The sequence below is a fragment of the Ischnura elegans genome, chromosome 9, assembly GCF_921293095.1.
Source record: "Ischnura elegans chromosome 9, ioIscEleg1.1, whole genome shotgun sequence".
NCBI lineage: Eukaryota > Metazoa > Arthropoda > Insecta > Odonata > Coenagrionidae > Ischnura > Ischnura elegans.
The window spans coordinates 68,239,319-68,311,407 of NC_060254.1; positions in this window are offsets into that span (position 1 = coordinate 68,239,319).

Consider the following 72,089-nt stretch of genomic DNA (forward strand, 5'->3'; position numbering starts at 1 on the left):
GGCAATGTTCATAATGCATTATCCTATATCAGCAATATCATTTGTTTATTAATTTTTTCCAATTAAAAAATGTATGGAAATGATCAACATACATCCCCATGTACTTGTAGTAAAAAATACACCATCACATTATATTAATATTTATGGATAACAAACAAATAATTGAGGATAGAAAAGTTCGGATTATACGAAAATACGTAATCAATTGCCCAGAGCAATCTTTTGGAAGACAGTGAACATACATTTAAAACCAATCAAAAGGCTTGTTTGGCAAGTGAGAGGAGGAATGATAGTAATTTTTTTACTGATAAGTATTAATAGTCAGAGAACAATGGAAGCAAGGAGATGCGGAGCGGAGTTTTTGCTACTAAAGTGTAAGATGAGCTTTTACAGCCCGGCGGATACGATAAAGAAACGTGCGGCTTGTCGGACTGAACCGCTTGCGCCGTCAAGAGTGAAATAGAGCCATCCATTACCTCCTCGAACATTCCCCGCAAGAAACCCCTCTCATCGGCACCGCGGACGTCGCGCTGAAAGGTCACGATCCGGAGCCATTCCGTAGGCTAATAGGCTGATAGGTGGGAGGAAGACATAGGGAATGGAAAGGAAGCTAAGGGTTTGGAGAAGTCACGCACCTCGGCGAGAAATCTGCCCTCCCCCTTCCCACAATAATCCTGGGGAGAGAGAAGAAGAAGATGAGACCAATATCTGTGGTGGGGACGTGCCACGCCCCCCGCGAGAGGAGAGCACGTGGCGCCGCCAGCGGCCGGATTGGGGATTAGGGAGGATTGCCACGGCCGTGCGGCTAGCCACCCTCAGGCACGCGCACCCTTAAATCAAGCAGCGTGTCAAGGGGCTTGAGGGGGCCATCCTCGCCTAACTGTGAAGGAAGAAGTCACCACCTTGCTACGAATGGCGAAAGAATCGGCCATAGCGAGCCATGTCTTCTTTTAATGTATTTTCTTAAGGGGACGCATCGCTAGTGCTAGACCAGTCTACTTTTGGAGGCGATTTACCTTTTTAGCACTCACGCTATGATCTTAAATGGGCTCTGTTTTTGAAATATGAAAATTTTGACTCAGCTAGAATACATGCAGGTATTTATGCCTACTTTTGGTGAGGGCGCTTAATCCGTTTAACACGCATGCAACGACCTTAAATTAACGCTTATTTTAGGAATGAAAAGTTTGACCTAGCTAGACTACATACGGCTAAATATTTGTTGGAGTCTATAGTGCGCACCTTACAATTTCAAAATTGCAGCATATGTCTTACAAAATTTTTTTGTCACAAGAACTCAAAATACTCCTAGTCAGTCCGTGGTTATTCGTTATCTTAATATTCCTCCGAATCGAATTTAATGGTATTTCCGATAACATTACAAACTCCACTATGGCTGTGGTACGTGGTGTATTTTTTATGATGTGCAGGTCCTTAAAATTTTGTACTGTATTTAGAATATGAAATTTTGTACTGCTCCATTTTCACCAATTTTGAATGAAATGTGCTTCACAAAAAAAATAAAATACTCCCAGTCTAGCGGTAGGGATACGTCATCGTTATGTAACTCCTAATCAAAATAAATGACATATGCTTTAACATTACGAGCTGGACTTTACCTATTCTGCATAATGTGTGAACTGCCATTAAAATTAGTTAAGATCGTATTACTTAAAATACGCGGAAATATGTTGTCCGTAAAATATCTTTCGAAATTAAACGTTCGGGATGTACGTATGATTTTAGCAGCACAAACCTCCGTCGTATTTCACTAGGATTCGCTGCGTTATTTCATGATGCAATTATCGAAAGTAAAAGGTTGATTTAGTCTTAATGTAATTCTTATTGGACACCTACCACTGCAATTAAAGTAAGTTCAGCTACTCAAATAACCGTGCTATGTATACTTAATTCGTGAGGAAATGCAATATAAACTTTGATACCAAGCATGAGCATGACGTTGTAAACATTATGAAGTATACTATGAATTGGTATGTGTATGAGATGCTCATCTGGAAGTCAATGCCGTTCATCTGCCAAACGAAGTGTGTACTTGATAATCACACTATATGTTGAAACAATAGTCGGTGTTTAGTAAAATTATGTGTGGAATTTTACCGGCTTTCACATCTCAATATGGATATCCAGGGTTTTCACAGAGTAAAGCCTGATTATTAAATGTGTCTACTGTTAAACTTGCTGTACTAAGAGGTACTCTGAGTATGAAGCTTATTATTATCGCCAATAAGCCGACTGTTTTATCCAAAGCGATACTGGTAGAAGTTTATGCCAGCAAGAACCCTCGACGATGTGCAGGTACTAGTATCGTGTGAAACGGATTTTACGAAGAATGTACTTTAAAAAAATTGAGTCCCTCGGTGTCAAAGATACGCCTCTAAAAGAGACATTAAAGTGATTTCCAACAAGCATTTACATGAGGTAGTTTGCCCCTTCCTAGTACCTGTTATAAATACGGATTTTTTTCTTCTCGGGATAACCAGCAAACAATCTTGATGAATCCCCTCCTTGTAACTATGGGAACGTATCCACTCGTGCTGAAACGAATCATCATCTCCTTGCTCCGTCCCATCTTCCTCGACAGATATTTTACACATGATGAGAGATGTTTTGCAGAAGAGAAACGTAGGAAGGAAGCGATCACCACGCAAAGAGCGAACTTTAATAGTCGTCGGCCGAAACACCTTGAAAATGTATGAACCAACTGTAAAATAAGTACAGTAGATTCCGGTTAATTGGGACTTATCGGGACTAGTGCACTTTACCCCAATTAAGCGGCTGCCCCAATTAGGCGAACTATCCTATATATGGGCATAAACAAACGTTGAAATGATAGAAAGAAGACTAAAGAGTGTTTATAATGCAACATAAATTTATTAAACTATTAATTTGATTCGGGCGACGCTGAATGAATGTCTTTTACTAAGTCCTATTCAAGAAAAGTCCTATCCTCTTGTGGATAGTATAATAACAATAGCTTTCAAAATAGGGCAAGAATAGGAACATTTGTGAAAAGGAAGAGTAAATCAAAGGAGGAAAATATTTTAAAAAAATAGTATTCTGAAAACAAAAAATTTTAATTTCGTCGCGAGTATAGAGTCTATGTCGCCGAATCATGGCCCAATAAAGCGGCATGCTGTCCCAATTAAGCGGAGAATACTCTGGGATATTCCTCTATTGGGTTCTGTTCCTGAAGGTCTGCCCCAATTAAGCGGCTGCCCCAAGTAACCGGTGGACCCATCAAACGGAATCTACTGAATAATGTCTGACAAGAACAACATAAAAAATGCTGATTTTATTTTACATGTTACTGGAAAGAAAGCATGTGAGCGATTGTCCGCAACGATATCCTCTCTCCTCTTCCTAGTGAATAGATATCTTTATAGATATACGGAGAACATCACAAATGAGGCCCACCGTATTTCCACGTCCGGCAGAAGCGATTATTTAAGAGAGATATTTTGCCGAACGAATAGATATGCGAATTCGTCTTTCCCCCAAAACATAAAGGACTTTAATAAATGGTAGACGTAATTTTGTTTGAGTATTTGCTTTTAACATATCCTAATACCCCCTCCCACACGTATTTTTTAGGCGCCTAATGGGGAGGTACGCAGATTTAGATTTTGGTTAATTAACTATCGCGTCAGACGGCACTCAGAAATTAGTTTGGTTTGCATTTAGCACCATTTTAGAGTCACTTGTAGCTTATTTAGCGCCAGTAGATCAAATTAATCATGCCTAGTCCTAATATGCCTTAGAAATCAGGTACCAACTGCCCCCTGTGATCCCAGTCATCCTTTGGAACTCCCATTCTTCTAACTATCACGAATATCACAATAGAGGGTCATCAAGTGGGCCTCTGAATGTTTTGTCGACCACCACGCATTTAAATGGGTTCACAGAAGTCGTTACTCGTCTCGTTGACGGACAAATTAATCAGAGTTTTAGTGGGAAATTAGGTATAATTCGGGGTTTCAACTGAAATTTACATTCATGATGATGTTATTTTTCAAATTCCTAACCCATCCATGCTTTTCCTTGCAATGACAAGCATTATAAGTACTGAAAAATAATGAAAAAAATATATCGCTTTGAATTCATCACTGCGCTGCGAATATTTTGAACGCCGATTAAAATGCGACCGAAGTGGCACAGAAATAAACCTTCTATGGGATGGAATTGAGCCTCTTTAAGTAGTCCCCTTGCTTCTAACCATGAATAGGCACCTTCTCGTATTCAAAAGGGAGGATATATGTCTTTCTCTCTATAACTGACGGTACTAGGGAGAGATTAATACATATGACAGATATATTAGTCTTTTCCGTGAAATTCACCGTTTAAATTAACAATATCACGTGATCAACGTATCTATACATATTTTGTAAGAACATTATGGAAGATTAAAGCGTTATAAAGCCAAATTTAAGCTGCAAAAGGGAAATTGTGATATTTGGCAGGGGTTCTTTCCGTCAATGTACTGCGTCCCTAAAGACAACCAATATCCCGCTATATCGGCGGTATCGCTCTTCTGGTGACGGGTAACTTGATGCCTAACCTGTAATAAATAAGAAAAACCTGTGCTAACATCATAGGTATATTCCAACAGGGTATGTGAAGTAGACTGTTTTCAAGATTTATCTGTATCTTATATTTGATCATTTTACCTTTTATTATGCTTTCAGATGCAATGTTTTAACATTGCAGATTCGGGAAAATGTTGAGCAAGGTCTTCTGTGCTTCCCTTGTATACTTAAACATGATAGCAAGGTTTTGCGCGAATAATACGGCACCGAAATAAAACCAGTGGTGAAGGAGTTCCATTTTTATTCACTTGCAATGAATTATCATATTTTCATTCCGTATCATGCCTAATCCTCACCTGTCTTGGAGATCGGCAGAGCCCAAAGCCATATCGGCTCAATCGGCCCAAACCGCCACTCCTTCAGCTCCCCCACCTTCCCATTTGTGGAGACAAGTCGGCTCGATATGAAGAGGCGGGATTCAACGTCCTTTTCCTATCTTCCAAGAGAGAAATAATTTAATAAATAGAAGATAGACGTTAGTAAGGACCATTCATGATCGTATTAAAATCGTTGAAAAGATTGGCCTTCATTAACGATATCAGCAATTACGCCCGATCTGCAGTAACAAGGTGAGGCGTCCTAGCACATAATTAAAAGATACTATCATGTCAGATCAAATATCAAATATGAAATACAGATAGATTTGGAAAAAAGTCTACTTCACATACCCTGTTAACACATACCTAAGATGTTAGCACAAGTTTTTTTTCCGAGTTATAGAAATAGACCGATATAGCGGGAGATATCAGTTCTCTTAAGGGGCACAATACCATGATGGAAAGCGCTGCTATAGAGAATTACTATCTCCACACCGTCTGATCATTCATCATTCTAATTCATGCTTCGCTTGTCTTTCGTCATCCGTAGATTCTCAACGGGTACGAACGCAAAGATATCGATAATTTTTATTTTACTACGGACGCTTAGCTTTTCACCTCTCTTCGATATCAGCAGAAACCTCTCCTTTCGATCGCCCACCCTACGAACAATGGCGACGTGTCGTCTCGTACTGAAGAGGGAGGAATTATCGCACCATCTTCTAAGAGAGAGTGGAGGCAGAGCGTGGAAAGAGGGGATATAGAGACGTACAAAGCGGGGAAGACTTCTCATTCACCGCACGGACACCCTCTTCATTCGTTTCCCTCTCCATCCTTCGTCTCTTTGCCGCGTTCAGAAGTCGCGGGCGCTCTTTCGCTCAGATCTTCGCTTAACACGGGATCTCTGGATTTACAATATAAAATGTAATGTGTAACCACAAATGTATATACTTCAAGCTTATTCATTTGCTAGAAATACTGTATAATAGCTATGTGGTTTCTTATCGCCCAATTCTAAACATGACATTATTTTGGTTCATTGATCTTTAACGACAAAAGCTATCCTGAAGATGAGTCAAGAAATTTTATTATAATAAGACCACATACACTAACGATATGCTGGAATGCATTTTGTACTGCCCTACAAACAATGAAACACATTCCACAAATCACGCAGCCCTCCTTACAGGGACGGTGTTAGTTGATTGGGGGCCCTCGGCAGGTGAACATGATGGCGCTCTCCTTACCAGGGGATTTGCGGGTTATCCCCCGCAAAAGTTTAGGGAATTCAGGGCCCGAAAATGGATTTTGACGCATTTCGGGCTCTTAAAAACTAGAAAACAGTTAATCAAAACATGGGAATTTCGTAAGAAAAAAATGAAATACAATGAAATGGTTCATTCACCTATTTAGAGACTTTTTTCCTTGAAAATGCACTGAAATCTAAGAAAAACTAAAATAAACTTTTCGAATAACCCTTTCAAAAAAAGCATTATGTTCTCTTTTATCTTTTGACAACTTTATTTTATTTTTATATACTATTTTATATATTTGTAGTCTCTCACGCAGTTATTTTCAGTGATCCACAAGCGAAGAATATACAGATGGATGGTAAGAGAAACGCAAGAATGTAGAGCTTAACACGCGCGACATAAAAATAAGTTCTGCTGCAAGCGCAGTATGGTTTTCAGGAAGAATCAGGAATTGAATTTTTGTATCGTTTCGTTCTATTTAGAAACTTTTAACTCGATCAAGTTCAACCAATCACTCATATAGGCGCGTCATATGACTGGAAGTGTTTTTGAGAACAGAAGAAATAATTTAGTGCATGTCTTTGAAGTTTTGGATTTTTGAAGTTTCGGTCCAGCTTAATATAATGCAGAGAGCAGTATTTACCAGAAGTCATAAAAATAGCTGCAATTTAAATTAATACAGAAATCTTTGGCAAGGAATTATAGTGTAATTCTGTCCCGAACTAGTTGGGGGTAGAAAAATAATATTGCGAAATCCTCGAAGAGTTGCCCTTTGCTATTATAGTGTTAATTACTTTTTAATTGACAAATTCAAATTTGTCAGCACCGATTCTAACGAAAACTTAATAATGGGACTCTTAGAACTCCAGAAGATGGAAATTATGATGATGATTCACTGAAAGAAGTTGATTCGGAGGTCATTACAGCCTTTTTCACGGTGGCTATTGCTGCTAATAAAAGAAATGCTGCCTGAATCTTATTTAATTTCGTATCTTGGATCTAAAAATGTGTTTCGCTATCACAATGATATCTTCAGTCACGCCATGAAATGAATCGGAAGTTGCTTACTTCAGCGATGTCTTTACTGAATTTAGATTCCACTTTTACTAGGTCCTATTACACAATGCATGTTTTCTAGTTTTTACAGACTCAATTTTCACGAATAATTAAACGTAGTAGTCGTCATCAAGCTATTATTATTTGCTAAATGCGAGATGTAACAAGTAAATTTCATAAATACCTTAAGGTTCCATGACAATAGCAAAATTAAAGATACAAGATGATACTCTTATTGAAATATGATTTAATGCTTTCCCGGCGAATAATGTGGGTAAACTTTTCTCGGGATTCCCACCGGGTTAATGTTTTAATATCGGCCAACGTTTCAAGTACCGTCTCGGCACTCATCTTCAGGGCTGATACTCTTATTGTTCATCGTTCATGCTCGATCCCATACAAAACCGACAAAATGTTTTTGATATATTCACCACCCAGAGATTTACTCATACAATTATACTCAGAAATATAGTCTCCCGTAAGTGATGCGTGATGTGAATTACTGCATAAACACATTCCCTGAAGACCACGGAATAGCAGGAGGCCCACAACTCATATTTTCTCCCGTCACATACCGCGAACTTTATTGAGGTCATTATTGTCATCATTTTGCGGGCACAGGTTTCCCGGCGAACCATGAAATTGAGAGCCATTGCCGCATTAAGGGGAGGGGGATGGGCACCCCACCCCCTTCCGCGCGCATCACGGAATTTGTCCCATCTGGCGCCGTGCGCGCGCGGGCCATATTTGAATCGAGATCTCCCCTTAACTTACTGGCTTCTCTGAGGCATCTTGAATGTCAGCCACTTTGGCTCTTACGACTTCTGCGGAGTTCTGAAATATTGCACTTCGTAGAGATAGAAAAGAATGCGCCTTATTAGCGATGCAATGAGGGGTTAGACTAAACTGTTAATATGAATTCTTCTGGGGTTCTCCACCTGGTCAGGTTTTCCGTGGCCAAAGTTTCAATGCTCAATTTGCGCCCTCACAAGTTAGCAGAGTTGTGAAATATTGTTGTTATTGGAGATAGAAAAGTATGCGCCTTATTTGCAATGCAGTCAGGTTTTCAACGGCCGACGTTTCTCTATTCGATTTGGGTTCTTATGACTTCTGAGGAGTTCTGAGATATTGCAGTTAATTGGGAGAGAAAATAATGCGCATTACTTTTAATGCAACGAGGAGCAAAACTACACTGGGAAAAGGAATTCTTCTAGGGTTTTCCTCCGGGTCAGGTTTTCAACAATTCGAAACTCGACTCGCGCATCGTAGGTATATTGGGCAAGTTATTGTCATGGTGGAGAAACCTTGACGATCTCCTGTGACATATTCGCAGGGAAAGCTTACGATTATATTAAACTGGTAAATTTGAAATTAGATTAAAACGTATTCTTGAATGGATTACGTGTGGCTAGTTTGACGAGTTGATTTTATTATATCCTACTGCTGTATGATTATTAATATGAATGCATTCATTAAATTTTTATATGATAATTAATAGCAGTTGACCTTTAACTCGTATACCAGCATGGACTACTTGATTTTTAGGTCAAAGGCGTGTGAGCAACAAGGCCGCACAATGGATATTTACTTGGATATGATAATGTCATGGTGATAGACTCGCAGCATCTTATTTCCCTTTGAGCTAAGCGTTCTTTCTACTGGGAAAATACAATACGCACGGTGTGATTGCGGCCATAATATCGTTTTTTTTTCACTAGGAGCTTGAACATTTTTAATTATATTCTTTAATAAGAATTTCATTGAGAATTCATACCTTCATTCATCCAGGATCTGAGAATTCATCGAGGCTCTGTCGCAAATTGGTCCTGGGCACGTACAATGTTGCTACTCGGTTGAGAGTGATGAGATTACGACGCGAATACATGAGAATGGGATGATTTTCCCCTTTTAAATTGGCGGTAATGTTGATTTGCTGACTTCGAGGTTAAATTGGCATTGTAGACGCAAAAATGGTTCCCACTCATTGAAATTGTTTAGTTCGTTAACTTATTTTTAATAAAATGTGTTTTTCACGGAAATAATTTCCAATCTCAGTAGTAGAATAGTACAGGGTGCTGATGTAGAAACAATGCGATTTTTCAACATTAAAAAAATTAAACCCAAAGTAGTGATATTATGCTGCGCAAAGGTTAAGAAAAGACTTAGCTGTTTCACAAAACAGCTAAGTCTTTTCTTAACCTTTGTGCATCATGAAGGAGTTTCACCATGTTACGCCAACCACCATCGCATTTCGTGATATTATGTTTTTTCTAACCCTACTTATTTTTGAATTTAGTTTCCTAAAATATCTTAAGAAGCTCTGTTTTCTATTAGTGGTTTGAATGCTTCGTCATTTCGTTTCATTCTATAATTTTAGCTGTAAAAAATCCTAATTTCTTTTATTTTATAATATGAATTTTTGCCTCACATACCTTAACCCATTAAAGTTAGTTTTTATCTGGTGACAGCTTAAAATTTTACGCAGCATCTTTTACAAAATCTCTTAGAGATATTTTGATGAATTTGCAGGATCAAGTATTGAAGTCACATTGATGGCATGTTGGTTTGAAAAATGTTTCCCGAGATCGCAGCGCAAGGAATACTTTTCAACAAAGAAAAAATAAACTGTAAGAAGTTCCTCATGGCCAATTTTAGCCTGTCGGTAATCCACTTGAAAGCGCATATACTTCTATCAGCGATAATTTTGAGTGCTCTTCAGCATATAACTTTAGAAAAGTTTTGAAAGCCCTCCTTTTTGATCACTCAACCGAAAAGTAATGGGTGGGGGAGGTATAGAGGCAAAGGAGATTGAGTGGGAAGAGAAATCTTCGCTGCAGCTGACAAATGTTATAAGAAAGTTGATCCGCCCGCGTCAATTCTTGGAGAAGGCGGCCCATTAAAAATTCAACTCTGAGAGCCGGTTTGGAGACACGGAGAAGTCTTTTGTCTGCAAGGTCTCTTGAAAACTAAGGAAGTGGTACAAGGACCTCAAAGTGGATATGATTGTACGTGGAAGAAGTAAAACTGTAAGGTAGTGGCAAGATGCTTCAAAGCAATCGTAGGAATAGTTATTAATTGACCGGCACAGATGTGCACCCACTGTATAACCATGTTCATGCAGTGGATGGCATTAACATAAAGGCAACAGACGAAGTGAAGTACCTGGGAGTTACGATAACCTCGAACCTCACGTGAGGAACACATATAAAGAATACTTGCGGCATAGCCCTGAAGAAATTAGGATTCGTCAAGCATATTGTGGGAAAATTTTCGGAGGAGAAAGTAAAAGAAAGGTGCTATTTCGCACTCGTCCGACCGCACCTTCACTATGCAGCGAGCGTATGGGATCCGGTGCAGAAAGACTTATTCCACGAACGGAATAAAATACAAAGGAAGGCTGCGCGTTTCGTCAAAAACTGCTACGGTTCCAGCAATTGTCCAAGCGATAGTTGGTAGAACTAGTGGTGTGAACGCATGTCCAGACAAAAGTACATGTAGTTCCTAACGTTGCCACTTTACGATGGTTAGGCGCTGCAAAACGGGATGAGGAAAAAGGAGGTTGTCCTTGAAGAGGAAGCGACAATAGAAAGACGAAAAGTTTCTGGAGCTGACTTTGAGAATTTATACCGCTCTAGGCTTAGTCCGAGATGACCTCTAACCTCATCCTAAAAACAGTGGCGACGTGGTAACCGTTATTGTGCTAATTAATACACAATCAGGGTCTAAATGATACTTTTCGGCACCTTAGATGTCAGGCGGCCGTTTTTCAGAGAAGAGAGAAATTTGGGTGACGTCCCTATGTATACGTGCGCAGTGAGAGATATTGAATGGGTCTTAAGGCCGTTTTACACGGTACACGGAATTGCGCAATCTGACGTACGTGCGAAGGCGCAATCAAAACTGCGTCGTGTAAAGCGGTGAATTGCTAGAACACATGCGATAATGCGTGGATGCGAGACGGCAAAATAGTCCCTGTTCTAATTTCGTTCATGCATTCGCGCAATTCCGCGCCATTCTAGAAATTAAAGCAGCTCTAACCTGCGCAATTCCGTGCCCCGTGTAAAACGGCCTTTAGAATCGTCCACTTCAGAACACTCGAAATTGAGTGCTCTTGGGAGTGAATTTCGAACGCGTGCGCCATCCCGAGAGGAGAAACTTTGATTCGGGGAACTCTTCCCCGTCGTGATTCGCTATTCCCAGAAGAAGCGCTGCCTCTCTGCACTCCCTGTTATCCTCCGTTGCTATTCCAATCCCCTCACAACTCAATCTTCGTATAAATCTACGTTTTATCCTGCTAGCCATTCCTAAGTTAGCTCATATCAACTATCGATATGATATTAATCTTAGTGAAATTAGCTAATTTCTAAAGAAAAATATCAATACTACTCCAAATCATCATAAAATTGTACATTATATCCTGCTAGCCATTCCTTTGTCATTAAACCTCACCTAACGATGCGAAAATCAACTCAAGCAATATAAGGATATACTTATATTAGGAACACATATAAACAATATATGCGGCATAGCCCTGAAGAAATTAGGATTCGTCAAGCATATTGTGGGAAGGTTTTCGGATGAGAAAGTAAAAGAAAGGTACTATTGAGCACTCGCCCAACCGCACCTTGAATATACAGTGAGCGTTTGGGATCCGGTACAGAAAGCCTTAATCCGCGAACTGAATAAAATACAAAGGAAGGCTGCGCGGTTCGTCAAACACTGCTACAGGCGTGCAGACAGCGTAACCCGGGTGTTAAGCGAATTAGGCTGGTAGCCGCTGGAGACTCAGAGGCTACGCGCTAGGCTTAGATTGCTTTAGCAATTCGGAATGGATATCTTTAAGAGTGACACGGTGAACATAAGAGAAGACCCACTATATTTCCAGGTCCGACAGAAGCGATAAATTAAGAGAGATGTTTTTCCGAACGGATAGATAAGGGAATTCGTTTTTCCCCCGAACCATAAAGGACTTTAATGAATGCTAGTCGTAATTTCTTTTAGATGGTTTCCATTTTATGTGTAAATGCCTAGTGCCCTAACACCACCTCCCACACGTCTTTTAGGTGGCTTGCGGGATGTAAAGTCAATCGAAACAATATGCACAGTATCTCAAACCGCTCTATTACCGTGATGCACCCACTCCCAGCGGGCTTCCCCCGCTCTTTTCAATGCAGCTCCATAGAGGGATAGGCGCGTTTCCAATTTTAAAATGTAGAAAAAAAGGCAGGGTCCTATGTACAAATTTAATTGGAATGTTCATGTACAAATTGAGGTCAGAGGACCTCTTTAAACACAACATTGGAAGTAATTACACTATCCTCTGTTAAACGCACATTATGCCTCATACTTACGTACCAACAGGAGACTTGAATGTGGAATCAGCCGCATTTTGATAAAATTTATTTAAAGAATGCGAGATATTGTTGCAAATGAGGAAATGTATCATTTTGTACGCCGTTAACGTCAGGAATATTTACGGTTTTTTTATTATTTAAAAACCAATTTTAGGAAACAATAGCAATATTTAGGAAGTAAGATATGCCGTCGCATGTTCTCCGCTAAATTCTGTGCATATTGGTACCTCATTTGTAGAGTTTGGTTGCGTATAAGTTGAGAAAAAGGTATCTATACAGTAGAAATAATATAGAAGATAAGGGTGCCACTCATGGAGTATTTGTAACTGTTCCAATTTACCTTCGAATAGCATCTTCTCCTCATCGTCACATCATTTGTACCCCTGATCCTTCCGGCGTCGATTTTCGCCAAGGACGAACCCTTGGCCACTCATCTCCCACGCTGCGGAGATCCCCTTCCGAAGCCCAAGGTCGGACACGGGACGGCTCTTTGGGATACTCGACCCTTGAGCTACTTGAGGCTACCCCCACCACCACCCCAAGACCCTTCGGTCAGACTGCGTATTCCCAATCCATCAAGTATTCATGTTCCTCTCACTCAGCGGAGGGTCTGGTTTCTTCGGATACGGAAGAACACATTACGTGACGTGCGGATTGATTAATATGATGGATTTCCCCGTAAACAATTGAAACACGAATGTTATTTTACTCCTTGATGGAATCAATATTTCTGCGATTGAAATGGAACTTCAGAAACACTCGCAGTTGTTTTAAATTCTTCGTTTTCTAAAAGAATATAGTTTTGTATTCCTACTCCGTGATGCCACAAATTGAAGCCGCAAATGTTAAGCAGTGCTTATTCTTATGCCTGCAAATGTTTTTTCACAGCGAGTGATTACGTTCCGTTAAAATCTAATGCGTGGAATAGTTTTTTTTTTTCATTTTCTTCAACGTTTACGAGCTTAATTGCACTTTTATGTTTTGTAAGATACTAATTAATAACCCACCTCATTCCTGTAAAACTGTTTTCTTATTTTCTTCTACTTTTAAAATTTTTAGATAAACTATTAGCACTTGAATTCATCAAGCGGGTACAAGTAAGGTATGGAAACATGATGGTGTTACGTGTTTTCGAGTTATGTGACCATAAGCGTTTCATGTCATGTCCATATTCGAAATTTCCGCCAGCTTTCCTTGTATGAGGAAAAAAACTTAAATGTGCTCCGTCATAAACTTTGTTTGTATTAGTTTTCAGCTATTTAGTACCTAACATGTGTGTTCATTCATGATGAAATTGCATTGCAACCGAAGATGATTCTATGAGTTGAAACGCTTTGTTTTCTTAATGACGCAGTGAAAAAGTGTGTTAAGTTGTGCCAGTATTTTAATAATGATTAACTTCCCTTTTACATGAAGCCTGAAACTATCAATATCATCAAAACAGTTTCTTGATCTTTGCTATTTAAATAATAAAATATAAAAATAAATAATATACTCACGCATTGAAAAATAAAACAAAGTTATTTTATAAAATTTAAGGAACAAAATAAAACAAAGTTATTACAAAAAGTTATAGTTTAACTTTTTGTAGCAAAGAATGTGTTTTCAACTACGACACCATGAATAATTTTTACGGTGATTCAAAATTCTTATGCGTTAGCGTAGTTAAATTAGTCCCCGTACATGTAGATAAATATATATATAAATATAAACACAGAATACGATATAGGAAACATAAACTCCTCTGAGGATATAGCATTTACATCAACTCATGATATGACTTAAGATACAGACATTAACGCTTCCAGTTAGAAAAATTGCAAGTAGTAGGAATAATGATCGACTCAGTGAGGCATAATCAATAGTCATATTGCCGCTTTGTAAGTCATCATATTTGGAGTTACTACGAAGTGTTCTCTATGTAAAAGGTTTAAGCCCATTCATTTTTCATTTCTACAAGAAAACTCATATTGAGGATCGTCTGGCTGAATATAAGGTTATCGTTTTGGTTTGACTGACCAATTTCGTCTGACTGGGAAAGGGCTGAAAGAGACGATGTAGAATGTAAAGAAAATGATTGAAATGAGCAGACGCCAAAAAATTCCCGGAAGTATCATCTTGCAGATATTACATTTTTACTCATTCTTAAGGGATTCGATGTTTGCCTCGTGATGGAGGCGTCTGGAACAAGGACTGTTGTATGCTGTCATTTACCTGTTCCTTGATGAACGATTTTGTGATGATTGCATGTACATCCTTCTGCAAAAAAAATGCTTGTGGGCACGAGTATGAACGTGAACCGCTGGAAAAAGCGGTGTACCGCAACAGCGACGAAACCGATATTTGAAAAGGAGGCATTATTCTTACAGGGAATAAGAATCTTTCATTTTTCAAAGAGAGGCATCGTGATTGTTCGGCGTGTTTTCTTTTTATTCTCGATGGTACGGACGGCCATTGTAGCCCGTGTTTCGCAATTTTCGGAGTTCCTTTCCGAGGAGCTTCAGTGGCGCTGCCTTCATTACGGTCCATCTCCCCCTCCCCTCCATCCCAACGAGGGGTGGGGGTCACGTGGGCGGCCTCCCCCTACCTTCTCCCTAGCCACTCCGCCCTTAGGCTCCTATCTCTCTCCAAGCGCATGCAATTTCTCGAGTCGGCCCACGGAGCAGTGCCAATGGGATTCCCTCTCTATCGCGCCCGACCGGAAGATTGGCCGACCCGAGTTGAGCATTACGCTTGGCGCACTCGTACCTTTTTCCTCTTTTTTCCCTTTTTATTCCGTTGAATAATTGCTCATTGTGTTGAAAGATACTCGAATCTTTAAAGAAGCCCTTGTAATTGTTCATTACAACTTGACCTGTACAAGGTGAAGGGTATATAAGTAGGTATTGAAAGAGACGATTTAAGTCTGAAATAACAGCCCCAATTTTTTAAAATAAATGCCACAAATACTGTATATTTTATAAGATTGTTGATGCATGCTTTAAAATTCAATGTAAAACCTGTGACTCGAACGGCCAGTTATACTTTTATTACGTCTAACTATATGCTAGCCATCCTGCAGTACTGCAAGGCTGGTTAATTACTCCATTTACTCCATTGAATTCATTTTAGTTCCTTCAATTACCTCGGGAATACACAGAGGTAAGAGGGTTTTAGCGTGTTAATTCCTTTGCGTTCAATTATTAAACGGCAAAAGACTTTCTTTTTTAATTAAATGTGATTCGCCTAATAATTTGAAATATAAATATTTATCCTATGAATTTATTTGAATGTTGGCTGTTATGACGTCGAGTGAATGAATGAAGGACAACAAAATGAAGAAGATATTCCTACCTCCCGAGTTTTTCTTGAAGGTGATTGCGAAGGTTTATCGCGCCTCTGCTTGTCCTTGAATGATCCATAATTTGCTACGGTAGTTGTAGTATTTCAAGTGGGAGTTGGGCATTACTCTTGGCGCACCGGCAACTTTATTTTCCTTCTTTATTCCGTTCAATAATTACTCGCGTTGAAATATACTTGAATCTTTAAGGAAGCTCTTGCTATTGTTCATTACATATTGCCCTCTACAAGATGGGTGGTATAAAAGTAGGTATTGAAAAAAAGAAATAAATTCTAAAATAACAGCACCAATTTATTGAAATTAATATCATGAATAATGTATATTACAAAAGATTGTTGATGCATAATTTAAAATTCAATGTAAGTGCCTGAGGCTCGAGTGGCCAGTTATATATTTTATAACACCAAATTACACACCAGCCACCCTGTAGTATTGTAAGGTCAGTCAATCACTCTTTTTACTCCAACGCATTCCATTCAATTATTTCAATTGACTTCGGGGCTATCACGGATGTAAGAGGGTTCTACCGCGTAAAGGCCGTATCACACTAGCGACTGCGACCGCCGCTGCGACCGCGACTGCGGCTGCGGCTGCGACTACACCCCATCACACATTGCGGCCGACGCCACGATCGCGCATGCGCACGTATGAACGTTTCTGCTTGTGGCTTGTTTGTTTACGAAAGCCCAAAGAATAGATAGAGAGCAGCAATTGTTGAAAATGTTCCTAAAATATGTTAAAACGTACTTCATTTTCATTCACCTGTGTACTCGGGTGCAATATCCAATATACTGGGCTTCCATCTTCACTTTAAAAATCCGAAATTATCTCAGCGTTATCTTATAACCTTCTTGAACTTCCCTCGCTACGGTAACCAAAACAAACAAACACGTCTGCCGCCAGCGCGCGAGATTGAAATGGAGCTCTCTGATTGGCTGCGACTGCGACTGCGACTCTGAAGAATAGCCGGTCGGCTATTCTTCGGAGTCGCAGTCGCAGCGTCGACTGCCTCGCTCTGATTGGTCGACGGGCCAGTCGCAGCCGCAGCGGCGGTCGCAGTCGCTAGTGTGATACGGCCTTAAGCACACTTGCGTTCAATTATTGAACGGGATAAATATTTTTTTAAATAGATGTTATTCATTTAGCAATTTAAAAATGCATATAAAAATACTGAAGTAGATATTCCTACCTGCCATGTGTTCTTTGGAGATGATTGCGAAGGTTTATCGTGTTTCTGCTTGCCCCTGAAGGCTTCCTACTGTGCTGCGATGGTTATTGTCTTTTATGTGGGAGTTAAGCATTACTCTTGGCACACCGGTATTTTCTTCCTTTTTCATTCTATTGAATGATTGCTCATAGTATTGAAAGAGAGTCGAATCTTTATGGAAGCTCTTCCAATTGTTTATTGTAACTTGTCCTCTTGAATTATCGGACAAGTCAATAGGTACTCTCATTTACTCCAATTAGGTATCGTTATTCAGCAAGAACTTAGCATCATTTACTTTTTAGTGGTAGATACTTAATTTAGTATTTCATTGTTATTTTTTAAAGTCACTACAGTTTTTAATTTTTTTAACGTATAAAATTCCTTCACAAAGGTTTTCTTTAGGTAATTAGTATTTTTGGTTTTGTTATTTCATGTTCACATTTAAGAGTTTTGAATTCAACCTAACTATAGGCTTGTTGCCTTATAGGCTAGCTTTTATTCCTGAATGGAAATAGTTACGTGTGTGTACATGTGTACACTGTACATATGTATAGAAGAAAATGCATATTTTTATTTACATTATTCAGTTATATACATGACTTGGAGGCGATGATGAAGGTAAGGGGGTCAAATTTATATCTTAAATTACTCATATGAGTGTTACTCAGATGATAGTTTATGACAGTATTAATTAGTTTTCGAGCAAAGATATGTGTGGTGTTATTTTTTCGCTATGTATTAGAAGTTTTCAAACTTTATTTTTCTTTTTGTCTAGGAATTTTATATCCAACCCTGGCACAATCGGAAGACGCAGAAAATATTGTAGCCAAGCATCAAAGTCTTCAGCTGTTCGAATTGTAAAGGTATCGTTATTCTGCAAGACCAGTTATATATTTACTTTTTAGTGGTAAATACTTATTTTACTATTTTCTTTAAATCCTAAATTTCTTACCTAAGGCGGTGAATAACGATGTAAAGCTTCGACGGGCGTTTATCATAGACATTTGACTTTTCTCCCATTTGTCATTTTTTGCACTTAATTACAGTATGTAGCACCACGATATGGTACAGGCATCCCCCGAGTTACGTAAGAGATGCGTTCCGGCAGACTATGCGTAAGTCGAAATTTACGTAAGTCGAACCTTTGCGTTGGCGCTTCAGAGATTGCTGTATAACAAGTTGTATCGTACAGGAATGAGCGCAACCACATACGCCACTACATCCATCGCTAGAACTGCAAATTTTCACGTTGATTATTGACTTGGGATTTATAAGCGATTTTTCTACAGAAATTAATGAAATTTCCTTCGAGGAATGACAAAAATGGGTCACTTTGTTATTTTTAGCACTTAAAAAACTCTATAACTATTCGATATTTTTTCTACCATAGGTTGTACAAGCGAATATATACTTCTTCGCGCTCGCATTCGAAAATTAACGTAATCATTTGAAATACGGTTATCGCTTACGTAAGTACGGATTTACGAAAGTCGAGACATACGTAACTCGGGGGATGCCTGTATTACTACTCTGTGTTTTGACTTTGAATGTGTGTAGTTTTAAAAATATTTCATCCGTTGAAACTTGGCCCTCTTTTCGTTAATAGTAGCAGGGTAACGTTAGAACTCCTTCAACAATAACCTAAATGATCCATTACTTTTAATCACTTCTAGTGGATTACGCTGGAATCGAATTGGAATTCCACTCATTTTGAAATCAACAAATCTATCAATATCAATTTTCTACAAGAAAATATTAATTTTATCTTTGCTGACGGACCTTGTCATATATGGTATAAGTCTTTGATAAAATAAATCTCATTTATACATTGTTATGATTATTGCGTTCAATTAGAAAATAGATGAAAGACTTCTTTCTATAAATATGATCAATGTGGTCATTTTAATTATCCATATCAGCATACTGAATCAGATATTTTTACCTCTCATGCGTTATTTGGAGAGGATTACGAAGGTTCATCTTGTTTTCTGCCTGCCCCTGACGGCTTCATAACTTGCTACGATAATTGTAGTCCTATTCGTTATAATAAAAAAATAAATATATCCGCATATCCCACACGTATAGTCACAGAAACTGAAATATGGTAATCAAACTATTTCTATGTCTTTAAACATTTATGCACCCAAGCATACTCATAAAACCGATTTTTCCTTTAGTAGAAACTTGTACCTACTGATATATCGTCACATCGTATGGTGGTGGGCGGTGGGTGGTGGGCGTTTTTGTGCCCCAAATTGTGCGACCCCTCCGAAATAAATCAATCGACGAGATCAAATTACCATTCTCCTTCATAAACCCAAAAACACATCCCTGTCGTGAATGAGTAATTGATATCGTTTTCCAAATCTGGGACACATCAGAGTGCGGAAGCTCTGATTGTGAGAAATGCTCTTGATCCACGATTAGGAATCCCAATCATATGAGATTTTTGCAACAGTTTGGATTCATCTGGTACACTTACGAAATTGATGGTAGAGCCTTACAGTTTCGAAATAGGCGAGATTGCTGGCGATTAAATCGACTCCATACGACGAAAAGTCACCATACTCTTGCCTAACACCACCAGAATGGCTGAAATAACATAAGGAAAAACATACAACAGAAACCACCTTTACTGAAACACACTGGAGACAGCCAGTAGGCTGGGACTAATGGCCAAAATAAACCAGAAATTCCGGTGAGGCGAGGCGTACCCTTGCCTATAGTATATGCATCTTTCCCAAATTATTTTTTAAGCAAGTACATTACGATAATTCTTTTCATTGGTTATGAAAACTTTCATTTACTTCCTGCTCATCACAGGAAAACTTCACATAAATTATACATCTTCACATTATAATTTTATCAGCTGATTCAAGCACATATGCTTATTGTAACAGCCTGAAACCATCAATGTTGTTAATTTTAACTGGTGCTAATGATGACAAATGATTTGAAGTGCGACCGAAATAATGTTCTCGATGCTTGGGGTGATTAGCTCTTGGGGTTTAGATATACATGTGGTCCTTGGAGGGATTCAGTTGGTGCGATGGCCAAAGAGATGGCTTACTACCCTGTGGTTCCTGGTTCATATCCTGGTAAAAGCGGAAATTTGCCATAGAATTCCCGATCCCTACTCGAGTGATTTTTGGAGGATTTTTGAAGTGCAATACTCCGTCCGTCGGATGGGTCGTTAAGCTGTGGTCCCTAGACGCCTTTCATTTAGAGCAGGCTAATCGGCTTTATATCCACCTTTATTTCCCTATCCCTTCTTAATGGCCCAAATTATCTCAGATTTTGGTCGCCTCCTTTCAATAAATCATATAACGGTCATTAAAATTATTTTGCTAAAACATATTGGCATGCTTGGATTTGGTCCTCAGTTTTTTCAAATGCACAAAAACAACCTCTATACAATGAACTGTTAAAAAAATGAAATTTTAAGGAAACCACCCTATGTCGAAGTCATTGGCGGGTCCCGGACACTTGCAATAGACCATATACGCAAAAAAAAAACTCTCGTGAGGTACCTCACTGATTACGTAAACTCCCCACAAAGCGCTCAGGCCCAGAACGTGAAATGTAGAACGAGTTACCAAGGAAAAAACGTACTAAGTATATTCCATTGACAGGTAATTTTATCTTTCGACATTCACGCAATAAATAGGAAGTAGAGCCGCTGCGGATGCTACCGCATCTAAACATTTCCGCTCCGATCTTCGAAGGGGTTCAAATTCGAAACCTACAGAGCGGAGGGAATGACGGAAACTTGACGCTATGGCTCGGTGAAGACCTTAGTCAGACCCTAACTGTTCCCACCTAAGGAAACGTGTAAGGGAAACCAAAGCTCCGCTCCGCTCGGCTCAGTCTTTCGCTTACCTCCGACCTTGGTCCCGCTCTGAGCAGGAGCGCACGGAAATTTTACGCTCCTCTTTGAGCGTCGAGGCGGTCACATGTCCAACTGGTTCGACAGAAAATTCGTTGAGAAGTTTTTTTTTTCAGTTGAATTGAATTTTGATTATATGCCATTAAGCATTCCTTGTGCACCTTTATTATTTTCAGTCTTTCACTACTCTGAGATTTATCACGAATTTAATTTAAGAATTCAAGTTTATTTACCGTTGCAAACTGAACGAAAGGTGGCATGTGTCTGCGCCTAACATCGTGGTTGTTCACCGTCCCATTTCCGCTTAAATCGCCACTCAATAATCATATCAGTTTACCTTTCCGTTTTGGGTTACACTTGGGAAGGTGTAGGTGGTTAGAATGGAGCTCAATTTTCGCTTTGTAAATCGTATCATATTACTTTCTGTATCAGTTTACAGTCGCGAGGGCTTTGATGGATTACATTACTTTTCCGTGTTGGGTTACTTTCCCGGGAACAGGTGGAGATCCATATTTTCCTTCAAATGGCTTTATATTACCATTTCCTATCGCATTTTATTTTGAGAGAAGCAGGTGGATGATAAACCTTAGACTAATGTGGGAGATGTATTCGAAACTTCATTGGTTTATTGTTCAACCAATGAGCGCCAATTTTTGTTTTCTCTGTCCCCATCCCAGATGAAAATCTGAATGTGCGTGGTCTATGCAAGATTTTTTGCTTCACCCAACTCAAAACATCTCCATTCCAAATTATTGGCATACATTATTACCGGCGCAACCACTGGCCTTTGGATTTGTCGGCCACTGCGCAGGACATTATGTTAACCAGGTCGCTTAATTATAGTGTAGTATCTTGTTCACAGCCAAATGTAAACTATATTTTTGTCGATATATGTACATAGAAATATTCTATGCGCCTTTAACTGATTCATGAACGACGGAAAGCCGCAATATTATATTTCTCAAGAATATAAACCCATTTTCCTTGAAAATTTGGAGGAAGTAAGTATGCTTTGCCTCCTTTGTGTTTGAAATTGATGAACTTAAAAATCTTTTGTTGCCATTGGCAAAAGTTTCTTGAACCTTAATCTATCCTCAGTCTTCCTTATTTATTTATTTCTCCTCTTCTATATTCTAGTGGTTTTCCAGGCTATTGTGATATCCAAGAAACTTATGAATATTTTATTGTAATATTTTCATTATTCTTATAAATCTCGCCAAAAAGCATTCTTTATCACCGCTTATTACAGGAAAGCGGGATTTCATTTTATCTCTCCTACGCTTGAAATTGTAGAAATTGCATTTTAGCATAGTTTAATTGTAATGTGAACAAATCCCAAGGACGAGAATCAGACCACGACTTTTGGCTTTCTGGGAAACTACGATGACCGCTACGTTATCGAGGTTCCATATTTATCTTGCAGTTTCATTTTTTCTTAAACAAATAGGTACCATCAAAATTTTGAAATAGTAACTTTCAGGAAATAAAAGCTATAACTGGTATTTATTCAGGACTTGTTTCATTATAGTGTTACATTGTAAAGTGATTTATACATTTTTTTTCCAAAAAGATTTTCTTGGGGTGAAGGAGAAGTAGGTTGAAGTAGGGTAGAGAAGGGGGAGGTTTCTAGTGCGTTTAAAGTATTTATTTGTCATTGATGTTGGGGAGGTCGTGTGTAAGAACCATGTAACAGCTGTGAGGTAGGGTTCCTCAATGAATTTAATACCGGACATTAAGAAAAAGGGGAATGGATGGCATGTCGCAACCATCACTCATTTTCGTAGCACAGAAAGCCAATTTATTCTATTCTTTCTACAGAAGAAGCATTCTTTTCCACTGAAAATTAGCTTCAACCAATTAAGTACTCAACCAAAGTAATAATAGGGGTGGGTCCAAACTTAGGAGAGAGGAAGAGGATGGTTCGTTATAGGTGAAACAGAAGTATGGTGAAGTAAGGTGGACACGAGCGTAGGGAGGATTCTATTAGTGTGTCAGATATGTTTTTCTAACGACTATTCTATTAAAGGATTCTCAGGTCCACGGCTGGAATTGCTGTCGCTCCGCGCAAATAAAATCAGTTTTGAAAATCGCCACTCGCGACACTCCTTGTCACCGATATCCACTGCACTCGAGGAAATACACGGCAGTTACACGTATCTTAGCCAATAAGTCATATAAAACAAAAAAATGAAAACAAGTGAAACGATTGTCAACTAAAAAAACAACAATTCCGCTACGATTAATAGCGAAAGTCAAGATGAACGGGAAGCAACTACCTTGTGGCGCCCCCGAATAAAAAGCTCACGAAACGGCCGTGTTCTTACGCCTCCCTTGATGTAGTCTCCTTGGTTTTTCTCACCGATGTGGGAGAGCTAGTGGGTAAGGACCATGTAAGAGCTGTTAGGAGGAATTTCTAAAGGGATTAACTGCGGGATATCGAGAAGAGTGGAACGGTAGGCATTTTGCAACTATCACTCATTTTTGCGGCAAAGAAAGCCAATGTATTCTATTCTTTCTGCAGAATAAGCAGTTCCTTTCCACTGCAAATTAGCAGGAAGTGAGACCTCGTTCTGTCTCCTTTGTGTTCGGAATGGCGGAACATGAGTGAGGGGTGTGCCGTTTGGAGCCGGGCGGGAGAAAAGCTATCGCGGGGCCCACTCCCAATTTCCAATCACGCGTCCTACCCGTTGAAAGAGCGACAAGAGGGAGCGTGAAGGGTTTTGGAGGGGCAGGGGTTAGGAGCCCCCCTCCAGTCTCCCTTTATTCTCTTTAAAAGGGGTCCAACGCGTGGAAGGGCTGTCACCCGCAGGCACTCTCTGCCGGGATCTCCTTAAGACGTCAACGCGAGAAATGCTTCCACAGGCGGTTTTCGGAGACCCCAACTGGGAATTGTCCGATGCCACACATCGAGGAGTCGCGGGAATTGGAGAGGACCGCTCGTCCACATTTGATCTCCCCAAGGGTCATATAGGGGACAGTTGTTCCATCACAGCTAGACGAAACTTTAGCATAAATTATTATTTTCTCAACACTCGAAGGACTGGGATTGTATGGCTACCTTGGAGGATCATTATCCGTCTTTTTGACGGGAAGTAATTATTTTTTATGCGTCTCAGTTTTTACTAAAATCGATTAATAACTTCATCGAATACAGCCTTTTTCTTTAATTATCAATGCAACTGAGTATTTTGGTTGATTAAATATTAGAAATAGACAGCGATCATGTCGCTCCTACTTTCCCTGCCCTGGCCTACCACTCGTCAATCGGTGTGGAAGATACGTGGCGTATTTTCGTTAAAAATGTAGTAAAGAATGTTTAATGAATAACTGTAATAAATAAAGCATCAAAATGGCCAGACATATTGATTTAATGAATAAAACACGCATTGCCGTTACAGATGAAATAGAAACGCCATCACTTTGACGAGTGTAGGCTTTTATGTTAGATTCGTGGTAGAACTTTATGTCTATGAGAAAAATAAAATTATATTTTAACAGAACACGTGACGCAAATCAATGAAAGTCAGAAAAAAAATATGATAGAAAAAAACTGTTCGGCAATATGATTAAGTACGTAGAGGCTATCCGTCAAAGTGACGTGCCTGGTCCTTCTAATGTTATAGATATGTAGTTATGTACCGCGAATTTTCAGTTTGATATGCCACTCTTTTCTTGTCGAAGATTGCAAAAGTTTCAAATAATTTGAAATTACTTACTCTTTCAAAATTCTAAATGGAGCATGAACCTATGTCTGATACCTATAAGGTTATATTCTGTTATACGTATTTAGTTCTTTCTCTCGGCACATAAGACATTTACATCTGTCACGTGGTGAAATAAGCTCATGCCCGTCGTTGATAAAAATATTTTCACCTTCTAAAAGATGCTTTTTGTAATACGCGTTCCTCGCCGAATCATCTTTGTAATTCAAAGTGGTTTGGTACTGCTTATATTTTTTTCCTATGTTGCAAGAATATCACTGGTTAAACTATAAAATTCCATGGGAAGACGCAATATACCTCGCCTGCATCTTGGCGGGAACTAGTTCTTAAGAGAACCCGTCTCTGTGGCTCGACCATTTTTTTTCATGAAGCGTCACATGTTTACAACTCATAAATAAAGTCCGGAGAGATATCGAATGATAAAATAAGGTGTCGTACTATATTCATATTTAATTTAGCAACTCACAACACATGTTTTCTTTGCCTTACTTAATCAGGTGATGTTGATGATTGTAGGGCAATGGAAACACGTTCTGAGCGGATAAAAAATTAATAGACACAACGATATTTTTTTATCATTTATTACTTATGCCTTCATCTTGAAATATTCATGTTAAGCGAATTAGGCTGGGAGCCGTTGGAGACTCGGAGGCTGCGCGCTAGGCTTAGATTGCTTGAACAATTGAGAATGGATATCTTTAAGAGCGACACAGAGAACATAATATTAGAGCCATACTATATTGCCAGGTCCGATGGAAGCGATAAATTAATGTTTTGCCGAACGGATAGATCTGGGAATTCGTTTTTCCCCGGAACCATAAAGGACTTTATTAAACGCTAGTCCCAACTTCGTTAGAGCACTTCATTTTTTTAGTTGTAAACGGCTGGTGTCCTAACACCCCCTGCCACACGCCTTTTAGGCAGATTGCGGGGTATCATGTAGATGTAGATGTATTCAGGTTTGATAAAGAGAACGTTTTCCATCATTTTTATGACTATGGCATTTTTAACGTTTTATGTGTGATTCGCAGGAGAATGTTAACAATATTTAACCTGGTATCGAAAAGATTTTACAAAGGTATTAGTGCCAGTTTTAGACAACTTATAACTTCGCCACCAAAGAAGAGAAAAAAACATGGCTGTTAGAGCAGGAGTGGTGCGTCATCTTAAGACGCCAGCGCGAGAAATGCTTTCTCAGGCTGTTCTCGCCGACCCAACTGGGAATTGTCCGCGTCTGCTTCGAGGCCATCCACCGCGGGAATTGGGAAGGCGACCCCCTCCTGGATTTGATCTCTCCAAGGGTCTTAGAGAGGACGGGATGGAGATGATATCCGTGTCCCGTGACCCCTAAGGGCCCTCCCTTCTTCTCGTCTCCATTGCCGTATCTCGAGACCTCTGGCCCGCCCTGTGAACCCTATTCCCTTGCCAAGGGCCTCTCGGCAAACGGGATTCGTACCTGCCTATAGTGAAGATGACGAGAGTGGAAGCTGCCTTACTCCCTGTCGGTGCCATGTTCGTCCCCGCGGTGGAAAATTCGATGCGATATCTCTAATGTGCTTTGGGATTATTTCGATCCGGGCGAAAAATGACCATTTTACGTATTCTAAAGGTATCCGTTTAATCTTCCCGTCCATAGCGAATATTCAAGCCTTGTGTTTTCTAATTGGTGGATTATGAGGAGGATAGACTCAGTCTACTGCATATTAATGAGTTAAAAAACGACGAAGATACTGTAACGAGAGAGTTCTTAAAATAGATTATAATGTATGCGTGTATGGAGAATACACGAAGATTAGAATATGAAATGCAGCAGGAGAAGGAAAAAATCACAAAATAAGTTTGGGATGCCTCCCACAGAGCCTTCTGCTGTGGGATTACGCTTCTGGAGAAAATAGTGTCCATTTTGAAGGGTCAAATATAACCTTTTACAGGTTTATATAATGGATTATAATAGGTTATAGAAGAAAATATATTGAGTTACCTCTCCATATATTGTAGGCGTTGGTACCCAGAATAATATTATAAATTCAAAAAATTAAAAGCAACGTTTTTCTCGTCAACTGAAAAGAAGAAAATAAATTTCTCTGTCCATATCTGAGTCTTGATATGAATTGTTACTCAAATGGTGGCATACATTATGACAATCATTACGACCAAAATGAGAAACGTTGGGTGCATGTAGCATTACATTTAGTATTCGCAATAAATATGATTTGGGTTATTATTGCTTACAGTTCGGTTTTCAATCGTTATGTAAATTGATGCTATCTGCTACTAATTGATATTATTCACTATTATTAAGGTTATTTAAAATTCAGTTTATATTGAATGAGAAGGTAATGCTCAGTACTTAAAGTCTGAACGTATTAGAAATAAGCACCTAATGAGTTGATTGATTCATGTTAATATTCAAGAAGTCATCAGTTAATGTTCAGCAATTATGCATGAGCCTGTTATTACCTGACACGCAATGTTTGAAGATTTAATATCTGAGCGTTTTTGATTCTGTTTTAGTTCGCAAATATCAATAAGTAAAGTCTTCAACTATGCGAATGTGTTGATTTTAGATAAGAATATAATAAACATAATTTTAGAAAAAAATATAACAAATCAAATCGCAGTTTAGTAAGAATTTTTAAGAGTTATGTCACCTGTAGCAAATACTAAATGTAATGTTACATGCGGCCTACTTTTTCTGTTCTGATCGTAATGATTGTCAAAAAGTATGTCACCGTTTGAGTAACAATTCATATCGAGACTCAGATGTGGACAGAGAAATTTATTTTCCTCTTTTAAGTTGGCGAGAAAAATGTTGTTTTTAAATTTTTTAATTAATAAAATTATTTTCTTTTTAGTTTTCAATGATTCAAATCTATCATTAATACAATGAAATATTTTTAATTGAATCAATATACGCAACTTTATTTTATATTATGAATAAAATTTTCAGACATTTCTTATTATTTTATAATACATTATTTTTAAATTAAAGTATTATAAAATTTTAATTGTTAAATAATTTGTTTCTGAAAAATGCGCTTATATGTTGCACATCATTCAACATATTACTCAGCAAATTTGTTGAAATGTGAGAGCAGCGCCTCTGATGGCAAAATGTGGAATTACTTTTGCAAACAAAATTAATTTTGTAAATATTTTTTTTTAATCTAGCCAGAATCATGAGAGAAAGCATATAAATATGCATTGTCATCAAGATCTGAGCTAGATATAAAGTTTCAATTCTCTAGCTAGTCGTTGAGTGTATTAAAATTGATTTAAAAATTCCACCGTAACAAACAGACAGACAGACACGACATTAAGTTGAGAAAAAGTTGTAAAACGAGATATGCCAAGATTGCCAAATGAAATTTGCGTATGTGACCCGCGATACACGCTAATATACAATGTCAATAGTTAAATCAATACTCTTCAGAGATACTCTGCGTAGTATCTCTAACATCTAGCACTTTTATGTCCCATATGTCCTCTAATCTTTAATAGATTTAAACCTTTTAAAATATATCGGCACAAATCCCATCTGAATGCAATAAGTGGCAAATGGTTCTAATCATTATTAATTAGACATGGCCATGACCCAACATATTATTACAGTTATGCCTGCATGTATTGCTAGTATGATTCATGATGCCAAAGAATTTCTCTAGATATTAATCATTACCATGGCCATGCCCTTACGCCATTGTAACACATTTTTATTGCTACCGTGGTCATGATCAACTCGTTGCTATTCACCCTTCGACTAGAACTACCACAGGCACTAGGCGAAATAATAGTTTTTTCTGGTAAAAGTGACATCGTGAGCGGTGGACGGCGCGCTTTGTAGCTATATGTTTAAACTCTTTCGAAGGAATAGTTGGAAATTCTTTTTGGGATGAAATATTAGTCAGTATAATTTTTCTGTATTTCTAGAAAAGCAGCAATCCTAAATTTCATATCATGTTTCTTCTGAAAGTTTTCTTAGTAACTTTAAGTGTTGAGATTTGCGAAATAAGCTTGACATACGAAGTTCAAGGGGCAAAACTTAGTTTAACGTATTTTTTTACCGAACCTTAAATTTCATATTAACATGTCAAATGTTTTTCGTCGTAACTTTCCATAGCATTGTTACATGTTCATTTCGTGCTTTCACTTGATAAGAGGAAACTATGATATTCAGGGCGATAGCCAGTAGAGTTCTTTTTTCCCTTCTCTTTGAATGAATAAATTTCGTACAAATAAATGTTTCCTGATACATGACGCTGCTGCATCTTTTCCTGGAATACGAAAGGACCCCGACGGGGCACCGGGCTGTTTGGCCGTGAAGAACTCCCCGCCTGCCCGCAGAAGTTGTCGGTGTTTCGACCGCACATGTACTTTTGCCTTTCCAGAGGTAGAAGGGAAAAGGGTGGGAGGAAATTGTGTATTTGTTTACCTCGGGGCGCGCGTGTGGGTACCCTGAGGAAGAGTCGTGTGCTCAAGCGAGCCTTGGCTACGCAACCACGTCTGAGGATATTTTCGCGGCGAATTACACCTTTGGGAAAACATCTGAGGCCTATGTCATAAATTCGTAGTTATAGTTGAGGGAGGGAGAGAGGAGGAAAAAGGGGAAACAATTGGAGACTATGCGGTGTTTATTCCTTTTTTCTCCCATTCCTTTCCTCTTCTTGTGCAGAAATAAAAGATGACTGTGCTCCCCCGCCTTGCCCATCCTATTACTCAAACGGGGTTCCTTTACCGGTTCAGCTGAGTTGAGAACCGCGGTAGACCTCAAGCAGTAATTTGTACCCCTCTGTAATGGAGATGTATGGCCTCAGGGTTTGCTGCGGCTGAATAATTTGTTTAAAATCTAAATAAAAGTTCTATTGTGTGACATCTGTGAGTATAAATTCCTATAATATTTCACCCCCGAAAATTTTCTTGCTGCGAGGGATTCACTTTTGAATATTTTATAGGCCTATCGAGGAACACGCATCAACGTATGATCAAACACTACCCTCACAGAGGAGGCAAAAAAAGTTTCCCCATCGTATTTATCAGCATTATGCAATTTCTTCAAGGGTTTTCCCACAAGGGTAAAGTTTTTGCCCGTGGGTTAGTTCTTTAATGTTTAATTATATTCAATTTTTGAAGCTCTTGAAAAGTAAATAAATCGATATTTTGCCCTTGAATAATAATTTAGTATTGAATAGTTATTTCAGTAGTTTAATATTCGTCACCTACTTCACAAGCTTGTCATGACAGAAAATCGACAACCACCCTTTCGCAGGGAATTTGATGACGTCTTGAGATTCTACGGAGTAGTTCGCTGACTCTCAACAACTCCTGAGCTTTTAGCATGGCCTCACGTGCCTCGTTCTCATTTTAACTCTTGCGAACGATTTCTTACGTCAATTAAAAGATCATCCTAAACGAATTAATGACCCAGATTTATATTTTTATCAACAAATAATTAATAGTGAGCTGTCACTATCGCGTTTTAGTTTTTGTTTAAAATAAGAGGACACGTCTAAGTGAAGAAGGTGATTTTTTCATAACTTATAATTCCATTCCATTTTCTCATTTTTTAACATGAATTGCTATCACCAATCTTAGAGAACGACCTCATTTGCAGATTCGTCTGTCTGCCCAGTAATGTTTTTACCGTTAGCCATACTGTTTCAGTATTTATCTGTATCATTATGACATGATTATAAAGGAATGAGTATCCACTGTCCAGTCGAGAATGGCTACAACTAGAAAAGGTTTCTCCTAAGGGCCGCTAAGGTGTATAAGGTATCTCACCTCTATTCCAAAGACGCCATGCCACAAAGGATGGGAATCGACCAAGCCTGCTTAGCGACTGCCAATTCCAAACACCGCAATCAGGAGTATCGGAAAGAATAGCAAGGATTCTGATGAAGCATTACATACAGAGACATACATACTGCTGCAGAGAATAAATCTATTTTGATATTTGCCCTTAGCTAACTTCCTGTTCGACTACTGTGAACTTGGGAATGCGGTTTTCTTTGAAGCTCGACCTATTTTAACATTCGGCCAATTTTAAAATAAAGGAGGAAATGAACTCTATTGGTAAATACATATCCACTGAAATTTCCAGTTTGGCCTCTAAGCTAATACGGTAGAGAAAATTTTTGATATTTCGTTACTGTATTTCTACTTGTGTCCATAGAATCTACATCAAACTATATCCCAGTTTCAATATTAGCATATTTCATTATTAATATTAATTATGAGATCAATAACACTGCTCTACAACGTTGAAAATGATACCAAATACTTAAACTCTGAACAAAGTCTTAGATGTTACCAAATTTATTTATCATTCCATGTTCGAAGAAATATCTTTTTAAGCATAATCGAAGGGCTTTATCGTGAATATCCGTAGGCACGCATTGTATACAGTTCAAATTGCTCAGGTGTGGTTAATTTTTCTGGGAAAAATGAAATCAAACCCCGAATAGATATCAATTTATTTCAAATTAATAATAGTATACTGAAAGAACAGTATCCTATAAAAATAAACAATGGAATTTATTTAAGACAGGTTTTCGTTGAGGTGACATATTTATTTACCACCACAGATGTCGCTGTCGTTTCTAAAGGAGGAAATTAGTATCAATGCGTGAGTGAGGGAACCTTCTTAAATATCTCTGTCCCCTTTAGGTGTTTGTATTGGCAATTGGGGCATTAAAACCGTTTTCAGATCGTTAGTCGATAATTGCCGAGGCGGCAAAAACCAGATAATGCCGACAAAATCTTTCTCGTTTTGAGGGACTGAGCAAATATCAATTTAAGAGGCATTTTTACGTGCCGCAAATCACGTACGTGGGGGGGACCCTAAAAGAAGAGGACTTCTATGTTTCCACTTGTGTCAACACGGTGAAAACCAAAGGGACAGAAAAGAGAGAGGTTCCGCAGAGAGAGGAGGGGCACTTGTCGTTAGGGAATTGTGGGAGTTGGTGCGCGGGCAAAGGCAAACAAAACAACGCCGTAATCAGGGACTTCATACTCCCGTCCCCTGCGTCATTTATTCGCACCTCCGGCGCGAGTGGTCCCAGCCAACATCCCATTGTGGATCGATGGAGCGGGTGTGTATAAAGTGTTCTTATACGACTCTTTGAAACACACATACACACACACAAAAAGGGACGGCCATCAGGAGGCGGGGTTATTGCACTTGGACAGTATCCGTGTGGTAATTTTACTCCTAGCTGGCAATCTGCATGCATGCCGCGTTTTGATATGCCGGGAATGATTTGATGAAGGGAAAAAACATCGACATTGAAAAAAATTAATGGGAGAAAGAGGATACCTGCAGGGTATTACTTTAGTGTACGAAAGCGGGTTGTACCGCGGTGTATTAAACGAGCCGATATCCCCCATTGAGAGGAATAATAGCGGGTGTTTCAAAAGGAATCTGCAATAATTTAAGCATAATTTATCCATAAACATGGGGTCGCAACTCCGTAGTTACTGAGCAATGGCATTGAACGCACTTTGCAGTTGCCACGAAAGTTGTTTTTTTAGGGTATCCAGTATTTTCGTTCCATCCTTTCCTTGGGCATCAATTGGGCTTTTTCCACTAGTGATAGCAGAAGCATCATCAACATCATTATCAATCAACAATCCTAAGATTGGTTTGACGCAGCTCTCCATTCCTCTCTCCTATCCGCTATCCTTTTCATAGCGATGTATTTCTTCTCTTTTACATACTTTATAATCTGTCCTATGTAACTCATTCGGAGCCGTCCCTTGCCCTTCTTCCCTTCCAACTGTCCTTCTACGATTGTCTTTAACAGACCATCATGTCTAATAATGTGGCCAACTAAGTTATCTCGTCGTCTTCTTAAGATTTTTAGGAGACTTCTCTTTTCTCCCACTCTTCTTAGCACTTCCTCGTTACTTACACGGTCGATCCGTTTTTTCGTCATCATTCTTTGGTAGCACCGAATTTTGAATGCCTCTGTTGCTGTCATCGTCCAAGTCTCGCTTCCATTGAGAAACATACTCCATATGTATCATTTGATGAATTGTTTCCTTACTTCTATGCTCCTATTCTCAGCCGAAGGAAGACTTTTTTTTATAGAATTCCCTCTTCGCCCTCACTATTTTACTATTTCTATCTTGCTTCGTCCATCGTTGGTAATTCGGCTTCCAGGTATGAAAACTCTTTCATCTTTTCAAGCTTATGCTTTCCTAAGTAAATGTTTGTCTCAGCCTCCCATATTTTGCTGCATACTTAATATCTTAGTTTTCTTTTTGTTGATTTTCAGCTGATATATGGCCATTGTCCTATCCATATTTGTCAAAGTCTTCTTCAAATCAACAAAATATGAGTGACATGTTGTCACCAAATCGCAGAATACTAATTTTTCTCAATGTAAACATGAAAAATTATGGGGGAAAGTTCACACCCTTCTCTCACCCCTTTCCTATTCTTCTTCTGCACCTGTGGGCCCACACTTGATCACAGCTACTTGGTTTTTATACATGCTATGAACGATTCTACGATCATTGTAGAGCACTACGACTTCTCTCACAATTATTGAAAAATTTTTTCCGTAAGAGTTTTTTTACAAAAGAAAGCTAATCATTATGTTATTAAACTAACATTAGCCTTTGAGTGGCAAAATCATCTAGTGGTTAAGAATTACAACCGGTTGAAATAAGATGGCACTATTATTCAATTTGATAAAATGTTTAATATTATCGAAACAAAAAAAAATGGATATCAAATAAGCTGGGGGAGCTCCATTCGTTTATTTAGTACTTACACATTTTTCTTTCAGTTCATTTCATACTCATTTATTTTCAAATCATTTGAGGCATTTTTCACTGTGAATAAATGTGCGTTTGAAAAACTTCCAAGGTTTCTTTATGCTTGGAAAAGCGAGAGAATTTTTTCACTGCTAGTCTTCCTAAGAATTGTTTGTTTTATAATAACGAAACGTTGTTTTCATCAGGACATGTCTCAGAATGTAGCCAACTAAGTTTTCCCGTCTTCTGTTTAAGGCTTTCAAAATACTTCTTTTTTCTCCCACTCTTCCTGGCACTTCCTCGTTACTTACACGGTCGATCCAGTTTATATTCATCATTCTTCGGTAGCACCACATAGCAGACATTCTCCTACTCTTAACTTCTCTGCTGTTGCCAACGTCCAAGCCTCGCTTCTGTAGAGAAACATGCTTTATACGTAGCATCTGTTGAGTAATTATTATGATAATGAAATATTATGGTAATGAATATTTAAAAATGGGTGGGTGTGCTTTCTATGTACTTAATTGAAATTTGGAAGGAAAACATTTTTTCCATAGGTAAAATAATTGTTGTCCAGAAAGTGTTAACCAGCTTTTTGCGAAGTGAAAATTGCTTTGTATGGCCTCCTCCTGCATAAAATATGCCGATGATGATGAGTTTCTAGTTGAAAGGTTAAGATTATCCAATTCCCTACATGCAGTAAGAGTAAACAATTTGTTATAAATGACACTTTGGTCATTGAGGGACAGGCAAATATCTAGTGCTTAAATATTCGGTTTTTCTGCACGTTTACGTGTTTCAGGGAAGGACTCATTGCACGGAGGAAGAAGTCATTGTACGGTGTTTATTCATGTGTATGGGCTAGTGTTAAGTTGAGATAAGATTGAGAAACGTTTATGATGATGCGAGTCAAAAGAGAAGCTACAGAAAACAGAAGAACAGCTATTAAATCGAAGCTAGAAGTTTGAACATGATAGATGGGCTCCATATTAGCAATGGTTATATTTCGTGACTTCCATAATTTATTTGAAAATTACAGCCACAATTGGTCGTAACGATGGTCTTAATTTTTTAAATAAATCGTATAAGACATGAAGTTTTATCTTGAAACATAATGAAGATACACTTTTGTATGTTCCACAGGAGTTTTAATTACCGACCCAGTTTTCGACAGTACACTATGTCATTATCAAGTTTTATCTTTGCTAATAACGAGACAGAGGGTTGAGGTAGGATATATAAAATACAGGAAAATGTTCGGAAATATACGTAAGGTAAAAATAAGTTTAAAGGAATATTCCCAACACATGCAAAGTGACCGTAGTATTATTTTTTCTTACTTTTATTACATCAATTTGCGGATTTTTTCTGTGCTTGCCATTCATGACTTGGCAAGAGATTTTTCTTAGTCTTCCACGACGAGGATAAATTTACAATAGCAGCTAGCACCTAGTGCTTTGCAGAGCTAAGTCCGAAGCACTAGAAATATTGACCAACTATCCGCAAGTAGGTGAGACTTTAATTAATAAACTCACCAATTTGCGGCTATTTTTTGTGCTTTCCATTTATGACTTGGTGAAAGAGATATTTTTCTGTCTTCCACGACGAGGATAAATTTTATCAATAGCAACTTGCACCCAATGCTTTGGTGAGCGAAGTCCTAAAGCACTAAATTATTGACCATCGCTTGAGGGGTGACATTTCATTTGCTTTTTAACATACGCATCTTTGGGTCATGAATGACACGGAAGAGGGCTCGTATCCTTATTAAAAAAAAAAAAGAAAACCGTTGATTTCTCTCCTGTAGCGTGACAAATGTCACTCGCCGAAACGTCGAGTGGGTGTGTGTAAGAGGGAGAATCGTGGATTTAGAACTCCAATATTTGCCATTTCCACCCCCTTCCTCTGCCTTTTTTTATTCTTTTTTTTATTTTTTTATTCGCAACACCGCCGCTGAGCTGAAATTCCGAAATTGACGCTCCCCCAATTCTTCACGGCGGCGGGCGACGCAATACTCTCTCGACTCACTCTCGGGGTCCAATTCGCTCGGAAAATTTTCAGTCCATCGTCCATCTCTTTGCCTTTTGTGTTTCGCGTGTTTTTTTTTTTTAATTTTTTCCATCTCCTGCCTCCTCTTGTCTCATCCCAGACTTTTTGGATGAAAGTAGGGGAGGGCGTAAGGGAGGGGAGGGTGTAGATGGGAGGAGATGAGAGAATTTCAGAAATATAAAAAGAACACAGAGAGCTTATCTGCTATCCATGACGTAGAGGCGTAGGCGAATTCCCATTCCATTCTCGCAGTGATTCGACCCTAAGGCTGATTTGAATAGGTGAGGCTAAAGCGCAATCTGGACGGAGCCGTAGTCAAGTGTTAGGATGTTGTCGCCATGGCACACACTGCGTGATTCAACTCTAGGGTTGGTTTGAACTGGCTCTCTCCGGACTAATTCACAGGCGATCGCAGTCGTATTGTACTCATCTGTCTAGCTAAGCCTGAAGGTTAGGTTCGGTGGGTGAGGGTAAAGCTCGCCTTGGACTAAGTCATTGGTGATAGTAGTTGTTGTGTTCCCATATCACTATATGATTCAATAGGAGGATATGTATGAAAAGGTGAGGGTAGAGCTCAATCTCGACTAAGCCATAGGCGAGTGAAGCGGTGTTGTCGCATTGTCACTCCGTGATTTAGCCGGAAGGTTGGTTAGGACAGGTTCTCTTTGGTCTAGAAAAACAAGCGATTGCAGTCGTAGTGTTCCACCTCACTAACTCAGTTATTAAACCCAAAGTTGGTTTCAATGGGTAAGGGTAAAGCTTGCTCCGCACTTAGCCTCTGGCGATAAAAGTCGTAGTATTTCCATTTCACTAATTATGTGCATCAACACATACTCTCCTAACAATGGAGATACGTAACGTAAATTTGAAATATCATGATCAGTTCTTCTACTCGTAGCTTCAATTTCATACTACTCCCGATAAGTTGCATTTGTGTTTTCATTAACTTTCGTGCTTCCATTGTACTGTTCCGTCAATGGTTTTATTGAAAAATAGCCACTTTGAACATACACAAGGATTTTAATTTCTTTTGTCGTACTTTTTAGATTTCTTTCTTCTCAAATTTTACTTTACACTCCATATTTCCGAAACTTAAGGCACATCATTATGGCTCCTGTGTATGTTCTGCAACCCACGAAGATGGCATCTCGGAACGGGCTCGCTTTGAGTTTGATATCAGTTCTCATTGCTTGGGTAGGAACTCCCTATCCACTCTTCCTCCGTTTCGCCCACCAAATCTCTGTTCGTTTACCTTGTCACGGGTGCCGGTTATATGGGGGAAAGCGAATGAGTTGACAAGACGTAATGTAGCAGTTTACTTTCAGCGAAAACTACCCCAAATGATATGTAACTGGAGTGTCTTAAGTGCATCTTAGTCCTTGTAACTCTTCTTCTTCTTAATATTAGCAGTCCCACAAAGTGGCAGTAAAGATTTTTTGAATTCACATCGAGTAAGGTCCTCCGTAACTCCTTCCTATGTTTCGATGTGCACCTCGATCATCAGGGATTAAGGATTTCAATGGCATTCCGTTCGTACATGGGGTTTACAGAGGAATTGCCGCGGTTTCCATCTCAGGGTCTCCTTATTGGCGCTAGGCCCCTCGGATTTTCAGGAGGTGATCTTTTATTTTTCCTACGTTGTAGCCGCAGTCTCTTTTGATCGTTTTGGCGTGCTGTCGGATAGATTCGTTCACTAAACGGTCCCGGTATCCCTGGGATTGGAACAGGAGCTTTGTTTCTTCCCAGTGAATCGTGTGGTTTCCATGGATGCTTTGCCCGATGTAAAACCCGAGAAATCTTCACTGTCACTGTTCGCGAGGAACAAACCAGGCATCACGTCAGTTCCAAGATATATTCCCTACATTACGCATTACATAACGTTTCATCTTCTACTGCCCGCAACCCTTAATTAGGTCCTGTATATTTCAAATCCATTTTCTTTACATCCCTCACTTTTCATGTTCTATTCATTCGATATATGCATGATGTAAATAACTCCTTCTTGGCACCTAAATTCCGGAGCCATATCTCAAACAAATATTATTGGGGGTATCTGTCGCCTAATTTTAATGCCAATTCTTGTTTTACCTGTTTATTTATCATAAGCACGTATAAATATCCATTTCCATATATTTAATGACAAGATGGACGCTATAAATCAGCTCTCTTTGCTCGGGTGGATGATGTTTTCCCTCAACTCTCCTCCAATGACCCCTTATGTATTAATCTATTTTATCGCTTGCCCCCTTTTTTAGCATCTTATACACGCGTAGCTCCTACGAAGAATTGAGGAAGAATTAACAAGACCTAGAATAATAATTTAGTTGGTGACAGACTGAAATGTGAGTCCCGCGATCGATGTAAGGCTTATTCCATGGAATTATCCTTCTTCTTCCCACGTGATATTTTCCCAAGACATGGTTTTAAGGGGTCACCATTTATATGCATTCCATACAGCTTCATCAATGGCTTCATCATTTCATGGCTTATTCCCGTACACATATGTTTCATTTTCTTTTTAATCTTCGTCATTTTTCATCCATCTTGCTTACTTTCAATACTCGCAAAAAATCTTTCATAGTGCCTATGTGTCAAAGACATCCCGCATACAATTTTTTACCGAACCCTTTTTCACCGCACAATTTTTGACGAGTATTTCATGCTTCAATTTTGCTTCGCGTTTCTTTATTTCTGATTTTTTATCCATGAAAAGTTCCTGTTTATTTTTCTACCCTCGAGTGTTTGATGAGAAGAAGGCCTCTTGAAATAGGTGCTAGATCAGTAGCTCTTACCTCGGATAAAATTTTCCTGTCTACCTTCCCTCTGTTTTCCATCCCACATAACTCTTTTTCATCTTTTCGCCGGCGTTTTTGCATGTAGGAATACGATAGCATTGGAAAGGACATTACGTACAATTCTTTATAATGGGCAGTTAGCCCCCAATAAAATGCAGCTGTCGCATTCGATTTTTGTGCGTGCTCATTGAATAATTCTTCATCTTTTTAATGAAAAACTGGTCCAAGATATTTTCATACTGGCTCCTCATTTTCATCAAATACGAGCGGTTCCAACGGATGACACCTTCCACGTTCTATCAAGTTCGATATTATTCAGTAGTATATTTTTGCCATCCCTCACCTGTCATTTACAAGTCCTGCAATGCATGTTGGTTCTTAACAACTCTTACCTTGTATCTACGCTCCTTATCCATGCCTGACTCCTCAAAATTCTATATAGGCAAGAGAGAACGGAGATTTCCGCGTTGTGCGATGAAATTCTTCATTCTCGGTCACTACCGTGTCGGTCGCAAGACAACAGTTTTGCTACTACTGCTATCAGCGAAACTGTTGCATTCATCACAGCAGCATAAGCGGTAGTAACCGGGAATGATAAATTTCTACAGCGCCATTTCTGTTCACTAGTTCTGCTTTAAAATTTTTGATTTCACACCCGTGCCTCTCTATTAATAACCTATATTTTCCGACACCTTATAACTGATGATGTGAAAGCCACTCGTAATGGGTACTCCAAGAGAGCGATGTCGAATATCTTTTATGGGTGCATTTTTCCTGTATTCCCACCATCCAATCCTTTCACTACCTACCTTCTTTTCCCAATTATTCGCTCTGGTTTCATGATGGCATAATGCCGCATTTTCAAGCCTATTTTTACAAGGCAGTGAGCTGAGAGCTCCGGCTAAAATGAAAACTGTTGTTTTCGATGCTCCACCTATCTCTAGAACTTTGTTGTCTTCTAAAAAGGCAACTCCTTTCCGCAGATCCTCCATTTCTATACAGTGAATGCCGGTCCATCTACTTCCAGCTTCATCCTCTCCTCTGGTCCAATACCATTTAATTTCATTTTCTTGCCTTCCCGAAATTTGTTCGTGGTTTCATAGAACTCTAGATTAGCCCTAGTTTTTCACACCTGCTTCGTTGTATTTACTTGCCTTAACCGTATTTTTCTCCGCCGCTTTTCTTAAAGGTATCTTTTTCTCCTAGTTACCAATCTGAACATTTGTTCTCCAGTTTTGCTAAACGCTTCCTGTTTTCTCCGTAACTTCATTATCAGCCCCAGTTTATTTTTCTGCCAACATGTATATTTTATGCCGAGATAAGATTGACAAGAGAAACAGAAGAACCATATTTATTTTTAACAGACTCTCGATTTCTATCCATTGAATTCCGGTCCATATGCTTATTGCTTCATCCTCTCCTCAGGAACCATATTATTCACTTTCATTTTCTTGCCTTCCCTAAGTTTACATTAACCTCTGTTTTGAATTATTTCCTGTTGGCAAAGAACTTTCTATTCCCCCTGTTAAAAGTAACTGCTTCTTTGTTCCAACTTGACTTTATCATGTTCTTTTCTCCACCGAAACCATGCCTTATTCTCCACCGCCGTTATCAATCTGAACATTTGCTATCTAGTTTTTCTTAACAATTCCTATTTTCTCTGTCTCTTCATTATTAGCTCCTGTTAAGCCTTATTCCGACGTACATTTTATACCGAGATGACCTCTAGGAATGGGTGAAACTTGATAAGAGAAGCAGTACCATTTTTGTTTTCAACAAACCCTCCATTAATATTGATTCATTATCGGTGATTGTTGGTCCATCTGCTTCTATCTTCTTCCCCTCCTCAATAAAAATATCATATATTTGAATTTTCTTTCCCTCTCGCATTTTCCATTGACCTCGGCTTTTCATCACTTCCTAGTTGCTAAAAATTTTATTACCCCCATTTAATAACAATTGCTTTTATGCACCTAAATGGGTGCGCCTTGGTCTCGATATCTTCTCTGTTTGATTGGGTGACCACTTATATTAATTAATTTATTTAAAAGTGCTCTATTTTACATGCGTCACATAGCGATGCCATTTTCTCCACCACAGTTATCGATCTGAATATTTATTCTTCAGTTTGCTTAATAAATGCCGCTAAATTCTGCTATAAATGGATAAATACTGCTTCGTGGTAAATGATGACTTAACGATGTCTTTTTCTCCACCGCAGTTATCAATCTGAATATTTCCTCTCCAGTTTTTATTAACACTTCCTGTTTTCGCTGTCACTTCATTATCAGCTCCTGTTAATTTTTCTGCCCACATAAACCGAGATTGCCGCTAAAAATTGGCGCGCCTTGGTCACGAGATCTTCCCTGTTTGCTCTGCTGGATTTTACCCCACCCTACCCACCCTTCACTCCCCTCCTACATCTCTATATTTTTTACCACTCACCGGGCGCGGCTTGCATGGAGGAATGCGGCCGAATTAACCGTCTCCATGGTGACGGATGCTCCTCTGAGGGAAGGAGGAGGGGAAGAGAGTGGCCAGAGGATTGATGAGTGAGTGAGTGTGGAGGACAACACGTCCCCTCGCACTTCCTCTGTCTCTTTCCCTCACTCCACAGCACAGCCTTTTTTTTCCTCCACCTCCCTTTCTCCTCAACCGGTCCAAATACGCCTCAGGCCCCGGAGTAGTGGGACCAGCTCTCGCCGGTAAAGAGGAGCTGGGAACGGTTGGAAATGAAACGGTGGCATGGCAACGAACCGTTGGACAATGTGATGATTGCGAGCCTTTTGAGACTCTCCCGGGGAAGGAGTTGGGGGGGCTGGGGATGAAGGAGAAGGTTTGAAGCTTCGTGGAAAGGGGTAACGATGAGACTGAGTAGAGGGTTATAAGGGAGTGGAATAGGAAAATGGAAAAAAAAGAATCCTTTTCACTGTGTGTGTGTGTGCGCGCGTTTTCTCTCACTTATTTTTCCTCCTCCGGAGGGAGCTGTCGGTGTCGCTTCTCTTTGGAAACTTGTGTGTGTCCAATAAGTCAGAGGGTGGAGACAGTAGGAGGGTTGGTGTAAAGGGGGTGGCGGATTTCAGGGTGTGTCGTGGAGGAAAGTGTCATTCCGTCGCCTTTTATTTGAGCGAAAGAGTGAGAGAGAGAGAACGAACATTTTATTTCGTAATGCCAACACATAATGTTGAAAAAAGATTTGATACATACTCGGAGGTTACTCAACCTCATATGGCCATTCCATAAATTTACCAGTGAATAATCGTCCGTATCGTGAATATATACCAGTATTAGCGGACCATTTTTAATGAATACAATGAAAACAAGAAATGATAAAATATTACAAACAAATCAATAAGACAATCTATAAACTATTACGGAAACAATTTTTTTTAAGAATATGCCATTATTACAGTGCATACATTTACATTCATTTCAAATAAATATATTAACCTAATACAGATATATAGTTTTGTGCAAATATACCGAACATGAGTTTCAGTATTATGGTAGGGCTAGATCAGAGGGTGTGCCTTGTTTGAGAAACAGGCACCTAGTTAGAGAGTCTTTGCCAAAATACTCGGCTACTTTTGGACTACATTTTTCGCTATGTAAGGTATTCCATAATTTTTTTCGCCCTGTAGTAACCCGTTCTTGAAAGCTCACCTTGAAAATAAACCCTGAGTATAAGTAAACTGGTGTCCTACTATTGAAAATCTACATTTATACACGTTTGAAATAGACTCACACGAGCATCATAAATAAATAAAATTAAACATTTTCTTGCCCGAGGGTGGGCACACAGAAACACTTAGTTCTACAGAAAAAACAGGAAGGCAGGTTCTGTTTGGGGTGGAGACGGTGTGAGGGTTGGTGTACAGGGGGTGGCGGATTTCAGGGCGTGTCGTGGAAGGTTGTGTCATTCCGTCGACTTTTATTTCAGAGGAAGGGCAGAGAAGAGTCGCGTCGGAGATGTGTGTAGGAGCGAAGTAGGAGCGAGATTGTGTTTGCCGGTTAGCTGGCAATATTGGAGACGACTGGGGGGTCGCTAGCAAGGGTTGAAGGATAGGCTCGCGGGACAGCAAGGGAAAGGGTTATTTGACGGATGGAGCGGATTACCGAGGCGATGTTCATCTAAAACTAGTAGGCCACCCGGCGTTGCTCGGGAAGGATAGTACCTAGAGAAGTGGGAAACTTGGAACTTGGAATTCATGGTCACTTAGCGGGATTTTTATGTTTTCTCTTCGTGCCAAGGGTTGTGCCTATCCGGCAGGATATCTAACAGCAGAATTTTTATGACGTGACGTAAAAATACGGGAGTGTGAAAATTACGCAAAATACGCGTTGAACGCAATCAAAAGTAGCATTCCTGGGTTTGAGAGCATGAGATGCACCTATTTACTAATTTATTAGGTCGAAGTTCCTGCAGCCATATGCTTAGGTGTGGCAATACCTTAGTAACACAACATCAATAAATATGTACAAAGTTAAGAGGTATGTCAAAATTTTTTGTGTATTCCATTCTGTTCTTATATATATATATATATATGTGTATACTTTAAATTATATTAATGTATAAAAAACGCGATCGTAACATTTTTATGTAAAAATATTGTATATCGTTGTCATCTTTGTATTTTATATTGTTCATGTTTTCACTTTCATAGCCCTGAGGATGATTTTACATAAATCAAAACGTTGGCTATAACTTGGTTTCAATTGACCTAAACTCCAAAAAACATCATAAAAAGTTAATTGAACAAGGTCAAGAATAGAAGAGGAAAAGCCATATGCTTATGTATAGTGGACATACAAACAGACATCCTCTGTTATATACCGTGAAATTGGGTGACTTCGGCCATTTTTGACAGTTTTATTTTGTTATTTCTTCGACTGTATGGATTCCTTTTTCTGGCAAAAATTAAACGGATAACAGAGAAACTTAAATATTCCAATTAGTTTTAAATGTTTATAACGCAGCAAGCACAACTTTAAAAAAATAATTTACCGCGGCCGAAGACTTCGGCCATTGCATTTTCACCATGAGCGGTCGTTAAAATCGTATTTTAAAAAATTACATAAATTGTTTAGTATATCCGCAGTGTCTCTACCTGGGAAAGTGCCTGGAAGGGAAGTTGAGTGCCCAACTCAGTGTTAGTCATCGAAATGTCGTCCTTAATAACTCACTTGGTGGGAAACTTAAGAATTCACCTATTTCGTACTCCGAAAACGGATTTAAATATTCGTGCATTCGTTTAAAACGATAATGTCGGTATTTCGTTGCCTATTCATTATGACGTAATTATGAACAAGTGATTTCTTTTCCTTCGGAGGCACCTGGTTTTAAGTCATCATGTCATATCGCTTTCACATGCATTCTCAAAACTAAGTTAACATGATATTTTGCGGATTGGGAAACTGTCTTGATTTTGTTCTCCCAGAATATGGTAGTTGGCAACGAAATCAAGGCCGCGGATGATTCAAAGTTGAATATAGGTCGGCTATAACTGTGGATTACTGTAATTTTCTTCATCAAGGTGAATTTTCAATAATACTCACCCACAATACGTCAGCATGCTACATATCCAAAAATCGTATTGATTCATCAGATAATTGTGACACAGCATTACTGATAAAGTAGGCGATCTTATAGTATTTGTGATAGATTTGTCGTAATGGTGCGAAAATTAAATCAAACAAAAAGTGATGTTTAATGATAAAATAAATATTGTTTTCACTTACAAATTGCCTAGGGATTCGACATTAGCTATCAATTGGTTGATATTTTCAGAGTGCGGTCCGTTATGGCGTCATAATTTCTAATAATAATTTAATTAGTGATGTCAAAATCATAAAGCAGAAATATGCATTGAGATATAAGCATGAGCCCAATTTTCAATACCCATGGGAAATATCTAGTTGTCACATGTGATCCGTGACATTAGTCTGAATATTTTAAACTGACAACTCTTCATACGTCGGCTCTGAACGCTCTCTAATGAATCTCACTTGATCCACAACATTGATGTAGTACATCATTTTACTGCTGACCTTATTCCGCGTCCATTAATTGCCTTGAACTTTTACCAGCATAGCCATCAAACGCAGAGATTTATCAAAACCGGGAAATGGGACGTATTTAACGAACGAGAGTGTATCACATCAAGCTTCGCGCAGAATATTACAGTTATCACCGGAGTTTTATGGATGTGATTCAATTATCCGGTTCTAAATATAACTGCACGTGAGCCGTAACCCTGTTGAAATTTAGTTCATTGAATAGTTGTGAATTGAAGTGCTACCGAAAGTCGAGAACGTGTGATTATTCACACCCAAGAGAAAATTCTCATCTCATCTAATCTTATTTTCAATAACAAATTTATATATTATTTAAGTCGCTAAATATTTACCTAATTCATTGGCCATTGTGGGCATTTCATGCGTGAAATCATTCACTTGAGAATAGGAGAACGCTGTTCTTGGACGAAAATTACAATCAATGGTACTTTTTACCCTTTAAATGTAGTCTTTCTTATTCTAAATATGGAATATATTTGATCTAGCGGCTAGAGGATTAGCTTCCCATCCACTGCCTCTGGGTTTAAATCTCGGTGGTTGTAGTCATTTTTCTATGCTTGGATACTGTATGTGCAGGTTGCTTTAGCATTAAAACTTCGTCCGTCGGTTGGAACATTACCTTAGGTGCCTTTTATTCAGAGTAGCATCACGGTTTTACTCTGGCTGCATTTACGATCCACTCCCTCAATAACCAATTGACCTTATCTGTGAGACGCCTCCTCAAAACACCATGACAAGTCATTTCAAAGTCAAATCCACGAATGGTTTCGTAGTCAATCCTCCTAATATTTGCTTCAATATCAGTATAAATACAAATAGATCAATTGTTTGACCCAGTAACTAGATCTATTCAAAACGGTTTAAATGATCTATCTCCCGAATATTTGACTAATTATGTCAAATAAAAAACTTCGTTAAGTTCACGTATGACTTTGGTAACAACCAGCTTCGTCGCTGTGCGACATTGTCATGTTCAAATACAGGATACAGGGAAAGTATGACCTTATATTCATTGATTAAGTAAGGGCAGAAGGCTAACCAAGGTGGGGCAGCTATGAAGGAGGGTATGGTGGTACTTAAGTCACACAAGATGCCAAATATAAGGCACACAAGTTACAAAATAACAAAATGGAAGGTACACAATTAAATAAGATGGCCCTGTATGCCTTCAGTGTTGTAATTTTGTACCTTGTGTGCCTCCCATTTGGCAATTTTGAGTGACTTAACACTGAGTGCCCGGTGCTAATTTCGAAGCCCTACTGAAAAATCCAGCCATTTTTACTAAATTCGCAATTATTTTTTAAACATTAGCATCAAAAATATATTTATATCGATTTGTATTTCAATAAAAATGGACTTTTCTTTCCTTTATCAATGAGTTGAATAAAATTTATTGTTTTTTTTTAATATATAATTTAATAATGAAAACCTGCTGATTTTGAAAAATTAAAAAGTTGCAACAAATGATGTACCGCCATAAAATGCATAATATTTCATATTATGCTCAATTCGAACTATTTAAACCATGGAAATCATACAAAAGCATTGTTCCAAGCAAATCATTCAAAATCCCGGATGACTAAAAGGGTCACTGCACCCTCAACGAACGGCCCAAAGAATTTTCACACAAAGTAGCCTAAGGTAAGGATGGCGGTAGCTACGGAGGACTTTTCGTCCTCAAGAAATAAAGTGAACTCTTTTTCCATCGACGGTTGATTTTTTAAATAAAAGAACAACTAAGTAGTAAATTAGAAAAGTACGACGGGCGAAATATTACGACTTCACGCATACGAAGCCAATTAAATAGATAGACGTAATATTACGTCCATGGCACGCAAAGTGTTAAATACTACCATACCCTCCTTCTTAGCCTCACCACTTTAGCCAGCCTTCTATCCCTACTGACTCGATGAATATAGGATCACGCTCTCCTTGCATCTTTTATTTGAACCAGTCGATGTCGTACAGCAACGACACTGGTTATTACTAAAGTCATAAGTGAAATTTACAGCTTTTTTTAACATGAAGCAATTTCACCAAGCCACGCCTTAAATCGTCAATTGTACTATTAATTAGAATGTTTACTTTCAATCTTCCATTATCGTCCATTTCTCGAATTTGTATGGTAGTACCTGGATACAAACTTACCATCATCACGTGCTTTGCATGTTGATCCGAGCATGAGCAGAGGGACACGTGAAACAAGTTGTGCCTAACAAGTTAGAAACTCCGATGAAATAACAGCCTTTCATTGTGAAATTCTTGGGATCCAATAAGTGGCTCGTGGAAAAAATAACAAAACGGATACATTTATTTCTCGGAGGAATTTTGCCTTTGCACAGGTTAAGAGACAGTCACTCTTCTTAATATTAATGTGAATAAAAAGTGTGTATGTTCAACTTTTCTGCAACATCGGACGATTTATTTCTCATCCTTCTGTTCAGACCTTGGTTCTCTGTGTGTGGCTTTGTTTTTTCCCCCACCTCACTTTAACTTCTGTCACTCCACTCCGAAGTCAGTTTGTCCCAAATATCTTTGCAAAGGAGAGGCAAAAATATTTTAGTTTCTGAGGAAATTATTGTCTCTCAGCAAGTGGCTCATGTCAATGTCAATCATCTAGATATATTTGATGAAACGTAATTGTTAATTATTGGTGTATTTTTAAGAAGTCACTTTTCAGTGTATTTTCCTTCCTAGCGTCATAAATCATCGGACCACCTCTTAGTCACATGTTTAGGATAGGCTTTTATCTTTTTTAATAAAAGAATATAGGTAGCAAAAACTTGGGAATTTATTTAAAACGTTTAAGCTAGTCTTCATTGGCAAGTTGCCATATGAGGACGAGTTGTATGTTAAGTCTGAACGGGAACATCGTGAGTAAGCTCATATTAATTAATCTTACTTTATTTGTACAATTACGTGAACCAGAGATATAAGTGAAATTAATTTAGAAGCATTCGTGCAGCGAAGTGTATTGGAGTGAAAGGCTGTCTAATTTGGCATAAATATGCACGTTTATACCCGTGAGACTGCTGTCCAAGTGCATCGAGGCCTGATTTTGCCACAGCGAATGTAAAAATATATCATTTACCTGTTGCTGGTAGCATTGACAGTATTTTCTTTGCTGAATTTAAGTCATCAAAATTTGCTATGCTGACAATTTCGTTGACCTATATTCCTCAAACATATATACTACTATATGTACTTTAAAATATTCATCGATATCACTAACACATTTCCCAAAAGTTTTTCTGTATTTGTAGCCTATCCTCGCAAAAGTAAGGATTGTTTAATAATCCATTCTCCATATGATATTTACGAATTCTGTATTCGATCCCCAGAGATCAGACTGAGAGGGGAGTATCAGATTTAAAGTTATATCTTTGTCTCCTTCCATCCGCGAATGCTTTAGAGCGTGCCGAATTTAGCCGAAGCGTGTAGATAGCTCTGAAGCGTAAGTTCTCGCGTGAATCGCTTAACATATACGGACAGCAAACATTTACGGCGTGAGCGTGTACAACGCGGTGTGGCGGATATTCTTGGTAGCGTCACATCAGACGGAGTGAAAGTTGGGGTAATAGATAACTCGTCTCGCGTTGAACGGGAGAGATGGGAGTGGCCGATTGACGTGACAGGTTCGAAGAGGCAAAAACCCTTGTCCTGTCTGGGAGTAAAGCTACGCGCTTCACCACGCGCGCCTTTACACGCGTACGAACGCCCAACATACGTAGTATTACGTGCGTCTGTGCCCCTTAACCCATTATAACCTAATGTTGCTTCTAAGCAACATTAACAGTTAATAAATTATATGCTCTATTTAGGATATATTTAAACCCCGCATTATTTTGCGGTGCATATGGTAAAAACGATAGCTGCCTCGTTCACTATGATCGAGTCCAAAATATTCAAATTTTCAGAGTGAAACTCCTTGAAATATGATATCTCCAGAAAGGAGCTTTTCGTGAATTATCTCTAATTAATCTAAATATTGCTATTCCATCCCAGCTACATGTGTAATAACATACTCTATACATACATTAATAGCATTCACACCTTGCTGTCATTAAATAGTAATTGAAAGGACCCTGAGTTAAGGATGTGCGGTTTGTAAAAATGCATATATTCTCCCAAATTAAGTTTATTAAAAATACTAGCTACTGCTCGCTGACCATAAAAAACCTCCATTACATGCAGCCTGCGGCTTTTTCTAGTCACTGTGCGAGATATTAACATTTTTTCCTGCCGCTTTTTCTTTAAGGCTTTTTTTTTTCGGTGACATCTAGCGTACTTAAACTGAATCATATGAATACCAAACAGGTATAGGATACTAGGATTTCTGACTGTTACAAGGTGTGACTACGGCTGCCACAATGAAAATGACATAGAGGCAGTAGGAAACACTGTTATAGATACAAAATTTAGCGTTTTGTCAACTTTTCCTACAGTTTCAGCCTATTTTAGTAAAAGTCGAATTATCTAAGCTGAACTATTCACTAAGTTGAACTTAACACTACGTTTAATTTCTGAAAACCTTTTCTGAAAATAACATATTTTCGAATAAATGTCAATTGGAAGAGTTTGCATCATTTAGATTAGTACCAGGGGATGATCAGGTGACATTTTTGGACAGTACGCAGTTGCTCTGAAATAGGCAGTTGATTTGGACGAAGAGTCATTACCTTCACCACCTTGCAGAAGTCTCACTCCATTTATTAGCACTTGCATGTAAATGCTCTCGTCTCATTTATCATGCTACTAAAGAGGGTTCAGACGAAAAACTTGGCTTCATTAACCGTCAGAATGAGAGGAAATATCGAGCACAAAGAGTCAGCTCCGAGTTAATGGAGGTGGCTGGAGAAGAAATGAGGTGATTTAGAAGGCAGAGGGAAAAGGTGGCGAGACGGCGTGGGAAAGAGTGCCCGGGGCTGCAGACGGAGATGTGAGGAGAGTTGAAAGCGTGATGGGCGGGTGCTGTGCTATGGCTAGATAGGGGGAAAGCGCCTGAAACTCTCGTTGGAATAAAATAAAAAGACGAAAAGTTTGAGGTTTTTTTCGGTAGACAATATGCTGAAATGTTATTCAGGAGATGGATTCATTCATCTGGTCTAAAACCCATGACGAATTTTTACCTAAAAGTAATAAAACGACGGAAGATTAGTGGGTTTTTTTCCGGCGGACAATATGCAAAAACTCTTTCCGGGAGATGAAATAATTCACCCGGTTGACAACCCATGAAGACTTTCACCAAAAATTATTTTAGGCTTTCCCGCAGGACATTATGGTAAAATTCTTTTTGGCAGGGTAAAACTATGACCCGGTTGACATCCCGCGAGAATATTTACTAAAAAAGTAATAAAAAGAATGAAGAGTTGAGGTTTTTCCGATGGACTTCATGCAAAAATTCTTTACGGGAGATGGAGTCACGCACCCGGTTGACAACGAGTGAAGAATATTGCTTTGTTTTAAAAGCAGTACTTTAGATGCTTTCTGTAAATGGACATTGAAATCGCTATAGTGATTTAAATATTAAATACCCATCAAATTACAAATTTGTTAAAAACTACAATATTTTTTAATTTTTCCATTAGTTTTAGCGAAGGATTGGAAGGACCAAGGGAGGATTAAATATAACTAGATGTCGTCCAATAGAAAATTTCAAATTACAGAAGGGTTTGAAGAGTAAATACAATTCATTACACTCATTAATTCTTGGAAGCGTGAACAATTATATATGAGTACCAATCACTGTATTATATTTTGATTATTATGAATCTACTCCAGGGTTTGTAAAATTGCTTACTTCTCCAAAAAAACTCGATCATTTAGGAATTTTCAGAGAAAAATAGATTTTAAATAAATATTAAATGTAATCAGATAAGTCAAAATACTTTGGCATGTTTTCAAAAGCTATTGTTGTTCTCCAAAACCAGGAGTCGAGAATTTGTCATGAGATGGTATAACCTACCTGTTATGATAGACCATGTTGAGTGGTGGATAAAAATAGTAGCAATGAAGTAATTAAAAAATAACGAGCGCCTCATAAACCACGTTTTTTAGTGTACCGTAACAGATTTTACTTATACTGTCATTATCAATGTACAATGTTCACTTTCCTCCTCATGGACTTAGGAGTATGGAAAACCTCTGTACACGTAGAAGACTACCAAATTCACGGAAAGCTTAAAATAGTTTGACATACGAACTATGAATCAGCCATGCACAATGCAAATGAGAAGTTATGCGATGGCAATTATTCTCACAAGAAGTTGGTAATCTCTCCTAGCTGCAGAGTTACTTGTTGCCTTTGCCAGATCTCGAAAGAGCGCCACGCCTTGATATATGATCCTTTTCTTATGCCTTTCACTTTGAGAGCGAGAAGAGAACAGGGACTCCCTCGAGGCTCATTGCGGCGCTTTATTGAACCTCTTATCCACCGATTCAACAGGGGGAGAAGTCTAATTGTCCTTTTCACATCTTTCACATCTCCGTCTCCCAAATTGTTACCTACTCATCTACCCAGTATCATTCTACACTAGTCGATTTCAGAAGATGCCTTTATACATTTTAATTTGAAATCTGCAAGACGTAAATGATCTACACGAGAATCTTTAAACCTACAATATGAACACTCAGAGGAACTATTTCTACTTTGTTAAATTGATGTATTTAAAGCGGATCAGGTTTGTGTGGTGGCTAGAGTGATGGCTTCCCACCCGGCCGGCTCGGGTTCAAATCCCGGCAGTGGCAGAGAATTTTCAGAGACTGCCCGATCCCTGCTTGAATGTTGTGTGGAGGACATTTCAAGCGCAACACTCCGTCCGTCGGATGGGACGTTAGGCCGTGGTCCCCTTGGCGCCTTTCGTTAAGAGCAGGCTAATGCCGATGCTGGGTTTCTCTCCACCCTTACTTCCACACCTTTCCCTCGTGGCGCAAATGACCTCAGCTGTCGGTCGCCTCCTCCAAATACCATACCATACCAAGATGTATTTAATTTTTTTCACATTGGATGCTATAGTAAACATTTTAGTAACTCTGATTGTTGACACGTGTATCGTTGGGAAGTCAAAATTACGAGGCTACTCGTTCAACATTTTAACGTGAGTATAAATTTACATTGCATTCATCTAAAAATTTTCATTTTGCTCTAAGTGGTAATAATTTAGTTCTATTCCGTTCATGATTAAAAAATAAAGCAAATCAAGTCTTCAAAATGCTATATTGAAGATAAAATCTTTTGAGCAGTAAAGGCTATTTTTGTCGACGTTAATAAACACCGTATTTTTAATAAATAAAATCGTATTGTAAATAAATTAATTACCTGTAAATAAATAATGTCGGGAAGAATGGAAAATTTACGAAACTCGAAACAATTTTTTTCGAAAGGTAACAACAAACATGTCCGTTAATTAAATTCGAAAGAATAGAAACATTGACTCGTTCCATCACTCTTTTTTTTTAAACCTTATCCGCTAACCAAGTTCCTTGATCCATTTTCCTTTCGCCTTCCGTTTGCGGCAATTCTACCAAACGGTCCCGCGACGCATGCGAAGTAATGAGAGTGAGGAGGAGAGGGGAAGTACTACCGCTTAACCACCACACCTCATCCACGGGAGCATTTCTCTCCTAATTACGAATTAATTATCTCTCCCCTGAAGTGTGCGTCTTTTCACACTCCCTTCACCACCTCGAGCCCTCCACCACCATCTCTGCCCCTCATATCCTTAAGGCATCTTTCCCTAACCCTTTGATTGCTCTGGCAATGTTACAGCCAGAAACTTCATACAGCATGAATTGTGCAGTTTAATGTATAACTTATGGTGTATTATGAGTAAACTCTTCGCGGGATTCCCACCGGGTTAAATTATTCACATTAGCCAACTTTTCTACCTGCGACTCGGAAATAATCCTCAGGACTGAGTAATAGCTCTGATCACAGGGTGTGGTTTTTAAAAGTCGGTTCTAATTAATTGGTTCTAACAATTTCGCCGAGGTCATGGGTGGCAGTTGTAATAATCACTGGCAAACCTTTTTATTGTTTCGAGGCTCGGCTAGTTCTATGGCATTAGCAAGTTATAATAATTTACATTTCACCAAGACCTTGATTATGATATATTTTGTCAAAACCTGGGTCTGCTAATGATATAATATGGACCACACAACGTTTGTCTACGATCATGTTGAATTTCACCCAACAAACTTCGCGAAATTCTTAATGCCAACTATTAATTTGATTAAATACCCCACTGACTCTGTAATTATCGAATTATTTGTTCAATATCTTATTATGCCTATTTTATGACACATTTTGACATATGTGGTTAATAAAATCTGCGTTATATTAAAAATTTTACTTCCTCACGGTTTCACAAAGTATCGCCACCTTACCTTACTTTAAAAATTTTAGTTTATGTTTTTAATGTGAAATTTTCTCATGAATCGGCCACGTGGACTGAATTCGGATGAGTGCAGTTTCTCAGGCAATGAATATGGTGTCCTCAGGTAGTTATGAGCGGCTCTGACTGTACCGCTGAAATGTTGTGGGGAGTGATTTCAACCCTAAATATCAACTGTAAGGGAAGCAGCAAAGGAATGCCTCTTGGATAATCAGCGGCAGTACAAATATTGTTTAAAATTCCCCTCATCCACCGACCTCACCGGTATTTACAGTAAAAAAAAATAAAAAAGCCGTAATGCTCCTTGCTAATTTCGTGATATTAGAGTATAAGTATGAAGTTGAGAAAATATTTGCCTATGGATAAATAAAATATTTAAAAAAGAAATCAGAGCAAAAATCTTAAATCCATGTTAATCCTGGATGGTGGGCAAATTATAACTGCAAGAAATACGATAATTGACATCAAGAGCCTCAGATACTCACCTGCGGCATTGCTGATCCGCATGTGCGTACGGAAAAGTTGTCTGGACGTTGTATTCTGCGGTGATATTTAACGTTTCAGCTATCCTTTACACATATCAGCATTTTCATTGAAATAGAAAAACTTATTTGCTTTTTTTTGAGATCCCTAAGTATTTCTTCAACGTGCAATATACTCGGATATTTCTTTATTATTTCATTTAAATTAGGCATAAAAATAGAAACGCTTATATAAATTTCGCAACCTTTTCATAGGTAAAAAAAAGCTATTCTACCACTAGTTTGGAGTACTAAATAGAAATTTCAGGAGCAAATCAACATAGAATAAATGAGTGGTTGGTGCGGAAGCTTGTATTTCCAAATAGGTACTTGACAGTTGCATTGAGCAAGGAATTCCTGGGGCTTATCGTACTGGATGAAGGTATACTCCTTTATTTATAGCTTCCTCCGAAATCCTTCATCCAGACACGCCTCATCTATGTCTCCGGCGCCTCTTAAGCCATCATCTGCCCTCGTGTTAAGCTGCCTCGGTTTGCCTTTTCAGCTCTGGCCCCGATATTACCTCCCTTTAATCGGCTATCATCAAGAGGGGTCATCGACTTCGCACGGTTGGTCTATTGCCAGCTTCATAATCCAAGACTGCTGCTTCAAATCTCAGAGGTGGCCTTAATTTCGCATTGGATGGGGCTCACCATACGCGCACGGAAGCATCTCAATTCAACCATTTTTACGACGGAGAGAAAATACAATTGTTTTTACAATGTCGACCTCCGATTATTTATTGTGCATCTCTCTTTCAAAATATTTATGACTCATATTAAGAGTATCTCGCTAAGGATTAGGAATTAAGGGTACATGGGTTGATTTTAATAAAGAAGATGTCGGTAATTTTTTATCATGTATAACTTCTGTCATCAGTTTCGATAACCATATTTTATTTTGCAATAACTAATTTTAAATTCGGGAGCACCGCTTTCGTTTCCATCGGCAAGGGTTTTCGCATCGAAGTTAAAATTTGAATTACAGCAATGAATAAATCAACGAATTATTTTTATAAATTGAAAAATTATCGGATTTTAAAAGCGGTGAGCGAAGTGAGTGTCATCAAGAATTTTGAAATCCTTTTCCATGCAATGATTAGGCTCACGACGTTATTACGAAAGTGTGGAAAAAAAATTACCCTTATTATTAACTACTGCTGATATTTAATATTAAAATCATTGCTAAGGTTTTCAAATGTTGTGTTAATTTTTAATCCACGAAAATTAATTCGAAAAATTAAAATAAAACATCGGCAACATAGGCAACTATTTTTTTGGAATTGGTACTGAAGAGGTAATCTGTATATTTTGGAAGCATCAATAGGGTAACTAGGTGTGATGAGCTATTTGTTCACTCCCAATGTTAACTTGTCTAATAAAAAATGCGGAAGAATAATCTCGGATGAATATTGATTTGGACATACACATTTTTCATGCAATTGGTTCTTGATAAATATTACCTGGATTGTTCTCCATTAAACCTCATTACAATAGCCTGTATACCCGAAGTACGAGATATCACATCATATTTCGCGAAAGAACGTGGATTTCAAAATGCATCGTATCAAGTCATGGATTATATAAACGCTTGCGCAAACGCTAGCAAGCGAGGTGTAAAAATATACCACTCCGAAAATAGCTGCATGCCCAATTGAGAAAATCATGCAATTCGAAGATGTGAATATTCGTGACCCTAAAAAAATGTTGGATATTACTATTTGGTTATGAAAAAATACGTTAAAAAACAATTGTTTTTCATTTCAATGATATCTAATTGCTGTTGTCAATTGGGAATTGCCTGTTAGTTAATAAGTATGCGCGTCCCAATTATCTGTTTTCAATAAACTTTCACAAATATTATCACGTTTTTAATTTGATGAGTCGCATTTCCAATAGGATTCAACATTTCTCTCTCATAATTTTCATTTAAATGAACGTAGTGTAGAGCTTTAGATAGGTTTTCCAATTTGTTGAACTTTAAATGAGAAGACGGCTAAGCAACAAAAAGCACTGTAATTGCGTTAGGCAAACACGCGCCATGATTTCAATTAGTAAAGAGCCTTTTAACGAAAACTAGAATTTCCATAGAATAATTTCAACTCCCATAGATTTTCAACGAGTCTATACGCGAAATGCGATCGAGTGGCATCTTAGAACTTACAAGCCTAGTCTTCGCTATGTGCGTGTTGACATGTTTCCAAGCTTATTCTGAGTGATCGTCGTGATTTCAAAAGTACTTTCTTAATAATGAAGTAGCGACTGAATTTTCTTCTATACAAGTACTAGGAATCTAAACTTAAGTCACGTTTTCTAAAAGGTCTCTTCATAAATGTAACCTTCTGCTTTATTACATTGAGAGTATGGCAAGAGTCCTTCTTTGAATAAGATGTCATTCGTCACTGCATTAATTCCACGTTGAAAACGTAGCCATTTTCAAGCTTTGGCGATATAATTCTCATATTGGCAAAAATATTGCTAAAAGAATCTATAGTTTGACTTTTCTCGTTCCTTTAGAAGAAAAAAAAATGACTGAACGTATTAAAAATTCTTGGCATGAGATATTGAAAAACAGATTGATTATGATACCATTACTTTAATGAAAATAATTGGAAAATCATTTGCAATACTTAATTCAATTCTATGGGATTTTAGCTTATTGAGTGCATCCACCGGTGACTGCGTAAGAATATCTAATCATTTTTTAAGTTAATTTTTACCCTCAATAGTGATATACTCAACTGAACTGCTTTTCATCATCTTGCCTCTCTATGGAAGAGTTATTTTCTACCTTTTGAATTATATGTGTGGTTTCAATCTCAAATATAGGTCATAGTTTGTCATTATGATGGGGTTGATAAGTCAGGATTGAATGCACTAATAAACGCATTCAATTTGAGATGGAGCGTGGCTGATTGATAAATTGCCGGCAAACGTATTTTCACCTTCTCTAATGCTCTTGAGAGACTGATGAGATTTTGAAGAGCTATAAATCAATACTAGGAGTAACCATAGTCGTAGAGTGATACCAATTTAATTCCGTGCCCGAATGAAATAGTACTTACCTCCTTCAACGTCGCTAAATTAAAGTGGCACAATTTGAAGGCGACGCTAGAGTTCTCTCCTCCGGCAGGTGACTAAAAAAAAAGAGTTCGCCCGCTAGGATTTACTCGGCGTGAATCTAATAAGATGCAAAAAAAACGATAGCCATGACGAATTGAGTTGCTAAAAGAGCAGCCAATTTTTTTGTATTTCTCATTTTCTTCCTCGAATTCCATTCAAATTTAAAATACGCTCAACTTTCACCATTCGTTCTTTTTACCTTTTTTTGCAATTTCTTCGCGTAGTTAACTCTCTGCAAATTTCGAAGTGCAATTCGGAATAAATCCGAGTGAGCCGGTAAAATTTTTATGATATGCAATAAAGAATAAACGCATTTCAAAATAAACCTAAGCTTGAGTTTTAGATTTTCCAAAACCCAAATGTAACGGTGGGTAAATTGCGATTAATTTTCACATATTTCATAAGTAATGATTCCCTTTAATTAGTACTAACTTGTACTGCATATGCAATCAATCAATTAGTCCGGAAGCAGATATATTTTTATTAATTTCATCTCAATCTATGTAGGTATCTTTTCTGCCTAGAAGTATCGAGGCGGAATTTTAGAAATTTTGAATAATGGCGTTCAACCTAAAATAAAAGCTCAATGATGCTTATATTGCCTTGGCAAACCATGTAGTTATATTAGTATCAATATTTTGCTAAAACCTTATAAGATCGAGGAAGGTATAGAGGACTCAAAAACACCTTTCATTAATTTAGATTATATCTCAGATTTTAATCGCTTATTGATTTGAAAACAATAATATTTATCATAAGCGGTTATGGGCGTAATCGCACGTTATGGACTATTCTTAAATTTGTTTAACAATAAGATTAGGTATATTTTATGCATGAGCTAATCCTTTCGTCTTCTTAATGACCCAATATGATATTGATGTACAGCAATGAAAATGATTTCTACATTTTTTATCAGTGGGGTTTAATTTGATGGTGGTCGGGAAAGTGTGAATTTGTGCACTTTTTCCCGCCCTGTATTTTGAATCATACATTCCAAAGCCATCCTAGACCAGTCATAATGGGAATTGGAAAACACTGTCTTTAAAATAACCAGTTTTGATCAAATTTAGCACTTCGTTATCATTATGTCAGATATGAGAAACCTTAAATCATTTTATAAAATATGATGGTGTAAGAGATATCGCAATGTTATAGATATAGAAGAATATGAATAAAATAAAACATACAATAAAATCTCTCAATACCATTGCTGAAAACTCCAGACTATTTCAAATTAATTTCACTATTTTAATGCAGAAGATTAAAGAAAGCTGGCAGTGCATTTGCAGTTTCTATTTCTCTTAGGATATATCTGCGCAGGTGAAGAAAATTTTTCAGAATTTCAACCACTACCATGACGTTGCATGAATTAAAAATGAATTTGAGGTTTTCATTGTGTGATTAATGGATTTACATTTGCCAAATTTCGTAAATACAGCTGTTTTATGGGGCATCACCTTGTTTTTAGGATGAGAAAACATGTAGAGGTCCAAAAACAACCACATGGTGGAGAAAAAACGTCAAAAAACTTAGTTTTTGCGGTTTTTTTATCTCAAAAAACTTTTTTATCTCAAAAAATTTTTTATCTCAAATTTTAACTACATCCAAATATTCTCACTGCCTCAAACCTTTGCATGCATCATAAATTTCTTATTGAGTTCACATTTTTGTTATAATGATGGCGATAATCTAAATGTGGTCGGAATTCATCTATACTCAATTTCATTGGCTGTTCATGCGACTTTTAAATATATCAACTCATTAATATTTATATTACCTATTCCCTTAACGTGAAAAATGTACTCAAAATACATTACAGTCGTCAGCTAGACCCTTACCTTCCCTACCTCAAACTCCTTTCGCCGATTGTCTTTTGTTCGCGACCTGCATTCCTATCAGTCTTCCCCGACGTGGACTCCGTTCGAGGTCACGTGACGACGCAGCAGCGCGCACCGCGAGACAAAAGGTGCTGCTTTTCCCGATGGAAGCAGCAGAGAGCCTGCAGAGACGTGCGTCCACCAATGCACTCCAATCACTTAAAAAGTATTCGCTCGCGGTGATCGCAAGGGAATCCACAGAGCATGAGAAAGTCATATCTGGATACATCACACATTGCAAACGGCATCGCGACATTCCTTCCAAACGAACTCTGCGTTATGTACCCGCTCCCTCTTTCTCTACCATGGACATTCGATCCCCTCACCCGATCGCATCGGCTTGAAAGTGGACATTCGGACAGTCCACTAGGATAGACAGCTCTTTCCGTACGGTTCAATTCTGGCCAATCCGGCAAGATTTTGTCTGTGGGTGCTTTTTACTGAATTTGGCAAGTTGGTGTCAATTTTTGACATTTTAGGAGATTGATACCTGACTAAAAACCATTGTATAAGTTTGGTTTTTGCTAGCTTCTCTTATTTATATTAATATAAATTATATTGGTCATACATATATATAATTTTTTTCCAATAGAATTTCGTGAAATATAGGTCCTCAATGCGGTAACAGCTGCTTAAAACTTAGTTTAAATCGTGAATGTAAGTAATATTATCGGTCAACACTCTTTATATTCGATCTATAATAATTTATACTTAAGCACCTTATGAGCTATGCTGACATATTACATAAATCAGTGGAGAAAATATATTCCAAAATGCGGAAAATTATGGAACTAGGTATTTATTAATAGGCTAATTCAAAAAAAAAATATTTACGTAAAACCAAAATGAGGTCGGTTTTCAGAAAAGAAGCATGTATTATTTTCATTTCTTCCTCAAATATCCATTTTTTTAACTATAGTTAGTTGACGGAAAACTATGCATTATAGGCTTTCCATATTCTGTTTCCCGGAAATAACATCTTTATTTTCGTATCACTGCACAACCATTTACGGATGCTTTTGCGCCTAACCACCTAAAAATATTGATAAGAGCAAAAATGCACAAATCATTTTGACAAAAAACTAAGGTGAGATGCTCCATGGCATCAATATTATTGTAGTCATAAAACTTTGGTTATTAAATGTTTTGGGTTGACGGCAAATAAATACTATAAATGATGCAAAATCACATCTGTTAACTGAATAGCTTAATCCCAAGTATTTCGTATTTTTTGACAAATAGTATTTTGATACAACTAACAAATACTATGCCCTATAAAAACCCGGAGCTGATGCAAGCTCAAGAAACACTAGTTCCACGAGGGATGCCTCATTGATTACAAACTGATTCTTAGGCCCCCCGCGCACAGGCAACTTTTGTAAAGTAACTATTTAGTTGCTTTGAGGAAGTTCCAATGACACACACAGTATTGAGTGTGGCCACGCGCACGGGCGACTTTTGAGTCGCCGCATCTAAATAATTGCGTCCAGACCTATTCCGAGGGTGAGTAAACTATTGCCGGCAGGAATAGGCCATGTGACTTTTTAGCAACTAAATTGTTGCTTTGAAAAAGTTGCCAGTGCGCAGGGGCCCTTACAGAAACAATGAGAATTAGTAATTGCGCGATTATCTTAAGAGAAGGTGGTAACAGATGCCACAATCATTTTTCAGGCACTACTGTTACTTTCTGACATGCTTAAAAAAGGTTGAAATATTTACTCCCCAGCGGATATGTTTCTTAAATTTAATTGACGACTCTGCTGTGCACTAGCAATTATCATTAACATCCATATATCTTAAGATTGGCTTGACGTAGAGATTTTTTTCCCCATTTAAGAAATAGGGTAGTTTCCATCATCAAAGAAAACGAAAGGCATTGATTGCGATTCGTTACCCACCATTAGTGTATTCATAATATACAAATTATTTGGTTTAAGAAATTCAAGGGAAGACGAATGTTGACGGTCAATTTTAACCTCATTTGAAAAAGGCCAGATTTGCGATGCGATGTCACTCCACGTGACGTCACAGCGACCCAGATGCTATACGAGTAGTCGGGAGTTTTACATCATCTGAGATAACCAATGTATGCATGAGGCACAGAGCTTAAGGAAACATCTCTTAATAATCACCTATTAAACTTGCCTAAGGTAGGAAAGTTTCCTTCGTTTGATAGGGTATTATTAATCCTTATTTAAGCCAATAGCTACCTGATAGCAGTCTACATCGTAGCGGCGCTCATAGCCTCACACCAAGGTGGCCTCACGCGGCGGAAGCTTGAACTATGATGACGTCACAGGGGCTTTTCCCTGATTTTATACTTTGTCGTTGCGTTTCCGCGCGCTTGAAAATTTTCTCTATTCATTTAATCGCGAAAATAGATATCGTCATTTTAAAATCTAAAAGCGTGAAATACGTACTTCAGGAGGATTAATCTTTCGATATAGACAGTTAAAAAATCGAAAACCCTTTTGAAAATTCATCATCATTCAAATCATTGGTGGGAAACATAAAATTATTTACAAGTATTTAAAGTGAAAGGATGAAAAATTCACAAAAACAGTGATTGTTTAGCGTCGCATAACGTCTCAGGGGCCTTCTACGTCAGGGCGATCCATTTTGCAAGACTAAATTTTGAATAAATGTTTGGCAAAACCGTTTTTTAACACAAATTAAGTGAAAACATTTGTTTTTTATCGCTTAGTCGCTGCACGTGTCCGTTTTCATCGCAGTACACAATTATTATGGATAAATATATCGAATGAAAGGACTGAAACTAACGTTAACTGTGATCGAATCGTGCAGCATAACATGTCAGGGACCATCTACATTTTTCCGATGCATTTTGCAAGGCTAAAGTTTGAATAAATGTTGGCGAAACCGTTTTTTAAAATAAATCGAGTGAAAAGATTTGTTTTGCACCGCTTAGTCGCGGCCTTTATCCGCGCTCATCGAAGTATGGAGTTGACTCGCGGCGACGGCGCGGTGCAGTCCCCCGAGCCTTGAAAACAGTATTCGACGAGCGAACGCGTATCGGTGGGTTAAGATTGTGGAGAGGAGGTGGGATAAAGGCATTTGAGGTGCCTCCAATCGGCGATCACATCAACTAACACTCCCAGCCGTCTCTCGACATCAGCAGGAAATTGTGAAGCGTGTATGGAGGATGGAGGCTGTGGGAATTCTTTATTACCTAGTGGCGCATGGTAGCGACATTTATAGTAGACCTGTTTTGCGTCAACATACTCTCGAGAATCTCGTTTCCGTAATTCGTGCATTACTAAATCGGTAAAATCATTCGTGTTCCTGACGGCATGGCGTAATTTTATACTGCGTGGGGCAATTGGGGCATGCTCCAAATATGCTTCCCATCCTCTCTCGCTGCACTATATGGATTTTTAGTGATGATGATATTTTCATCAGAGCTTAGAATAGTATTTGATTATTTAACCCAAAGCTTGCAGTTTTTACGAACTATTCGGAAGCTTTCCATTTCGAAGATATATATATTCCACGTGGGTACTTTTAAATGTTTAGATAAAAAATATAATTCTATGAAAAAATATTAATTTTTCAAATTTACAGATGTATGAAAAATACATAGGCTATGAAAAAAGTAAACGATATTTTCACAGAGGATCATAATTTGTAGCAATTACTCTGATTGTAATCAGTCAAAATTTGATTTATTATTTCATATGCAGAAATCACGGATTAAATATATTTTATTTCGACCATTATTACGTTAAAAATGATTGGCTTCATAGTTTCTACCTTTTTTAACATAGTTTCAGCGATATGACTTTTGTTGACCTTATCCAAGCGAAGTGCTGCCTGAAGGAGCCCGTTTTTTGTACGCTGAACCACGAGGCCTAAATAACTCCGGTAGGGCTGGATTTACCACTGATTAGTATTGGATTGATTGCATTGTTATCAGGCATTCAAATATTGAGCCAAGCGTGGCACACCTTGTATGAGGCCTGATGCTATTTTCACAGTGCACTACGGTGATATTACTGTCTAATATGTACTTAAAAATGGTGATTGATAACTGGTTTCAGCTTTTGATTAGCTATTCAAGACTAGATTTGAAGGTGATAGTGTATTGAGATAAGTCGATGATTAAAATTAATTTGCGGGAAGCAATTTTATTTATTTCCGTCACCTACGATTGACTTTACAAGATACATACCTCAATCATTCAGTGCTCCCTTGATCAGTTGTGCTTGTCCAAACTCTGTGGACTTTTTGTATAATTTACAGGGATGTCTGTTTCGTAGAAGAAGTCTATCTGCAAGCCGGTATCTTCACTATTGGCTTACTTTAGAGTGTTGATATGAATGGCAGCACTGATTTATAATGATGTACAGGTTCATATCGGAAGCTAAGCATTCATTTTAAAATATAATTGTTTTACCTTTCCTTTCAGCCTAGAACATAATGCCAATAATGCCCGCATGGGTAGTTATTTAAACCTGCTTACAATTAGTATTTTTTATTCATTTTATTGACATACCCTTCATCACCAAAGACGAGTACCTTCGACACGTTCAATTCGCAACCAATTAAAAAATGGAGATCATGGGATGGAAGAGAAGAAGGTCGTTGAACCTATCTTTCAAATGAATGCGGAAGTTATGTTTTCATCGAGTATAAATATAAAATATAGACGGCCGTACGTGTGTGTCCTTTTTGATGGCGCTCCCCGTTTCAATGCATTCCATTCCATTTGAGTGTTCCATCCCCAAGGTCTGCGGGAGGTTTAAGATTTCCAAAACCGTCAATGGCAATGCTCGAAATGGGCAACGAGGGAAAACGCGAATCAATGCGTTTCCAACCCTTCAAAAAATATTCCAGATTTATGGTCGTCGCTTCATTTTTCCACGATCGATATTCGGAGAGACGCTCGCGCATAAATATTCCTTTAGAAGTGATTTTCACCATTCCTCGCCATAAAGAACTAGCTTTAAATCTGTGAGAGGTCTCTTCAGAAATTTATTCTACTTCCTGAAATGCGTGATGTGTCGCTATCCATTGGGTGATATCATAACGTCCATCAACCACTTATTTTGCTTCGAAAAAAGTTTACTTTCTAGTTTTGTAGTTGAACTCCGGCTTTCCACAGGGTAAAACTCTCCATTTATGCCGTCATTTCGAAAACCTCATCGGTTTTCGTTTAGGTATCCTTTCTCGTCCTTTAGTAGCGAGCCATATCACCGTTAGTGATGAAAAAATGTCGAGGAAACGGTTTATAATCGAAATTAAAAGCTCGAATTTTCAACAAAAACGGAAAGTTTATGCGAAAGATTCACTAACAGATAAAATCGACGGTTCTTTTCTTAAGTGTTAACAAAAGCAGGTTCATTATTCAATCGGAGAATACTGAAAACACGCATTTGAGTGGTAGAAAAAAATCTACACAGAATACACGCTTGAATAAGTGGAAGTAGAAGTTTAGAAATGCACGCAAATTGAAGTTTTGGGATCAAGGCTTGGAACCATTCGGCTTCAAATTTTTTTTTGAGAAAGATCGACTGATTTAAAGGCTTTTTACTGGCCTTAAAAAAATCTTTCGCATTGGACGAATGGCATTATCGTGGGCCGCTAGAGACGCTGATATGTTCGAACAAAATGGTCCAGATCGAAGGTGAAAAATCGACTTTGGATCGAAACTCAAAGATATTTCCTCCATTTAGATTTCCTCGATCTTGAAACTAAACTATATTGAAACTAAATTTTCGACTTTGATCGAAGCCAATTTTTTCATCCTTAATTAAGGCTGGTTTCTTTTCAGAAGCTAGAGTTACTATTTAATTAAAGGTTGCAATGTTAACGGAAGGGTTTCACGGTGAAGTTATTCCTCTAAACATTTGAGTAGCGTGAAAGAATATGCCATTTCCAAGATAGGTGAGTAATATTTTGCTAAGCGCAATGCCCTTAGATTTTCCCATTTGAATATTCTCCATGTTATAATCCTTCCTTTTTTATTTTTTACTTCAAATGTAAAAAGCGTTAAAATTTATCCCTCCACTTTTGAAAATGTATCATTTTTAACTCATGAGTCTCCTTTTATTTAATAGTTAAACTAATTTTGTACATTGGAGTTCACTTAATGAAATTACCACAATAGTTTAACTCAACAGTTTTCTGTTACCCTCAGTTGTAGGCCATTATTTCTAATATTTGGGGGATATGTCACGCAAATCACTCATCGTTATACGCAAGAAAAGAATTCCACCGTGTAAGTGTAAAATTTCAGAGTTACCGCGTACAAGCGATGAATTTTACGTTAAATGTCATCAAAAATATTCCCATTCACCGGGATGGAATCCAAGAACCTCTTCTGGACTTGTGGAAGACTTTCCGTGCGCTGGGTAGACCACTTAACTATTCATATACCTAAAGTAAAAGTTTCTTATGAAACAGTGAAAGTTTACCTCCAAAACAAATGGTAATAGCGAACTTTTACCTCCAAAATATGTATAATAAGGGTCAACAAAATTCAGCGGGTCTGTGCTTGACAATGATTGCAATAATTCCAATCAGTTTTCATTCTAAACATTTTTTCGGATTGATTAACAGCGCGATAGGAATGTTTTGTTTAAAAATTTTCACCGAAAATGGAATATATTTTGATATTCACAAAAAACTGAGGGGATTTGGTTTCCAGTTTCCGGTTTCAAGTTTCCAGAAATTATAGGTTTTTGACTATGTAGATATAACGATCTCAGTGCATTGAATTCTCGCAATTCACTCAAATCAAAGCAATCAATATTTTAAAATCGTGTCTATTTCAATAACTTTGTATTCCAATAATTTTGTATTAGCATACTTACTTGCTCTATATTCTTCACACATTCTCGTACTTATTGCTATTTTTTGGAAGCTAGATAACTTGACTGCCTGTGCAATGGAGTAGAGTTTTAGATCACTACAGTACCTGCTTTAGATATTTCATAGCGTTTAGCCAAGGGCTAGTAAGGAATGATCCACAATAGTTAAATAAATAAAGTGTGCATTAATTACCAGGATTTAATTTATTTAATTACCAGGATTTAATTAATTTAATAATTCCTGTGGCATTTCTTCCACACGCGTGAATGTGTGACCTTATTTTTATAAAACATGAAGAAGCTAAATTTAATGTGTTTACTCATATAATTAGGGCAACTTAAAGGCGTAGATATGTTTCTACTATCACAAGATGTTTAAGGACTTGGTAATAGCTTGGATAACAATGCCATTCCACCAGAAAATCTGTAAATCACAAGGGCGTATAAAATTTTAACGCAAGATACTCCCTGATACTCGCTATGGTATAAATGTTTCTTTTGAAGGTACGTTTTGCACAGGGGATGGGCGCTGCAGCGACCCAAGTTTGATGAAAAAACACCCAACGATGACGCTCGCAAATCTGTATCGTTGACAAACATGCCTCAAGGCTGGTGTATCATCAGCTAGGTATAATATGATTCTAGTCTAGGCAGAGAGCATCAAAGCGAGCTCGCCCGTGGGAGCGGTGATTTGATTTACTTATCTAGCATTAGCGACAATGACGAAGGAATTGAATTTGAGGCCGTGCATCAAGCGTTGCTAAATCGCGTGCTCCTGCAATTTCTAGAAGCTGCCATGGAACATCCCGCTGAAATGGTTTTTAAAAAAGCGTTTTAAATTTATTGAAGTTGCAGTTTGTAAAATCTGTATATTTGGGCATGAATTTGAGGCTTTCCCTCGAAATACAAGTTGAAATCTATTCTAATTTTGTGATCTTCCTCATTTATGTTTTCCTTGCTATATGTAATGGCATTAAAAAATAGTGGCATCCAAATTTGAATAAATTCATCAACTTTTGTTGTTTGAAAAGAATAATGTCATTCCTTTTCTACCAAAATTGGTCATGTGTATGATGTATTTGTTCAGTACTGCATGCATGAATTCAAAATTAAGAGAATTAAAAAACAGAGAGATACCTTGTACAAAGTGTTCCATGGCTTTCGCCACTATTAAGAAGAGGTCATTTGCAGTTTTTAGTATTTTAGTAGATTTTCATGTAACATTACCAATTTCTCGTTCCACGCTTTGAAGACGCACAGAAAGGGAGAGGCCGGATTTTGATATTCACGTACTATTAGCTTATTCTAGGGAGGCCTCTAACCTCTCTACTTGATTCACCCTTAATTTTGAAGTGCTGAATGAGCGATAATATCTTTTAGGAACAGATATTTGTGTTTTCTTATAGAGATGAGGATTTATGAATTGCAGCGATAAATTTATTTGTAATATTATTTAATTCAGCTTAATATAATCATGCAATGTCCTGCATCATTACATTCCATTTTTCGGGTGTACGTCTGCGTGCTTAATATTTAACTCAATATATTAAAGCGCTATTTACTGACAGATTTTTTTGCTATATCTGTTTACAGAAATGTTCTGACAGCTGAAAGTGCGAAAATTAGAAATGGACGAAATTTTACATTTTGTGAGACTTATAACAGAATGATTTCTTAGTGACATAACATGGAAAATCACCTAAAAAAAATTGGTATCTATTTGGATGGGGTGAATTTGACTATTTAGTGTACTATGTGGTAATTTTCACAAATTTCGGGGGCGGGCTACGTTGAACCTGTTATTGTACTTTGGGAGTTATTTTCCACGAATGGAATTTTTTTTACCTTTTTAGCCATTTTGACCATTAGTAATCATAAACTGGATAATCAGGCGTTTTAGAATCTACATTGTCCCTGCTGGAGAAAAATAGGAGAAAAAATTAGTCGAAAAAATTTAATTCATACTTAAAACTAGCTTCGTTATGTCTTACGAACAGATTTTTTTTGGAGAAGAAGGTGTATAGATGGTGTTGATGGATTTGTTTTTATTGACATCAGTATCGGCTTGCTACGTTGGATTGAGATCTGTATTGATACCTGCAAATTTGGTGCAACTGTCAAAGAGACTCATTTCCAAATGCCTAAATTTAATCGTATGGTCGTAGAATAGAGGGTAAATCAGAGATTTAATTTTTTTTCCATTTAGACCGTGATCTTCTCCGGGTTCGAAGCCAGATAGTATCCAAAAAATTTCTTCAAATATTTTTTTCGCTCATTTCATATTACCTGTAATTTTAAATTTAAATCAAATTCAGGATTACTACTTTATTATTTTAGTAACAGTATTTTTCACGGAGATAATAATACAGAAATGCCAGAAATAGATAGTTTCCGTTGACGAAAGCGTTCGCATCTACGTGGCAGTTTAGCTTGGGATCCGTTGTGACAGCCAAATTTTTGCGGCAAGGCTGCGTAAGAATCTCTGGGCGGACCAAATATGCGTCTGGAATGGGGTTAAGGGTGCGGGAGGGGGATAGATTTTCGAGGAAACGCTCTCTCATCCCCCGCACGAATGAAATCCATTCTTGCGGCTGCGGTGGCTCTGGTGTTAGCGGGATTTGGGAGGCCTTCTTCACGCTTCGACAAGTGCCGCCGCTTCCTCTATTCTGCCATTCGCACCTCGCGGAATAAGCCAACGCAGGTAACCGCAGCTAAAAATTTAACCATTTTCAAAAGGAAGTAATGACAAGAATTATCCGTTTGATCAGAGCAACGTGTTCCTCACAGATTTTTTTATAGCTATACTTAAAATAATATTTTTCATTGTAAATGACCATTACTTTAAATGACGCATCTGACGCATTACGTCAATGACATATCTAGGGTAACAATTGTTACAGTACGATTACAAAAACCACTTCTAGAAACAGATTAGGCTTCTGATGACACAAAGAAACCCATTTCTTAGATGATTACCAATGTTAATTCATCAAGAAATCATCCTGTTCCAAGTCTCACAAAATGTAAAATTGCGTTCATTTCTATTTTTTTCACTTTTAGCTGTCAGAACATTGAAGAAAGATCTGAGCTGTCAGAAAATTGACGTAAAGAGATATAGCAAAAACAAATCTGTCAGTAAATAGTGCTTAAATATTATGGCTACTCACTGGTATTAGGGTCGCTTTTTTACTTTATAAACGGAAAATTCCACTTTGGGGCGATGGCTCTGGTGTTAGCGGGATTGGGGGAGTCTCCTTCACGCTTCAAGTGCCGTCGGTCCCTCTATTCTGTCATTCGCACCGCGGAATAAGCCAACGAAAAGGAAAAAATATCCCGAGAACTCTTCTCGCCAACACCTGCTTCGCCTCAGGGAGGCATCTCCACGCATAAGGGGGCTGATGGGATGTTGGAGAGGTGGTAGCCGGATGAACAAGGTGTTTTTCCCACCAAAATTACCCTTCATATCTCTCCGCTGAGCTTCCATAGGCACTTGGGATGATAAATGTATAAATTGGCGCATGGAAAACAATTGAATAGATCCCTTGACTACCGATTAAAGAGTATCATCAGCTAGGTGCAATGCAATGCTCGGCAGATAGAGTCAAAGCAAGCTTGCCAATGGAAGCGATTATTTTATTTACTTTTTCCTAAAATTAGAGACAATGACGAAGTTGTTTGAGCTTGAGTCAGTGCGTCTAGCTTACCAAAATCGCTAATTCCTGCAAAAATTGGAAGTGGCATAACACATCTCGCTGCTTTTCAAAATAAGCATTTTCGATTTGTTGAAGTAGATATTTGTAAAATCTGTGTATTTGGGTAGGAATTTCACACTTTCCCTCAAATTACACGTTGAAATTTGTGTGATGCTATTAAGCTTCCTCAATTATGCTTTCCTCGCTAAAGGAAGTGCATTGTGGTATTCCTACTTGAATTTTTAAAAAAATTATTCGGACACATCTCACCAACACCTGCTTCGCCTCAGTGTGGCATCTCGACGCGAAGGGGCTGATGAGATTTTTTGAGAGGTGGCAGTTGGATGAACAAGTGTTTTTCCCACTAAAATTACCCTTCATAACTCTACTTTGAGCTTCCATAGATACTTGAGGTGATAGGTAGATACATTTTTGATTGGTAAACAATTTAATAGAGCCATATACCGCTGGCAAAAGGGTCCCAGGATAAAAACCTCGGTAGAAGCTTTCAGAAACCCACTCTAAAAACAAAAATATTCCCAAAGTGATGAATGAATGGAATTTTATAAATGCTCTGGTATTTCCCATGATACAAACACATAAAATATTTATGCTCCAACAACAAAAATACAAATATTCCTGACACAATTTTCTTGACAATAAAAGGAAAAAAATTAAAGAAGCGAAAATTTCTCCAAGTAAACATCAGGAGGATTACGGGAAAAGCAGGATTGATTGTATTCGGACAATGTAAAATCGAAAATCGTTTCTTCCTCGGAATTGTTTCGACGCATGGAAATCCCAAGGTAGCCAAAAATCAATCGAAAGATCTAGTATCTTGATTTTCAAGGAATTTGTCCTACAATTTTTGCAAATTGACAAAAAATCCTAAGTAAGTGTCATAAGAAAAGCATTGGGAATTTTCAGAAAATAGTAAAAAATGCCAACTAAATAACAACCACAAAAAAATCTTATTTGGCTCCATTAGACTTCTTTTTGTTTCCATATTTAAAATCAACCTTGAAAGGGCATCAATTCAACTCTATTGTGGACATTTAAACTAATTGTACGGCTGATCTGTAGAGTTTCCTTAAGGGTGCCTACCAGGCAGGGTCCGTGAGCTGGAAGAAACGTAGGCAGAAGTGTATCGTGAGCCAAGTAATGTACTTCGAGGGTGAAAAGTTCGATTAAGCTGTATCCGTCAAAATAAACAAGTTATAAGATCATTCCGGTCTTTTTTTCATCACACCTTGTACTATTTCCAAAAATAGCGTCATTCGTTTTCTCCCGAAAATATTTCTTGCGTTGGGTCCTCCATCTGCAATCTCTCGCCAAATTCTTCTTTCCCAAAGCAGCTCAGTCTGTTCCCAGTTGTGGCTTTTCTCTCTTCTATGAGCAAGCCGCATGTTCCATGGATAAAGAAAGGGCGAAGGAAAATGAAATCTTATCTCCTGAGACGCCAAATTCCAGGAGAAAGAAATCGACGCCAATCCCATCTCCTAAGTCTCCTCCCTCTCGCGAGCGACTGCAAAGAGGCAGAATGCAATCAGCCGTGTGTCGAGAGCGCTCGTAAAGCACGCACTTCGAGGAATATTCAAAAATGGAAGTATTTGGGGGAGCGAATATATCATTCATTCCGTCGGAGATCAGCATCTTCTAATGCATGCTTTGACTAAATTGATTCAGATGAAGATTTTAAGTTTATTTCTTCAAAGGAAATACTTTGGCTATTAAATCTTTTGACCTTGAAATTTGGATTTTCAATGTAGGCAGCCTTAAATAATGTGAGCTATTAATATGAGGGTGTGGTAGCCGAGTGGGTGAAATGCTTGGCTTTTGATCGAAGGGTGTAAGGGGAGTGAGAGTGTTCAAATCCCGGGTGAAGCCTCGCACACCCCCAAACATAATTAGGGGGGCCCAGGTGGTTCCCCAACCCTGAATTTGTGATACACACACGCCTGCTGCTTAGTTAGAAGTGAGCTCTACCTTCACCTGTTGAAACCCCAACCATGAGATTGAAATTAGATATTTTATAGATTTTGTAGAGTTTGTAAATAAGTTTAAAATTTGGATATTTATTACGAGGCTCGGCTAATGGATCGACTGAGTTAGTAATGGCGAAGTCCTAAGAAGAGTAAGATAGAAGACAAGCCTCATGAAAACCTTAATAAAAAACGGAACAATCTTATAGCTCACATCTTGAGACAGGATGGCCTGATGAAGACAATCGTCGAGGGACAAGTACATGGCAGGAGCATGGCAAAGAAAGACCTCGAACAAAATATATGGAGCAGGTAAAGAAAAACTTGAAAGAGAATATACACATAAATGCGAAAAGATTAGCTCATAGGATAATTGAGTGGAGAGCTGCGTCGCACCAATCTTAGATTGTTGACTAGTGATGATGATTATCGTGATGATCATGAGGCTTCATATTTATTATAAATTTTATTCTGAATGCGTAATTTTTCAGCAACAAAGTAGTCAGAAAAATGTGCACTGAGGGCGTGGGCTTAATAATTACACTTTTAGTGCGACTCTACAATATTATTTATATCCATGTTTACAATATCCATGTTCAATTTCTCACTCATTTCATTTATATTTAAATTAATTATTTGGACATTGAAGAGTCCCAGAAAACCACAACTGAAAAATAAGTCCAACCCGACTCATTAGTAACCACCTACGACAAAAGTAAAGGTTAGTTTAATTCAAATGACATTTGCATATTTGAAATTGAATGCGGTTTCCGCAACTTGTTTTCAGTTGAAATGTGTTTCAGTAGTTCAGTTTCAGTAGTATTATTCTAGAATAACGGATTGGTCTAGATAAGAACTCTTTGAAAAATACGAATGTATTTTGTTTGGGAACCATATTATCTATCTGCACATGTGGTCGGTGAAACCTGCTGTATGAAAGATAGAGAGTTATTTTAAAATTGTTTCTCTTGGATGCTGGGTAGAGTTTCATAACATGAACATGTGAATGGGATGAACATTTTAGCTGCTCTCGTGCGTTGCAGAGGAGTCAGCACAAAATGCGCTGAAAACGATATTTTTCTCTTTCATTTAGCTCCTCTTTTTCCGGTTCGAGTGGAAATTTTTCCCCTGCATCGGTAAAATGTATCCAAGTGTCACACTCGCGATGTTTCCGTAAATGTTCATTTTATTTAAGTTTGAAGTATTCTACTGTGGGCACCAAAGTCGGGCTAAAAGGAGCAGATGTAACTTAGG